This window comes from Myxine glutinosa, chromosome 3 (genome assembly GCF_964187855.1).
Source record: "Myxine glutinosa chromosome 3, kmMyxGlut1.1, whole genome shotgun sequence".
Classification (NCBI taxonomy): Eukaryota; Metazoa; Chordata; class Myxini; order Myxiniformes; family Myxinidae; genus Myxine; species Myxine glutinosa.
The window spans coordinates 187180558-187247109 of NC_136263.1; the positions used below are offsets into that span (position 1 = coordinate 187180558).

At 47.3% G+C, this 66552-nt stretch overlaps 2 protein-coding genes across 4 annotated transcripts in view; one reads left to right on the forward strand and one right to left on the reverse strand.

Moving 5' to 3' along the window:
* Window positions 1-4094, forward strand: part of RPL5 (ribosomal protein L5) — a 14475-nt gene extending 10381 nt beyond the window's left edge. Inside the window, exons 4-8 of the mRNA XM_068102358.2 lie at window positions 2694-2828; window positions 3015-3217; window positions 3358-3535; window positions 3651-3739; window positions 3906-4094. Of these exons, the coding sequence (XP_067958459.1) occupies window positions 2694-2828; window positions 3015-3217; window positions 3358-3535; window positions 3651-3739; window positions 3906-4002 (702 nt within the window). The 3' untranslated portion in view covers window positions 4003-4094. The remainder of the gene's footprint in view (window positions 1-2693; window positions 2829-3014; window positions 3218-3357; window positions 3536-3650; window positions 3740-3905) is intronic.
* A 9417-nt stretch (window positions 4095-13511) lies between these two features.
* Window positions 13512-57939, reverse strand: DIPK1A (divergent protein kinase domain 1A). Of its 3 annotated transcripts, XM_068109685.2 has the most exons (5): window positions 57784-57939; window positions 45500-45622; window positions 20651-20758; window positions 19989-20162; window positions 13512-17808 (listed from the first exon to the last, which is right to left on the reverse strand). In XM_068109685.2, the coding sequence occupies exons 1-5, from the start codon at window positions 57823-57825 to the stop codon at window positions 17002-17004; spliced, it is 1254 nt and encodes a 417-aa protein (XP_067965786.1). In that variant the 5' UTR covers window positions 57826-57939; the 3' UTR covers window positions 13512-17001. The 3 variants fall into 3 exon arrangements, with proteins under 3 accessions (XP_067965786.1, XP_067965787.1, XP_078630992.1); XM_068109686.2 differs by lacking the exon at window positions 20651-20758 and having other exon boundaries at window positions 16544-17808; XM_078774866.1 differs by lacking the exon at window positions 45500-45622 and having other exon boundaries at window positions 16544-17808; window positions 57784-57899.
* Between the last annotated feature and the right edge of the window lie 8613 nt (window positions 57940-66552).

A 66552-nucleotide genomic window follows, 5' to 3' on the forward strand; every position in this document is an offset into this window, starting at 1 on the left:
TCCTCACTCTCTGCAGACCTGGACAAAATCACAGACTGGGCAAACAAGTGGAACATGTCTTTCAATCCTGACAAATCTCATACTCTTACGATGTCTCTCCGAAAAGACCGACTGGACAACCCTCCCATCCACTTTCTGAATAATCCTCTCCAAGAAGTTCTGTCACTCAAGCTTTTGGGTCTCACTATCTGCCATGATCTTTCCTGGGAAAACAACATTTCAAATCTGGCCTCCAAAGCCAGTCGCCGACTGGGCATCCACCATCGTGCGAAGTCCTTCCTTGGCACACCTGAGCTCCTCACCACATACAAGGCTTTCATCCGCAGCTCAATGGAATACTGCTCTCCCCTCTGGCCTGGTGCTCCTGCCTCACACCTAGCTCGTCTTCACGCTGTTGAAACCAAAGCATTCAGAATCATTGGAATCTCCCGCGATGAAGCTAACTCCAAGGGCCTCTCACTCACTCACCCCAGGCAGGTTGGTGGTCTTTCCGTCTTCTACCGACTCCTCTCTGGCCTTGCCCCCCCAGCTCTCTCTGGGCTCTGTTCCCGCAAATATTCCTACAGGTCGCACAAGATCTGCCTGCAACCCTCTTATGGTTAAACTGCCAAAATCAAGACTCTCTGCTCACCCTCACTCCTTCATTCCTCTTTTCTCCCGCCTCTGGAACAAACTCCCTCACTCTCTTCAATCCTACTCCACCCTCCAGGTCTTTAAAACAGCTGTTCACCACCATCTCTTATCTTCCCCCATCCAAAACCTAGGTCTTTACTACCCCCGCTAATTTCACCCCAATTCCACTTTTTTGAAATACCAACTTCTGTCCTGGAAGTCCTTGGTGTCCTTGTGTTTTATACTTCTCCCCCCTCCCACGCCTCCTCCCCCCAAGCCCTCTCCACACATCTCCCTGCTCTCAAATGTTGTGTTTGTGTGCTTCCCCTTCTCTCCCCATCTTGTCTTCGCTCCCTCTTTTAATATATTTTGTTTGTCTGGTTGATTTGTTTGTGAAGTAAATGTTAGCTCTTTCACGAGCCTCGATTCAGTATACAAAAAAAAAAAAAAAAAAATTGTGATCTCGTGATGGGATTTTCACCAAACTTTAAATGAGTATTGTTACATTTACGGGGGTCGGTAAGAGAATACCGTAGGAAAGGTAGGATTGGATAGAAATAGTATGAACCATGTGACGTGTAGGAGCATTTTGATTTAATAAGTAAGGAAAAAGTAGCTTATGGTTGTGTTTAAATGTGCATCATACGAGGGGTGATGCCGTGTTAATTTGTGGTAGGCATTAAAGATAATTACCCCTGTTCGTAATACCCTCTGTGGCCATCCCTAACATTTGTAACATCAGCAGGCCAAGCTATTCACACTCCAATGCACACATAAGGCAAAGGCCTGCCCAGGAGAGGCGAGGCTACAATGGTTTGATGGGCGGGGGACTGGACCGCCAGGCCACGCCCCCAACCCGAGTTATGCAGCCCGATGACATGGGCGGAGCGAACAAGAAGCTTGGTGATTCTGGCTTTGGCAGTGTGACCGTGAGGATGCTCATTGTCTCAGGTGTGCTGGTGTGCTGCAGGACGTGTTCGTGCTCCCTTTCCGAAAGAGGAGGATTGTTTTTACCTCTCACGCCAAAGATTGTGAAGCGGTGGACGGAGGAGAAGAGAATGAGGCCATGTTCCCTGATCGCCTCATTCACGGGCGCTGGCGACACCTTCGACGCGCGGCTTTTTGCCGCCATTTTCTGAGTTCCGTAGCTTCGGGCTTCAACTGTTGACTTACCACGGGATCCATTTGGGGCAGTTGAGTGCCGGAGCGTGATTTTTATTTTCTTACCTCACCCTGTGTGTGTTTTCATGTCTGTATGGAGGATCCTCGCCTTAGCATTTTTACCTCATCATTTATTTTTTTTATTCCCATCCCGCACCTTAATTGTTGTAAATAATTATTGTTACATTTTTGTTGTATTGTTCTTGGTGGGTTTCGGAATAAACCTGTGTGTTTGCAAGAATAAACACTTCGTGGTTCTTCAGTCCCGAAAGCATCAATAACCGCAAAAATTGGAGATCGCCTTTGGAGTTAAAGCTGGTTTGGTTCATCCGTCCAAGGCTTGGTGGTAACCAGCCGCGGACAAGACTATACTATACTAATTGCGTATACACTGTCCAAACAAAGGGAGGGTTTGTTCCACGGGTCCCTGCTAGTGCTTTCTGAAAGCGGTATGGGTGTGTGCACATTTGATTAGTGTCCGAATTAGCTTTTTGATGAATTTTGAATGTAAAATATTCACCAAATTTTACTTTTATTAGTACAGTATTTGGCAAATTATAATTTAAACCCTGGTTTCCCACAAGTTGAACTCTCCTTTCAGTTGCTTCGGTCATGTGTCGATCTTTTCCTTGCCTTTGGATTGCATGAGTAAATAGATGCCTCCTTTCAGACCTTGGTTTGAGGGAATTATCTGAATTTAGGAGAGTGAGATTGTTGCAAGGATAAAAAAGAATCAAAAATCGCACCCGTGTCCAAGAAACGAGCAAAACCAAAAACCCTTTAGAATTAAACACTGTGGGTTAGAAAGGTTCTTCTTTTTCATTTTTGACGGATGGATGGAAGGACATAACCAAATATTGCAGTGGCTTCACCGCTTAAAAATGTTTGACTGATTTGTTTGTTCTTCCTGTGTCCACCAGCTGGCGTACGCCAAGATTGAGGGTGACGTCATTGTGTGCGCTTCCTATTCGCACGAACTGCCAAAATATGGCATTCCAGTGGGGCTGACCAACTACGCAGCTGCCTATTGTAGCGGTCTGCTGGTTGCACGCAGGGTAAGGTGTGACTTAGTAATTCCAAATGGAAAAAGTGTGTGATGTGGATGCTAAATTTGTACCTACAGTGTAGGGAATATTTCTTCGTTTGTTTTTAATTGTTTGCTTCCGCAGTACTTCCCTCTCTCCCACTCACTTGACTTTTAATTGGTATTTGCCCTCCTCTCCCCCATTTTTGTACTCCAGGTGTTGCGGAAGTTTGGGATAGACCGTGTGTATGAGGGTCAGCCTGAGGTCACTGGGGATGAATTCAATGTGGAGAGTGTAGAACGTGGACCAGGTGCATTCACATGCTATCTGGACACTGGGCTGGCCAGAACGACCACAGGCAACAAAGTGTTTGGCGTTTTAAAGGGAGCGGTGGATGGAGGGCTGTCCATTCCACACAGGTGAGGGACCTAAGAATCCTGTATTGCTGCAAATTTAGTATAAACTTGATGCTGGCCCTCCAGCTTAAACCCTGTAGTGACTGTCTTTCTGTTGTCCTTTCTTTCTGTTGTCCTTTCTTTCTGTTGTCCTTTCTTTCCAGCACGCGCCGATTCCCTGGATACGATTCCGAAAGCAAGGAGTTTAATCCTGATATACATCGCCAGCACATATTTGGGACGAACATCAGTAATTACATGAAACAATTGCTCGAGGATGACGAAGATTTGTACAAAAAACAGTTTTCGCGCTACATCAAACATGCCATTACTCCTGACATGGTTTGTTTGTTTGTTTTTTGTTTCCTGGAGTTACTTTTGTGCAGTATTTGGATGACCAGTGATGTCAAAATCCAGGTTTCATGGGGGTAATGGTTTTGTTTTGCTTCCCCTTAAGCTGGAGTCCATGTATGAGAATGCACATGCCCGGATAAGGAAGAACCCAATTCGTAAGAAGAAGCCCAAGTGGACCGGCAAATGCAAGAGGTACGTTGTCGATGGTGATAGATTATGCCGCTGCTGCTGTCACGTCATCATCCGCATGGTTATAAGCAGGGAGAGTTGGGCTTGTGGAAGCGGAGTGGAGATTGACAATGCAAGGTTTGTACATCTCGTCCCTGTTTACAAACGCATTTTATCTTTGTTCGTGTAGATGGAACCGTGCCAAGTTGTCTCTAGCTCAGCGGAATGATCGTGTGGCCCAGAAGAAGGCCAGCTACCTGCGCGCCAAACAACAACAAGCTACATAATAACGTCAGGCTAAAAGCTGTTTTCAAAACGATCAACCTGACGAGTACTGTGTAAAAGCTGCCGTGAATTTGCAATAAAAGATCTGCACAGATTTGAAGCTATCTTTGCTCATTCAGATTTCCACAATCTCCTCCCCCCTTGTTTTTGAATCACCTTTTTATTTTGCCTTTGTTCTTTGGTCTTTCCTTGTGTATTAAGATGTTTAATATTATCTCTATTGAACTCCACCTATGTCCAAAGTGAAATATCCACTCCACCATAAAAAGCGAACACGTGATTGTTGCGATTTATTTATATAACGGAGGGCAGATGAGGTTCAAGCCGCTGACGGATAAATGCTGAATAATTGCATGTTCATGTCATGTGACCTCGGCACGTCATGCTGCATTTGGTGAATGTTTTCACATCGGGATCCAATGTAGAAGTAGCAATGTCAATACGGAGTATGACCACCTGCGGCAGCAATCACTGCATCGCAACGTCGTCACATTGACCATATGAGCACTCGAATCTGATCCAAGGGATGGCATACCATACCGGAATAGGCTCATGGAGGGTCTGTGGTTGTGCTTGGCAAGGTTCAATGTGGCGTTCATTGGTATTGGAGATTTTCAATTGGATTCGCATCTGGTGAGATGGCAGGCCAAAGTGTCATGACATGAACGCAGGTATTGTCAACATTTCCTCGTTCAAATGGCCCAATGAGCAGGAGCATTATTGGACATAAATATGATTCCTGGACCATGTGGTTGAAGGGGGTAGGCACCATGTGATGCTGCAATATCTCAATGTATCGATCTGCCATCAGATTGCCATGTATACGGATCAAGTTGATGTGAAAGGTTTCAGCAATACCAGCCAACACCATGACACTTCCATGTTTCTCCTTGAAAGGCATGATGGCTATGGACGTGTCAACAGAAGATGCAATGAGCGATTTGCCACAGTCTATGTAAAGAAGCCGTACATTTTGGATGTGGCTCGTTACCATGAAGAAAGGTATTTTCCCTCCTGTGGCCTGTTTTTTGCTGAAGCAGAGTGAAAGTTGGCCAGAACTTCCTCAACCTTTTCTTGGGGGAGAAGGATGCAAAGTCCAGTGGACAATGGGCACAAGGTGGTAAGATGGAGGCAGAGTGCGATTGGTTGCTTACATGAAATTTGGAGGCCAAATGTGACACACATGTTTCTAATCTCTAAGATTTGAGTGATTTCATTCAGGATGTAGTTTTTTTCTTTCCTTTTTCCTTTCCTTTTTCTACATTTGTGGAACAGTGAAAGGACAGAGGGCAAAAGGACAACGTACTAACAATAGGCCCACAGATGGATGGCAACAAGCAAGGAAATGAATGAACAGGAAAATTCATCAAGCGGGCTGAGATGGAGGACGACATGGTATTGTGGTGTAGCACGAGCTTGCACTGGAGGGATGAGTGGGATTGAACTGCCTCCAGAATGGCAGTTCCTCAAAAGAAACAGAGATGGGCAATAAGCCTGGATTCTGGGAGAACCCGGATGAGGTTACGAGAAGAACGTGTTTCCCAGAGTTGTTTGGGAGTGCTGTGACAACAGAGGTAACGATAGAATCTTTGGATTCTTTATTTTATAGATTTATATATGTGGGAAAATGACATTCCCAGACCAGGAATCGAAACCGGGTCCTCTGGAAATCTGTACCAGTGCTCTGCCATCTGGGCGACCCTGACTGAGCATGCAATTTTCCCACACGTATGATTGGCACTCTCTTTCCACCAATGCTTCCGGGGAACTCGCTGCCCACCATTGGAGCACCAACGGCCTGAACACGAGGTCTTCCTCCAATGGGGGGTTCAAATCCATGTCCTCTATTATAAACACCACTGGGGGCATAGTGAAGCAATTAGATTAATGAGCATGATTAAATAATTAAACTAATATATGTGGGAAAAGGTATATCAATTTAATCCTGTTCATTAATCGAATTTAGTGGTGTTGGCTGGTGTTGGCTTAGCGGTTAGGGTGCCGGCTTGGGATCCTGGGTTCAAATCCCAGTCGATCGCTGAATTAACGCCAGGGGGGTTGACTCAGCCTGTCATCCTTCCGAGGTCGGCAAATTGAGTACCAGTTCGCTGGTAATTCCCTGTTTGTCGCAAAAGGCGACTAACAGGGTTGGCGGCAGGAAGGGCATCCGGCCATAAAACATTGCTTCAAAAAGGGGACCACGGTGCCCAAAAAAGACCAACCCCTACTCTGCGGGGAAAATGGCCTCTAAAGGTGGTTCTTTTTCTTCTTCATTAATCTAATTTAGTCAAGAGAATTTGGATTCTATAGAATCTTGGAGATGTGAACCAGGGGTGAATAGTATGCCATCGAGTTTCACACATACCTTGTAGGTTGAGTAGTTTTGATTTTTCAAGGAATTATTTGAAACAACAGTGGATTTCTTGTGTGTGGCTTGCTTTGCGATTAGTGTCAGCCCAGATGAGGTCGTGGCTGATGGTTAGGCCGAGGAATTTGAGCGATTGAACCTTTTCCAATGGCTGATTGGAAAATAAGTGGGTTTTCTGACTGCTGAGATTTTCCAGGATTGAAGGATGTGTTCCATTCACCAGACCAGAATCGAATCCATTCCAGATCAGCAGACAGTGGCATAGGTTACTGGGCTGGAGTACTGCATGACAATGTAGAAGAGTACAAAAAGAAATAGGGGTTTTTGGTATTGGATGTTGTTTATGTAACACTGTACTAACCATAGTTGTAGTAGAACAAGACTGGGTTGAACATAATGCCTTGCGGACACTCTAGTCTCCACTGGGAGTTTAGAGGATTATATTGATAAAGCAAGTGGAGAAAGTTCAATCCACCAATGAAGGTGGCCTTGTTTGGCAGCGCAGGATGCCAGACTGTGAAATGCCTGAGACAAGTGTGTGGCACATCACCATCTCACATCATTTCCCCATTGTTACTTGCGATTCTTCTGGCATTACCTTATCTAACCCAATGTTCTCATCCACAGGTTTTTTTCCTCACCTCTTCTTAACCCCACTCTCAGCACTTTGCCTTTTTACCCTCATCTGAGGAGAGGGTATTGCATTTGAGTTTTTGTTTGTCTGTCTGTTTGTTACTTGCCGGAAAAGATTCCGGCAAGTATGTTAATCGGTTGGTTTGTCTGTCTGTTTGCAGCACTACATCTACACCGCTGCACGTAGAATCACCAAACTTTGCACACGTATTTGTCTTGCCCTGGCATAGACTGTGCCCAATTGATGACGTCATCGGTCACGTGGTTTGCCCGCCATCTTGGAAAAACCGAAATAATTTGCACCTCTATATCCGCAAGTGCTAAATAGAAAAAATTGAGACATGGCTCATTGTAAAGAACTCTCCATGGGGAATAAAATATGTTACTGATGACGTCATCAGTCACATGGTTCGGCCGCCATCTTGGAAAAACCGAAAAACTTAGCACCTCTATATCTCCAAAAGTGCTGAATAGAAAAAATTGAGACATGGCTCATTGAAAAGAACACCATGGGGAACAAAATGTTAATGATGTCATCGGTCACGTGGTTCGGCCGCCATCTTGGAAAAACTTTGCACCTCCATATCTCAAAGTACTGAATAGAAAAAATGAGACATGGCTCATTGTAAAGAACTCTCCATGGGGAATAAAATATGCTAATGATGACGTCATTGGTCACGTGGCTCGTCCGCCATATTTGTCCTAAATGGCCGACAAAAAAGTAAAGTCCGGCAAGTCCTCGGTCTCTGACCGATTTTTCATCTGTCTGTCTGTTTGCAGTACTACGTCTACACCGTTGCATGTAGAATCGCCAAACTTTGCGCACGTATTTGTCTTGCCCTGGAATAGACTGTGCCCAATTGATGATGTCATCGGTCACGTGGTTCGGCCGCCATCTTGGAAAAATTTAGCACCTCCATATCTCCAAAAGTGCTGTATAGAAAAAATTGAGACATGGCTCATTGTAAAGAACTCTCCATGGGGAATAAAATATGTTAATGATGACGTCATCGGTCACATGGTTCAGCCGCCATATTTGCCCCCCGTTCGTCCATTTTGCAGCTTCCCTCCAAATCGACCTCGTTGGGCGAACTCGCTGGGCTTCCGCTCAAACCGAACTCGCTGGGCTTCCGCTCAAACCAGCCCAAAAGCCACGAGGTAAGGCCCGAAAAGGGGGCGGAGCACAAGGGGGGAGGTGTGGCCACGTCAAGCAGCCATCAAGGCGGAGCCGGTAAGCCCTCACCAGCCAATCAGGGCTGAGGTGAGATCGCCTGACAGGGTGTGGCTGGACATTCCAGAGGGTTCGCTGGGTGTGGCAATATAACCCCTTGCGCGAGGCCCCCACCTGAATTATGACGGGAGAGGCGCTGGGTTACGAACTCGAGTTATGAGGAGGGCAGTGACAAGTTACGAGCCTTGAACAGAGTTGAGTTATGAGGGGAGAAGCGCTCGTTGAACAGAGTTTGAGTTGAGGCTTGGTTCGTGTGAGAGTTATGAGGAGAGAGAGGGCTTGGTCAGAGTTACGAGGAGGACCTGCGCTGAGAGAGATCCCGAAGTATCGAGTCGAGAGTTGAGTTACGGGAGAGGCGCTTGAGTAGTTACGAGAGGGAGAGACGTGCGGTGACAAGCCTTGATTGATTGATTGCGCTTTACAAAGGGCGGGCGCGCGGCACGCATTGCAGAGGACTGCAGCGTCAAGAATGACCTTGGGGAAGTGGCGCATCGTTCGTAACAATACCGGGAGCGCGTATAAAGGCGCCGGTACAAGTATTACGTACGATATATAATCGCCAGCTTACCGATCCCCCGAGATATAATAATTGTCCGCTCGCGCCACGCGGAGAGCTGCCGGCCGTCTTCCACCATCTGCACGGTACGAGTCGGGGACCGGACGAGCTTTGGACCCTCAACCCGACCATCTTCAAACCCCGTGTGAGTGACCCTGAGAGTGAACGGGCCCGTGTCCAGGATAAGTATAAGACTGTTATAAGGCTGCCCTGTGTACCTGCTTCTTCCTCTTCATTGTACATTCTTTCTTCTTTTCCTCTTCCAATTGTACAAATTGTAAATAAATTACCTGTTCTTCCTGGTTTCCTCTTGATCCGATCGTTTTAGTCTTTTCCTCAATTGGGTAAGCGTGGCACGATTAGGAACAGCTTAGAATCGGGTCTAGTACCTGTTAACGGCCCGAATCGCGGCTCGCTTCCCTCGGCGTGTCCACTAACGCCATGATTCGGGCGGGAGTTATTTCCTCGTTTCCGGTCAGCGTTAGTACTTAGGTAATAGGACTAATTCGACCAACAACCCTATTTAACGCTGCCCGGGAAGGACGTTATAGCCCCCGGGATCGCGTCGGTCAGATAAAGGACAAGGGGATTAATCCCCCCCCCCCCCCACCTTGATAAGGGGAAGGCCGACGTTTGAGATCCGCAACAATCCTCGGTATCCTCGGTATCCTCCTTGGTATCGGCCATTCCAAAAAGTAAATTCCGGCAAGTCCTCGGTCTGACCGATTTTTCATTTGTTTGTTTGTCCGCACAGAATAAATATGATTTTCTCTGCAACCGTTGGTCCGATTGACGGGAACGTTTCACCATCGGTGCAACTCCACCTGTATAATTTTTTAATGACAATTATGACGTCATAGGTCATGTGGTTCGGTCGCCATCTTGGAAAAACCGAAAAACTTTGCACCTCTATATCTCCGAAAGCGCTGAATAGAAAAAATTGAGACATGGCTCATTGTAAAGAACTCTCCATGGGGAATAAAATATGTTAATTATGATGTCGTAGGTGCCTCCATTATGACGTCATAATTTGCCAAGTACAAAACTTAATCCGATCAAGATAATTTCTTGAGCATCATCTAGGAATGAATTGGTTTCGGAAAAAAATTTACGTCATCGATCACGTGGTTCGGCCGCCCTATTTGTTTTAACACAAAAGCCTTAAAAACCACTGGAAATACATCTTGGCAAGGGTTTGCAATCTCTGATTGCTCTTTCTTGTTCCACTTGTATCCTTGCTCATCTATGAGGCCAGATTTTATACACAAAAAAGCATGAATGTATCAATCGCTCAACATTTTCCTTTCTTGCTCTTAGGTGACTAGCTTGCTAATCAGATATAACCTGAAGAACTCCAAAAATGAAAGCATCACCAATCAGAATGGCACTCGGTAAAGCACATACCTCCATCTGGCTGAACAACTTGTTTTTTATCCCACCGATACGCCGGAGATCTGGATCCAGACCTTAACCAAAATCGAATCGGCTTGTTCTCGTCACCTAATCAACTCATCCACCAAGTTTTGGCATAATCCGTCCACACCTTTTTGAAGTACCATGCTATATATCATTTTTGGCCCTGTCTCATCCCTCAATGATGAAGAAACACTTAGATCTGATGTTTTGACCGCCAAATGGTTTTCACTGGTGACTGTGCACCTTCGCAGGGGCAACTATGGGAGGTTATGTGACTGCGTTATGGGGATAGTGAGATCCAACGTCTTCATTTTCACCTTGTAGGTGACATTGGGTGTGGTCATGTATATGGATAGACATCTCCAACAAAAATACTTTAATTTTAATGGGCCATACTGTTAATAAGTCTTAAATATCAAAGCTTTAAAACACTTCCCCTTTTTGTGTTTGATTCAATGGAGGCATCATTTGATGACTTGTAAATGGCCAATCACCAATAGCTTCGTGACGTCTCACCTTTTGGTCGAAATTGTAACGGTCTTCAAAATTGCAGGTGGATTATTTCCTCAATTATTAGTCTCATCTTCTTCATAGTCAGGTGTGTTGCTTTAAGATTAAGTGACTTGGACGTGATGTGGACGATGTCAACTGGTGGTGCTCACCGCTGTCGTTCGGACAAATTTGGAATCTGGCCATCATGAGCCACACTCTGGCCAAAACTTGATTTGTGTTTAATCTTACCTTTAATATGCAAATACATTGCTCAAGATGACTGAAGGAGGAGAAAACAATCAGGCCTGATTTGGTGATGGCAACAATGATTTATTGGCACAAACTTGATTGGACTGTCTAGACGTTGCAGGTGTGACGGGCGAGTACTCGTGATTTTAACTACAAGTTAAAATCGCCTTTTTTTTTTTTTTAGCCATCTTATGTTTATGGTGTCCAGAACAGAATATTCACGTTTTAACGACATTCTCAGGGTAATAAGCCAACATTACCACACAGTACCCAACACCCAGATATCCTTCCACAATAGTAAGGATTTTTTTTTTCACCGGATTCCAACATATCAGATAATCCATTTCGATGAGCTTGTGCCATAAGAGGGTTTTTAGTAAAATGTCTGCCATGCCTTCACATTCAAGGACGACATGATTGGTCATCCCACCTGTTAACTAACCCGATGACTAATTGGGGGGAGAATTCCAGGCCCAATCAACCCAATGCTCTTTTTCTCTTAACGAAATCATTCCACATGGATTTAACCAGGTATACAGGACAGATCTCATCTCTAGCGTTTAAAATCCCCTCTCGATATTAACACTATCGTCTATTTTTATTTTTTAACATAACCATCTGCAACTCTTCCTAACTTACCTGAAGTATTACCTGCTTTCCACATTTACAGCAACACAGGCTAAACTACTGCAGGTTGTGCTGTGATTGACAATATACCTTGACACAAGCATTCTCGAGCTGGAACTATACTTGCCCTGAGAACGAGTTCATCTTGGTGCACAATAGCACTGTCGCCTTAACCCAAGGAGCTTTCAAGGCCGCATCTTAGCTTTGTGGGCACGGGCCGGCACATTTAAGGGCCTAGCCTCAACTGGACTGGCCAGAAACAAACAAAGGTGGAACCAAGGGTCACGTCTGCACTTATAAGCTCGAGGTAGATACGGAATCGATGTACATTTTACGATGCGTGAAATTTCCATCCCATTTTAAAAAAAAACACCCGATCCTACCTAAACATAACTCGTGTAACAATCGACGATGCCTACATTATCGGTGCTTGTAGTGTTTTTGTTGTCCCTTTTCTTTACTTTCTGGTCATTTTTATTAATCATTGATTGCTATCGTAATTTTCACTCAAATAACGAGAGTTCATACAACAAGTTATAGTCTTGAGAGAAAGTACATGGGAAGGGTTTTTTTGAACTCTTGCTTTGTGTTTCCAAGCACGATCTGTATTTCCTACGAGCCACAATTTTTCCTGAATCCCGGAATTCTCCCCAACGCTTAGAGTATGAGCGGCACATTTGATTGGTCGAGATGGCGTAATATTTTGTCCATGTACTGCCAAACGGAAGGCCTTTGAAAGTGCCCAGAAGGCGATTTGTATTCTACAGTGTTCAAGTATATAGTTCAATTGAAATAAAATAAAGATTTTAAAAGTTGTAAATTTATTTTAGAAAACCACCATTGATGCAGCGTCTTTTACACCACCTTATTTAACACGTCACATTATTTATTCGTGCCTGTTGTTTGTGTCCTTTAAGACGTCCCCAAAAACTAAATTTCCTGTTTGAAATGATTTTTTATTTTGTTTGACGGCCAGTAAAAAAATTACTTTCAATACTCCTCTCCACGCATGTGCGCTCGGGTCAAGACTCCGTACAATTTGCCAAATTCAGAGGCATGCTGAACTGCAGGTTCGTGTTCCGATTCATGCCCCGGGTTCATGTTCTACACTGTTCAAAATACAACATTCAATTGAAATCAAGTAGTTATTCGATAATAGAAAGAATCTGTAGATAGACAGACCAAACGATTAACCCCATTTTGCTCTTCAACAACAACAACAACAGGCATTTTAAGGCCATTTTCCCTGCTAGAGCGGGGGTTAACCTTGCGGTCCCCATGACAATCTTCTCCATTTTGCCATATTTTCTGCATCTCCCCTTGTTAACCCCCTTAACCCGCATTTCTTCTTCGACCATCTTCAGCCAAGTCTTTATCGGTCTTCCCCGTCCTCTACTTCCTTCTACATTCATTTCCATCACTTCTCAACCAGTCACTTTCATCCTTCCTCAACACATGACCAAACCATCTCAACCTGTTTCTCTTCACAGCATCCATCACAGGCTCTATTCCCATCATCTTTCGCAATTCATCACTTGTCTTCCTCTCTTCCAACGATACTCCGCACATCCACCGAACCATTCGCATTTCCACCCTTTCCAGCCTTCGTTGCTGCTCTACGTTCATGACCCATGCCTCGTTCCCATAAATCATAACACTTCTCACACATGCAGAATGCACCTTTCCCTTCAGCTTCAACGACACTCCCCACCTTGTCAGCACGCCAACATTTTGCTCTTCGAGCGTGGGATAATTACTCTGTTTTCCGTTATTGTTTAATAGCCATCTGATCGTTTTGATGACCAATCAGTTGTACCTTAACCTAAAACTTTGCACTTTGCACTAAATATGTAACATGATTCTTGACCTGTATTGATAATAAAAAAATAAAAACCAGGACTAATCTTATCTTGGTGCCACTGACATGTTGACACTCGTATTCTAGTGTGAGCTTTATTATATTTGACCAGCAGGCTTTGCGATGTTATTACTGACGGTTCCAGCATCATTCTAGCTCAACTTGATTGGAATGAGTGGGTTTTAGTGTGAACCTGCTCATGCAGAGGTGTTCATGTACAAGCTGAGAACTCTTCCCATGACTTGCAAGGAGATAATGGCATTACTACCACCCATACAGCCTGGTGTTGGCTTAGCGGTTAGGGTGCCAGCTTGGGATCCTAGGATCCCGAGTTTGAATCCCGGTCGATCGCTGAATTAACGCCAGGGGGGTTGGCTCAGCCTGTCATCCTTCCGAGGTCGGCAAATTGAGTACCAGCTTGCTGGTAATTGGGGCTTTGCATCAGCGGCACAAATGTGCTTCCAGAAAAATGATGCAACCAGCAGGCACAGGCTGTAATCGAAACAACAACTACCACCCACACCACAATACCATATATTTTGAAAATTATATAAAAGTTATAAATAATTAATTGACAGTTCCCTCAGGATTGTTTAAGTAACCTGACTTTAACTACGCAATTTAGGTTTACCATCAGTCTGCTAGTGATAATTGGATTTGTCCTATCTAACAGATATTCAATCGGATGAACATCGTGATCATGGCCCCCTGTTTGTCTGTTTTTGTTTGTCTGTGACCAGGATATCTCAAAAGGTTATGGACGGATTTAGAACGAAATTTGGTGAACAGGTTGGGTGTGTGACGAGGACGACAAATTGATTCGATCTTGAAGATACAGATCTGAAAAAAATTTGAAGTGATTTTTCACCATTGAGAGGGCCAAAAACGATATATAGCACGGTATCAAAAAGTTATGGACGGATTCAGACAAAACTTGGTGGACAGATTAGGTGTCTGCCAATGACATTGATTCGATTTTGGTGAAGATCTGGATCCGGATGTGAAATTGTTTAAAGTGATTCTTCACCGTTGAGAGATGGGGCTAAAATCGATATATAGCACGATATCTCAAAATGTAATGGATGGATTTGGACAGAACTTAGTGGACAAGATGTGTGTGTGACAAGGACGAATGGATTCAATGTTGGTGAAGATCCAAACCCGGATACAAGAATTTTTTTAAAAAAAATTTAGTGATATTTTGCTGTCGAGAGATCGGGCGAAAACTATATACAGCACGATATTTTTGTCCCCCGTCGCACCGCGGAGCGAAAGGGGGACTATGGTTTTCCCGTGTGTGTGTGTGTGCGTAAGCGAAGGACCGAATTCTAATTTGGTGTGTGGGTGCAACCCACCTCAAAATCCACGATGGCCGCCGCCATGTATGTCTGATGCCATGAATGTCTGAACCTTGTGAGCGGAATATCTTGAAAAATAAGCGAAGTACCAACTTCTAATCTGGTGCGTGGGTGTATCCAGGCATAAGGAAGAACGCTATTCAAAATTTGGTCGCCACGTCAAAATCCAAGATGGCCGCCGCCATGTATGTCTGAACCTTGTGAGCGGAATATCTTGGAAAAATAAGCGAAGTACCAACTTCTAATCTGGTGTGTGGGTGTATCCAGGCATAAGGAAGAACGCTATTGAAAATTGGATCGCCACGTCAAAATCCAAGATGGCCACCACCATATATATGTCTGAACCAGTTCAGTTGTCATACAGTTCAGTTCAGTTCAGTTGTCTTCAGTTGTCATACCCTTCCTCCCGTCCATGGTACACGGAATCTTGTGGAGAGGCTGTTGCCCAGAAACAACTTGCTTTAGTCTCCTGGAAAGCAAATCCAACGAAAGGAAATCTCATTTCCTTTCACAAAGCCGGAAACAAGTGTGTGTGTCCACCCTCAGGAGAGCCAGGAAACAATATCTCTCCGTTCTCAAGACCGAACTCTCTTATCTGTCTCCCTCTTCCAAATCCTGGTGGCGTCTGGTCAAATCTGTTTCTGGTGTTTGTTCCCCTTCCATCCCCTCCCTCACCTCAAACGGCTACACGGCTGACCCCGCATAAGAAAAAGCTGAATGCCTCAACTCTGTGTTTGCCTCTAAATCTTGTGTCCCAAACCCATCCCTCTCTGTACACACCGTACCCAGTCGTATCCAGCTGCTCCTGGACTCTGTGTCCTTTCCTCCTGACAAGGTGGAAAAGTTTATGTCAACCCTCGACTCTGATTCTGCAACTGGACCTGACGGCATCAGCCCACGGGTCCTAAAATCCTGTTCTTCCGCTCTTTCACTCCCTCTCTCTGTTCTCTTCACCCTCTCTTTTGCTCAAGGTCATCTGCCATCTGCTTGGAAATCGGCCAACATCACCGCTTTGCACAAAAAAGGTGCAAAAACAGATCCTTGCAACGACAGACCAATCAGCCTGCTCCCAATTATCAGCAAAGTCATGGAATCCATCATTGCTTCGGATATCAAATCTTTCCTCTTCTCCAATGGCTTGATCTCTGATCATCAATATGGTTTCAGACCTGGTCACTCTACTCTGTACATGCTGCTTCTGCTTTCTCAACAATGGATGGAGGTCCTCAATGCCAAACAGGAAATTAGAGCTGTCTCCCTTGACATATCACGTGCCTTCGATACGGTCTGGCACCCCGCTCTGCTCACCAAACTCTCCTCCTTTGGTATCCATGGAAATCTCCACGCATGGCTGGCGGACTTCCTCTCTAGTCGTAGTCAACGTGTGGCCCTGAATGGGTTTCTCTCATCTCCTCTTCCTGTTCAGGCTGGAGTTCCCCAAGGCAGTGTTCTGGGCCCTGTGCCTTTTCTGGTCTTCATCAATGATCTCTCTGACTCTCTTGAAAATCCTCTCTATCTTTTTGCTGATGACTCTACACTCTGTCGCTCCATTCCTCATCCCTCAGATCGGCAGTCTGCAGCCTCCTCACTCTCTGCAGACCTGGACAAAATCACAGACTGGGCAAACAAGTGGAACATGTCTTTCAATCCTGACAAATCTCACACTCTTACGATGTCTCTCCGAAAAGACCGACTGGACAACCCTCCCATCCACTTTCTGAATAATCCTCTCCAAGAAGTTCTGTCAAGAAGACAAAATGTTTTCCTGATGTATTTTTGGCAACAATGTTCGAGACACAAACGAGAGGGATTTTAAAACATTACCATTTCTCAGCCCGCTCCAACCGTTAATTTTGAGTCGCATTCCGGTTTCCTTTATCCAATGAGCAGTTTCCATTGTGCGTAATTGCCTCAAGAGTTGGCAAGAGCTTCAATTTTCATTTCCTGGTAGAATTAAAAATAGAATGCAAAATATAAAATGGAAACCAGGGGATAAATATGGATGAGGAAGAACAAGCAACACATGTTCAGCAACAATGGTACAACGAAAATAGTATGTGTTATATATTTAACAAGTGAAAGGTTTCCCTGCCCTCCCTCCATTATTTATATAACACCTCATTCAACCTCCAGAGTATACCTCATCTGATGTTTGTCTCCTCTGACTTCAAATGTTCTGTATCCGTTAGTCACCATCTATAGATACTGAGGTCCTAGGAATCCTTGGCATTGGAAATCTGTTTCCAAAGCAAAGCCTTTACCCCATTAAGAACCAAGGAATGGTGAAGCTCAAGCCTGGTTCGACCACCACGCAGCGCTGTGCAGACACCAAGCTGCCGCTTCAGCTCATCTCTAACTTCCATTGGGCAGTCATCAATCAAGTAGTCCTGGAGCAGGCGACATATTCTCGGAAGGTTAGGCTCCAGAGAGTCGGGGAGACAACGCTGAGCAAGACGGTCGCATGAGGCATGGCAAGCTGATCCAAACAAGCAGTCAGTGTGCGCCTCGCAGTGCCTCGCAGCAAGATCGGCACGTATGGATGCTTCCGGTGCTATTCCGTGAAGGCCAGTGACCTTGGCATCATGCCGGTCTGTGCGAGCCACAATATCAGGAGTAGCCTCGCACAAGAGAAAACTTCCTGAAGATCCATGGAAAACTTCTTCGGTAAACTCCAGCAAGCCAATTGCGATACGGGCCCGGTGGGGCCAAGCGGGGCCAAACCAGCCTTGGAAGACACGAGAAAGGCCAGCGGGTGCAAGAGCATCCAGCAGTCTGGGAACACCATACAGCCCACCGTCACGAATGTACTCCGTCACAAAGGTATCACCACAAAATCCCAAGAGCCGAGGAGTGTGCTCGGTTCCACGGAGGGCGACAAGCAACAGAAAGTCATCGCGATGAGCCAGGGCCCACAGAGACTTTGCCTCAGCCAATGACACTTGGCCGTCTCGGTCAGCATCCGCCAATGAGAGGTGCCGCTGGGCAAGATCCTGCAGGTTTGTCACCTCTCCAAGACGTGACTACAGAAAGGGATTAAGGTGTTGGGATTCGGGACACAGATCATGCATCGTTAATATAATGCTTGTTACTTTTGCTATTTTGGAGTTTGTTTTCTTTCCCTCCACAATCATTATTATACTGTGGAAGAGTAGGGTGACAGATGTGGAAGGGTATTAAAAGGGAGCTAAGAAAATCATACGAAAATGCGCCATTTTGTGTCTGTCTGTGATGAATTTTTGACGCCAAGACATTTCGTCGTTATTTGTCCAATCTGAACCAAACTTGACAGGATGACGGAGGGTTACATAATGAAGGTTGTAGCACATTCATTTGTCCCCCTCCCCAAAGGGGGTTTTCTCCCCCGAGCGGGTTTTCTCCGCCATTGCCGTCAATGGCGTTGCGTGTTGAGGTGTACCTCAATGTTAAATTTGCTTTATCGTGGCGTTTGTCCAAAGAAGAAGATTTATCGTGGCATTTTTCCAAAGACGCTTTTAATAACAAAATTAATGATAATCGCATATTGTTAATGTTATGACAAAACAATATTAATACTAATAATGTCCCACTTCCCCAAGGCGTTTTTCCAGCAGTGATAACGTGATATATAGCTTCTAGTTATAATGGCGTTTCCGTGGGAGCAACGGCTTCTACAGGAAGTAAAAATATCATGAACCACAAACATGTATGATTAGCTTTTTAAACAGTCGCTAATGCTCTTTATGACACTAAATTAAGAAATTATTTGGAGGAATCCCGACATCCGTGAAGTAAGGTTTACTTACAGAACTGAGCGAAGATCTACTGTACTCTATATAACCCACAAATGTTGGGTTAATAACATGGCCCTTTCTGCCGCTACCGTGGCATTTTTCGTAGCGAACTTTTGAAACTCGCTCCTGCTGGTTTGATACGAAACTGAAAGGGAGAAGCTCGGGTTGTGCTCCAGCTAGCGCTTGCCAAGCCAGCCGTTCCTTAACGGTTTTGAATGCAGTGCTTGCTCAAATGCTTAAACCACTTGGCGATCTCTCGACAAGAAACTTGGTAAATGAACACACACCCAATGTTCTTGAGATCCGTCCATAGATCGACTGTAATCTACATACCCCAAAGAGGAATGACCCTTTTTTTCCGCTCCCGTAGTGAGCAGGTGTACTAGTATCACAAATGAGTAAGGAAGACGACATGATGTGATGGTGGACTGCCACCATGAAGCACTTGTGAAAAAATGTGATTGGTTGAACAAAGGAAGATTATTCCACCAGCAAGATTATTCCACAATATATTTTGTGTATCAGGAACTAAGTACAGTAATACCTCGCTTAATGCTGCCCTATAGAATGATAATTCGTTATAGAGCTGCTTGTCTAGGAGAAAAAAAATAAAAAATTAAATTGAGAAAATCCATAACTCGCAGCACTTGCCGAGTAAACACTCACGCTGCTATTGCGTGTACTGTAGGCACACACCCTGAGACATTCAGTGCTGTTTGCTCCGCCTTTGTTTTGCAGTAGGATGAGCCACCTCCCACCACATCAGCCACTGCTGCCACGTAGGCGGTGTATTAGCAGAGTAGGAGCGACGGCAATTATTGTTTTTATGAATGTTTGGACATATTTTGCGTTTTTGTTAATATTAGTTGATGTTATTGAAATAAAACAATTCTTTCTCTCTTTCTTCACTTTTCTATCACTGCAGCTCTTTTATTTAAGGCCTGACCTCGACGAGGACTATATAGTCCGTGACTGGAGCCTTCAACATAAAATATATATATAAATATATTTATAAAAAAATATGTTTACCATCTGTATTATTATTAGCGCTATTAGCAATACACCAATGATGCCCTCATATAACCGCTCGTGTAAGAAATATCGCTGTCGGGAACTCGTCTCCATATAAACAATGAAAACATGTAATAGACCCTTGCAGAAGTTGAGGCACGAGTGGGTTTTCTTGCTTCGACTTCATTTATCAACCTCATCTAAAGTGAAGAGAAATGTTTTTGTTCTTTTTAATTGTTCGTGCTCGAGTTAGAGCTGAAAACGGAATGTTTGTGAGCGTGGGATAGTTGTTTGAATTGGTAGACAATGGTGCGGTCAGTCCTTCTGAAGAATGACACTGTTTGAACTGGTAACGTTATTCAACTGTCGGCTGGAAACGTCACAACCTGTTCACTGTGAGGTGCATCTGAACGTTGTACCTTGAGAAAGTCTATAAGCATCGTGCGGAACTCGTCGATGGAGGTGCCTTTGCTGGGATGTCTGTAAGGTGAAGTTTTGTGGTTCAAACTCAGCTCTCGTCCTTTATCACCCAGGGCCTGGGAAAGGCCGCATCGGATCACAACTGGAGCTTTACCCCATACGCCTGTGTACACCTGAGGTAATGGTGGGGAGAAATTGAGAGAGGAAGACAATTCTATAAAAAGGAAGCCACAAATATGGAAGCGCCAATGAATCATCCACATATTACATATGCAAACCAACTTTTTACACCCTCGAATACAGCGAATGCATTTGTATACATGGCAGTCTATCCTACCTTAAAATAAGTCAATGGACATTTAGGTAGTGTATAAACAAAGTTGTGCTCTCGTTAGATAAATCAAGGTATGTAAGATATTCTTCCATCGTATAAAATCACGGTACGCTAAATTCCAAATTCTTTATCTTACCTACAGGGGGCGTGCATCAGTGGCACAGCCTGCTCTGTCTCACATAATGGCATCTTCCAAACCAATTTGTCATATTACTAACGTTGCACGCAGCCATGTGCTACATAATAAAGAAGAAGAGCGAGCTTTAATTTAACCGTTTAAAGAAGAATTGGTTTGGAAAAAAAAAAAGATTCTCTTGACAGGCTTGCCTGGCGAGAGGGTCGAGTGGAGAGGCAGTGATGGAACTGCAAGCTGTGGTCATCACAAAGAGATCGACATGCAGATCCTGCAATCACGCCCTTGTGATACTGGTCACACTTTGGGTGAGGGTAAGGATATTTTATACACATCATATAATTTCCACAACATGGGTTGTAGCTGATCACAATAATGAAATGCACATATAAACTATAGAGTTCGTATGAAATAAACTCTGGAATTTTAGCACCATTTGTACAGTGTCTTATTCACCACCTTATTTAACATGTCAAAGTACTGTTAAACGGAAAGGTTTTGAAAGTGGCAAAAAGGCGATTTGTATTCCACTGTGTTCAAGAATATCATAAAAAAATACATATTGTTACAGACACGACTTTGATGTTAAAGTGGGCCGAGCGGAATGGCCGTCGTGTCCGCACAAATTACCCGACTATACTCGACGTTGACGAAGTCGCGCGATGCTGGCTCAATAAGAAAAAGAAGACACCCGGCTGGATTACAATAACACAATACGACACCAGGGGTTCAGTTCTCAAGACCTCCGGAGGAGGTTATATTAAGGCGGAAGGTTAGATTACAACTACAAGAGGGACAGCATAGAAAGACAAGCACTTAGACACAATCTTATATTATTCCCAACAGACGACAGATAAACGGGACAAAGCTGACTCACACGGGGATTGATGGAAAGGACAGGCGGGTAGCGATGGCTCCAGGTGCACCTGGGCTCAAAGGTCAGAATCGACTCGGTCCGGTCCAGAGATGCGGGGAGGTCGCAGCGCTCGGATGGCGTCTTGTCTGCTCAAGCTGGGGGCGCATCTCTCGTCACATCCGGCGCGTGGTCGCGTATATCCGGCGGGGAGTGACACGCCCTCGGCTCGTTAGCTCCGCCTCGTGGAATCGGCACGTTGCTTCTCATTGGGTGCGTGCGGGGGGTTTACCAGGCTCCGCCCTTGACGAGGAGCTGACAAGGAGCCCCTTCGTGGTAACCCCGTGGAGCGCATGGTCTGGAGCTAATCGAGCCGGTGTGAGGACGCATCCTCCCCCGCTCCGCCGCCATCTCCTCTGTTGTTGTTGTAATTGTTGGGGAAGAAGATGGAAGGAGGTATGGGAAAGGTCCTAAACTCACTACTGATGCCATATAATCACATTCTGGTGCAACGAAGAGTCATAATTAATGGAGACGAGGCCTTAACTGACATAGAATAAGAATAACTAGGAAGATGTCCGAAAGTTGTCTACGTGTGGTGCGGTGGACCTGGGCACGACATTTAATGGGGGAATAAGGGGAAGGTCGGCTCTACTGATTGTTATTTACATGCAATGGGACTAGGGAATGGGGGATTGGGGAAAGTTGGGGAGTATTGGAGAAAATAGGGGAATATTTACAAGCGGATATGGAGGCCAAATTCCATATTCGCAACATTGCACCCTTCTCTACCCTCGGGGCGTCCCGACCCGATAAATTTTTACCTACTTTAGTGTGGCACGCAATGTAGTTCCCTCTACTATTAACTCTACCCTGAGTGCGACAGTTTTACAGATATTCACAAATGAGTAAATATGTCCCCCTGCGACGTTGCACCCTTCTCCTCACAGAAACACACCCACAGGATAACCGAATCCGGAAAGAATTCGCAAACTAAACATACAGCCGGTAGGGAGCATTATTTACAAGACTACGCTGCTATTTACACTACGATCCAGGACCTGTTTTTGGAGGAACACATGCAGATGTTATGCATAGAGAGAGCGCGCTTGCCAGCATCGATACACCAACCCACGAGTGCTCTGTGGCCGACGGCCTTTAATAACGTGCAGAGCACCCTTCCCGAGCATCAAAAGCACCACCCCACCACCAATCGGTGCAGTCACCATTGTTCATTGGAATAAAAATAAATTCGACAACCCCTAACCCTGCAGGTGTCTCTTGCTCTTCTTGTGGTGCACTTGGTGTTAACTAAAAGTGGTTCACCTGTATGGCATAAGTGCCACGTTGACCCATAGGTCCATCCCCGGGTGGTGCTTGGCCGCAAACGAACTGCGGTCCATTGTGGGTGGCCACAAACATTGCGGTCCATATGGTGTATCGATCCCGGCAGCAAACAGCGAAAGTGCAGGCCCACAACTGCGCAGCCAGCACCTCTCTCTCCTCTCTCTCTACCCCAAAGCCAGATCCTCGGAGGTGGGAGACAAAAGAAGCAGACAAGTGAGTAAGTTGGTAAGGGCGCAAAAGTGCACGCAATATAAGGTAATGCACACTGGGGGCACATGGGAACCAGGTGAGACAGGTACGTTCCTATCGTACGCCCCCCCCCCCACCAGGTAACCTACATGGCCCCTCCCTTACCCCTTACTGTATCCACAAAACACAACACTACCCATAAACATCTACTTTACAAATCAACAAACATCCCTACTGTCTTCCCCGTTCCTCCCATATACCAAATTCGTCTTCTCTCCCTCCTAACCAATCAAATTTGCCATTTTCAACTCTCATCAAAATTTGCCATCTCCAACTCAACATCATAATTTGCCATTACCAATTCATCATCAGTCCCTCCTAGGGAGGGAGAGATGGAATCACCCCAATGTCTCATCCACGTCGTGATGCGTCTCACAAATCCAACAGCAATTCTCATTTCTGCAACACAAACAAAGAAAACACAGGTGTGGAGTCATCATCATCACCACAGGTAAGTGGCTGCGTATGGTGCGACAGGTTCTTCAATCCTAACTATTTCCTAAATGACTTTAACAACTTTACACTACCCGGGGTCTTCCTCCGGCCAAACCATTGGCCCTCTTACACTATGGGTTCTAAAAACCAATTCCCATTGGCCAAACTGTGGTGCTCTTCAATTTGGGGTCTCACTCCCCCGATTCATCTCCCGGTGCCCTCGTACAATTTCTGGGCTGTGGCGTGTACCTCTCCCAGTGGGTCTACCCACCTGCACACCTCCACCACTGCAGTTGCCTCCGAGCTTACCTGCTCCTTACCCTAACCTAACTACCTGGGGAAGGCCCTCTGGCACTCTCCCCACTCGGTGCCCTCTCTGGCACTGGGCTACCCGGGTCCATCCTCCGGATCCTCGGGCCCCATCCACAACTCTACCGGCTCCCAGAGCCCACCTGCGGCCTCACCTGGCCGACATCCTCACAGTGGTGGAGTGCCCAACCAACTACACACACTAACAGGCTACACGCCCCGCCATTTCCACAACACTAATGCACCCATTCACAACACCCTTCTGCAACCGCACCACAGATGCCAATATCCAACCACAATTTACCTATACCCTCTACCTAACACTTACACTACCCGCCCCGGGTACTCGTGAAAGGGGTCCACTCTTCCCCCATCCACACCTTCGCACCATGCACACCACTCCGTACCACTTACTCCAACTCTCTCCACACACCTGTACCTGCACACCTGTGCTCTCACACCTGGTGCCACCTGCACCCTTCTCTCCCCAAGCGCATTCGCGCTGATCCACACACTCACTACTCATACACTGCTCCACACACCTGTCCAGTTGCACACCTGTGCAATCACACCTGTTCAATTCTCACACACACAGCATCATCTCAGCTAACTACTCCCTTCTGAAACTTGCGCTTCCCAGTCGTCCCTTTAAACTATTGCGCTCCCTCGTCATTATCATCCATACTAATCTACCTGCGTCCCCACTACAGGTATCAGTCACTAACTAATCTTATCGTCACCTAAGGTCATCTTCTCTAGATCCCTACACACAATATCCTAACCCACCCGGGCTAGTTTTCACTGCCATACACCCCATAAGCTATTGCTCCTTTGCCCCCCCCTTGGGCAGGGTGGCAGGGATGCCATCCCACCCCATCGGGGGTCTCTCACTACCAATTTTGCACATCAAATTTCAACAAATCAAAAATTTGCCAATCACTGCCCATTCATCTGCCAATCACCACTGCCAATCCTTTGCCAATCATCAAATTTTGTTTTTCTCTAATTTTGGGTCCAAAACACTAACCTCATCACCCAGTCGACTCACTAATACCTCTCGGTGCGCCAATCCCTGTCCAAAGCCCGGCTTCGTAAAGCCAAGCAATGGATGCTGGTTGTTTTGTGCCAGCGGCTGGATGCGTCCGGCATTCGGGGCAGGGACGGGGGCTTACCCGGGCCGAGATCCCACGCACCACCTCGGCGTGGAGCCATCCAATGTCCCGATCTCGACCTGCCGGCACGTCTCAACAAAACGTGGTCGCCATAACGACCCTTCCTATCGGGCTGCCAGCTCCGCCTAGTGGAGCCTGGACGCGGCCGTTCAAAGCGAGGCCCGGCACGCACCGAGGGCCTGCTTCGGCTAAAAGTCGCTCTAACCTCTAACCCGTGTAACGTCGATGCTTCACCTGGACGCTTACACCCCGCAGCCCGTTCCTTGCTCACACATCCAGCTGTGCCCATGCTCCTCGTACCTTTCCTTACACACCCAGGTACCCTCATTCCACTCACAGCCTTGGTCACACACCTGACCACCGAACACTTTGGCACACATTCGTCGCTCGCACACCTCACCAATACACCGCTTCGCGCCCCCTCCTCGGTCACCTCCTCTGTGACAATCACAGGTGTGCCCTCATTCGCACACCCAACCACGTGCCTCACCACCAACTCCAGCGTGCATTCCCACTCACGCTCTACCATTCCAGGTGTACATCGTTCCATCCCAGGTGTACATCCTCGCTCACCTGTCACAACCAACTCACGCTCCTTGTCACTCTCAATACTCTCACCTCCATTCTTGACAGCGCACTCACCCTTACTCTTGACAGCGCACTCTTTCCTCATGCACCTGTCCGTCACACACCTTTCTCGCGCACACTCTCCAGTTACACCCTCGGTAACACTCACCACAGGTGGACACTCTTCCTTACTTCTGACAGCGCACTCTTCCCTCATGCACCTGTCCGTCACACACCTTTCTCGCGCACACTCTCCCGTCACATCCTCTGTAACACTCACCACACCGCGCTTCCATGTTCCCCCTCGCACACGCGCTACGACCGACTCACTCTCGCCAGCACCCTCACTCCTTGGCACGCACTTTTTCCTCACACACCCCAGAGTCGGACTTTCTCGCACACCTCCTCTTTCGCACACCAGACCTGTCGCACACTTCACCAACGGCCTTTCACGAACACCCGGATCCAAACCAATCCCCAAGCTTCTTAAATCCCCTGGCGCATCATACGCACGACCATATTGGTCACCACTTACACCGGGTCCTCTTCCTCTTCGCTTCTCCTCCATCACCTGCGAATCCCTCATCCGGTTAATGAGCACATCATCACGATCCAAACACAGACTTTGGACCAATTCTTTCATCTCCTCTTTTATCTCTTTGTTATCCCCTCTCCGTCGCTTCTTAATTTCGCTCACCCCTTCTTCCACTTCTTCTAATTTGTGCCTCACCTCTTTTATTCCCCGGTATGTCTCCTCAAGCTCGTCCTCCAAGGCTACCTTGACCGTTTCCATGTGCGTCCTCACCTGCCGGTCCTTCGTCTCCATTACCTCTATCACCTCGTCCAACCTCGTTGTCAGTCCCTCACGTACCATCTGACATTCCCTCTTCGTCGCTACCAAGTCATCTTTGAGTTCTTTCTGTGTCGCCTTTAAACCTCCTAATACCGCAGTGTTCCTTTGAACCTGCTCCACTAACTCCGTCTGTCCCACCGTCAGCTGCTCCACCTCTTGCGTCAGGTCCTCTATGCCCCCTTGTAACTTTACAGTCGCCTTTCTCACCTCCTTTTCCATGTGCTCCTCACAGTGCCTCACCTCCTCGCGCACTCCTCCGACCTCCTCACTCACTCCTCTTCTGATCTCCTCTCCCATCACTTGCATCTCCTGCCCAGATGCCACCCTCATCTGCTCCATTTCCTCCCTGTGAGCATCCAGTTTGGTTTCTACCCCCATTCTGACCCCCTCTATCTGCTGCTCCATTTGTTTAACTTCCCTTTCCGCTTGGTCCCTCATGTCCCTCAATTTGCCTTCCATACTGTTTTCTAACCCCTCTAACCCATTTTTCACTCCCTCTATTTGATTCTCTTGAGCGGCCATTCTGTTTTCTACCCCCGTTAACCCATGTTTCACTCCCTCTATCTGATTCTCTTGAGCGGCCATTCTGTTTTCTACCCCCGTTAACCCATTCTTTACTTCTTTTATCCCGTTGTCTAACTCCTCAAATTTCTTTTCTAATCCCTCACCGGTACCCCTCATTTGGCCCTCTAATCGCCCACTATCAACCCTCATTTGCTCACTCTGAGCATCCATCCGGTTCCCCATTACCCCCAATTGCTCACTCTGAGCATCCATCCGGCCCTCCAATCGCTCACTATTCTGGGCCATAAGGGCCTTCATTTGTATAAAAAAAGTTCCAATCTTCCCAGCGGCGCTACTTCGGTCGCGGGCACGGTGACCAGCGAGGCGCCTTTTTGCGCGCCCGAAGCATCGTGCGCGAGAGCGCCATTTTGTGCACCTGCTACCCCAGCTGTTTCGCTCTCCTCATGTCCCTCATGTCCCTCAGTTTGGTCCTGGACCGACCCTGCCTCACTCTCCCCTACCGGACCCCAGCCGTGTTGATCCGCCATAGCGCGACTTGCAAAATTCGAGTTTCGTAAAACAAATACAAATTTCGCCGTTATAATTTCGCGCGGGAAACGCGCTCCGAATCGATTCTACTTGTTACCAATTTGGGCCTAATAAATTTAGTCCCGGGTTCGAATTCCACTCCTCGACACCAATCGTTACTGTACTAACACAATTGGTGTCCAAAATTTGGGCTAAATAAATTTAGTCCCAGGTTCGAATCCCAACTCCTGACAACCAATTGTTACAGACACGACTTTGATGTTAAAGTGGGCCGAGCGGAATGGCCGTCGTGTCCGCACAAATTACCCGACTATACTCGACGTTGACGAAGTCGCGCGATGCTGGCTCAATAAGAAAAAGAAGACACCCGGCTGGATTACAATAACACAATACGACACCAGGGGTTCAGTTCTCAAGACCTCCGGAGGAGGTTATATTAAGGCGGAAGGTTAGATTACAACTACAAGAGGGACAGCATAGAAAGACAAGCACTTAGACACAATCTTATATTATTCCCAACAGACGACAGATAAACGGGACAAAGCTGACTCACACGGGGATTGATGGAAAGGACAGGCGGGTAGCGATGGCTCCAGGTGCACCTGGGCTCAAAGGTCAGAATCGACTCGGTCCGGTCCAGAGATGCGGGGAGGTCGCAGCGCTCGGATGGCGTCTTGTCTGCTCAAGCTGGGGGCGCATCTCTCGTCACATCCGGCGCGTGGCCGCGTATATCCGGCGGGGAGTGACACGCCCTCGGCTCGTTAGCTCCGCCTCGTGGAATCGGCACGTTGCTTCTCATTGGGTGCGTGCGGGGGGTTTACCAGGCTCCGCCCTTGACGAGGAGCTGACAAGGAGCCCCTTCGTGGTAACCCCGTGGAGCGCATGGTCTGGAGCTAATCGAGCCGGTGTGAGGACGCATCCTCCCCCGCTCCGCCGCCATCTCCTCTGTTGTTGTTGTAATTGTTGGGGAAGAAGATGGAAGGAGGTATGGGAAAGGTCCTAAACTCACTACTGATGCCATATAATCACATTCTGGTGCAACGAAGAGTCATAATTAATGGAGACGAGGCCTTAACTGACATAGAATAAGAATAACTAGGAAGATGTCCGAAAGTTGTCTACGTGTGGTGCGGTGGACCTGGGCACGACATTTAATGGGGGAATAAGGGGAAGGTCGGCTCTACTGATTGTTATTTACATGCAATGGGACTAGGGAATGGGGGATTGGGGAAAGTTGGGGAGTATTGGAGAAAATAGGGGAATATTTACAAGCGGATATGGAGGCCAAATTCCATATTCGCAACAATATATATATAATATGAATGAATGATCATTTTAAGGCCATTTTTCCCCGCTAGAGTGGGGGTTGGCCTTGCAGGCCCCATGACCTCATGGGGCCCTGTTTGAAGCAATGTTTTTATGGCCGGATGCCCTTCCTGGCACCAACCCTTGGTTGCCTCTTACGATGCACAGGGATACGGTGTACCTATTCTAAATCAGGGTACACACCGGGATCATTCATCCCAGCAAGCTGGTACTCAATTTGCCGACCTTGGAAGGATGACGGGCTGAGTCAACCACCCTGGTGTTAATTCAGTGATTGACCAGGATTCGAACTCAGGATCCGAGGATCCCAAGCTGGCACCCTAACCGCTAAGCCAACACCAGGCTTTATGTATGTATATATATATTGATACGGTTTTGAGATTTGTATATATGACATCAACAACAACAACAACATGCATTTTAAGGCCATTTTCCCTGCCAGAGCGGGGGTTAGCCTTGCGGTCCCCATGACAATCTTCTCCATTTTGCCCTATTTTCTGCATCTCCCCTTGTTAACCCCCTTGCCCGCATTTCTTCTTCCACCATCTTCAACCAAGTCTTTCTCGGTCTTCCCCGTCCTCTACTTCCTTCTACATTAATTTCCATCACTCTTCTCAACCAGTCACTTTCATCCTTCCTCAACACATGACCAAACCATCTCAACCTGTTCCTCTTCACAGCATCAATCACAGGCAATATTCCCATCATCTTTCGCAATTCATCATTTGTCTTCCTCTCTCTCAACGATACTCCGCACATCCATCGAACCATTCGCATTTCCACCCTTCGTTGCTGCTCTACGTTCATTACCCATGTCTCGCTCCCATAAATCATAACACTTCTCACACATGCAGCATACACCTTTCCCTTCAGCTTCAGCGACACTCTCCTCATCAGCACGCCACTCAGTTCCCGAAACTTCTTCCATGCACATCTCACTCGAGCAACCGTTGCCGAGTCTGATCCACCTCCATTCAGCATGTCTCCGAGGTAGCAAAATGTTTTCACACCTTCCAGCTTCACGCCGTCTCCAAGATCCAACTCAACATTTCCTCCATCTGCAGCTCCCTCTGTGCACACCTTACATTTGAATGTAGCTGCCACACTGGTAAATGACCCTCTCAGACCACTACATTTTTGATGAACCCACTCAGCGCACAATCCGCACATTGTACATTGAATGGAGTTCACTCCGACACCCTTCCTGCACACAGCACACGGCCACTTCCCAGTTCTTTCCACCTCACCACATGCTTTACCACTTGCCATCACCTTCGTCTTTCCGATATTCACCTTCAGACCTTTTGTCTCCATACATTCCTTCCACTTGTTCATCTTTTCCTTCAGTCCATCCATACTTTCCGCAATCAACACCAGATCATCTGCATACAACAACTCCCACGGTAAACCCTCCTTTACGTTCTGAGCCAGCACCTCCATCACAGCTACAAATAGTAGTGGACTTAGTACCGACCCCTGATGCACTCCCACCTTCACCTCAAACTCACCACTGTTCCCGTCCTTCGTCCTTACAGCTGTGCGCGCTCTTTTGTACATTGCCATCACTACTCTGATCAACCATTCCTCCACTCCTAACTTCCTCAATGCCCATGTCAATACTTTGCGTGGAACCCTATCGAATGCTTTCTCCAGATCAACAAACCCCAAAAAACAACTTCTTCCTCTTCTCCATGTACTTCTCCTGCAACTGCCTCACAATGAAAAGCGCGTCTGTTGTTCCTCTTCCTGGCATAAATCCAAACTGCATTTCGTCGATCTTCACTTTCTTCCTCATCCTCCTCTCCAACACCCTTTCCAATACCTTCATTTCATGCTCCAATAACTTTATCGCTCGGTACGAGCCACACTCCAGAGGGTCACCTTTCCCCTTGTATAGAGGGACGAGGGTACTCAGTTCCCAATCCACTGGAATGCGGCCTTCTTTCACCACCAGATTACAGATCTCTGTCATTCTCTTCACACCCCAACTTCCTGCTGCCTTCAACATATCTCCCACAACTCCCGTCGGCCCTCCCGCTTTTCCACTCTTCATTGCTTTTATCGCTTCCTCAACTTCCTTCTCAGTTATCCTCTCTGCCGGTCCTAAAACTGGGTTACTCTCTATGTTGCCATCCCATACATTCTCTGTATTCAACAGCATTTCCATATATCTTTTCCATCTTCCTTTAATTCCATCTGGGTCGACAACGATTTGTCCCACTTCATCCTTCAAGCAACTCACCCCCATCACATCACACCTCTCTTTCGCTATGTGCTTTGCAATCCTGAATACTGCTTTCTGACCCTCTTCCGAATCCAAGTGTTCTCCGAACATTTTCCTACATGCCTCCTGCGCCTTTGCTACCTCTTTCTTTGCAGCCTTCCCGGCTGCCTTATAACTTTCATGCTCTGCTGTTTCTGCTCCCGTACCCTTCGCCTTCTGCCATTCCTTGAACTTCTTCCTCTTCTCGTCAATCCTCTTTCCAACTTCATCATCCCACCACCATGTTTCCGAGTGCCTCGGTGGTCCTTTTGTCCATCCACATACCTCACCAACGGCTCCCAACAGACTAGCTTTCATTGACATCCAACTACTTTCAAGCTCAACCACATCATCCTCTTCCCTACTCAGCCTCTCTTTTAATGCCTCCCTTACTGTCACCTCTTTCAACCTCCACACCTTCATTCTTGGTTGGTACTTCACCCGCTGCACTCTCCTCGCACCTTTCACCCTTATGTCGCAGACAACCAAGTGGTGCTGTGAAACAGCCTCCTCCCCCGGGATCACCTTTGTGTCCCGGAGGTGCCCCCTATCTCGCCTACGCACCATCAGGTAGTCAACGGTTGTCGTCGACCCACCTGATATGTATGTAACAAGCTTATTATCCTCTTTCTGGAACTGAGTATTACAAATCAGCTCCATCAGCAAACTCCAAAATCCTTTCACCTTCTCCATTTCTCACACCATATCCGTAACCCCCATGAACTCCCTCAAAACCATCCATACTCCTTCCCACATGTCCATTCAGGTCTCCTCCCACCACAACAACTTCCTCATCTTTCACGTTTTCCATCAGCTTCTCTATCGCACACCAGAACTTGTCCTTCTCTTCATCGCTCCGACCAACCTGCGGAGCATATCCCGAGATGACGTTCACCAAGAGCTTTCCAATCATCATTTTCACCATCATCAACCTATCACTCACTCTAGTCACACTCACCACACTGTCTACAAACTCCTCAGAAAACAGGACACCAACACCATTCACGCCCTCCGGGCACCCTTGCCACACAAACTTGTATTTCTGTCCCTGCCTACCCTTCACCATTCTCACACCACTTCCCTTCCATCTCGTCTCTTGCACACAACATATGTCCACTCTTCTTCTGACCAATACTTCCACCACTTCTCCTGATCTCCCTGTCATTGTCCCTACATTCCATGTCCCAAACCTCAGAAACCGATCTCCACTTCGGGCTGCACCCTGCCCATATGTAGTTGTAATTGTCATGGTTCTCTTTTTGAGGCAATGCCCTTCATGGCCGGATGCCCTTCCTGACGCCAACCCTCTTAGTCGTCTCTTACGACACGCAGGGATACGGTGTACCTATTCTGACCAGGGTACACACTGGGAAACGTTTAAAACATGGAAATTCGGGGGGGGGGGGGGCGGTGTCAGCATCACGGCTGTGGTTTAAACATATTCCAACAATATCCAAACAGAACCATGAAAACCATGAAAAACAATCTGGGAAAAGTTTCCAAGCGAGAACGTGGATTTGAGAAAGAAAGAGCAGAGGCGGAAGAAAAACGAGATACAGGGGGCGGGGCACAAGTCGAGACGAGGAGGAGAGCGTAAAAGCAACGTGTCCGGGAGGAGAGAAAGAATCAATATAGAATTCTTTGTCTAGGGAGGTGAGGTGAGGGGGAGAAAATAAAATAAAAGAAACAAGCAATACAGCGAAGGAAAGAACCCAAATCGACAAAACACCGACGGGGGGAGGGAAGCCCCAAGTTACCAGGCCGCGCACGAGGTACGACCCAGAAAACGATTAACTACACACAAGTTTGTACGAATTACAAACCAATACCAACCAGAAACACACAATAACACGTACACAGCAAAATAACCAGTGGAAATTTGACAAAGACAAGAATGGGAAAACACTTAAACTTCGATGCCGTGGAGAGCTCGAAGTACGCTTCACTCGCCCGAGGAACCGGAACTTCCGGAATATATATATATGACATCATTAACGGTTAAAGGTTTGCCCCCCATAGTTAGTCCACGAGCAACACGTCGGCCCACTTAGAGTATTAGTTATGTCATAGTATGTGTAAGAGTAGGTCATAGTATGTGTAAGAGTAGGTCATAGTATGTGTAAGAGTAGGTCATAGTATGTGTAAGAGTAGGCCATTTTCCCTAGTAACATCTGTGTCGTGTAAAGACATGAGCTTAGGTTCATTTCATTTTGCAGCCACCCTTCATTTTCATCTATGGGCATAATTGATCCCGCGCACCATTTGGCATCCCTCAATTCTGTTACGCTTTGGCTGCTGGCAGCATTCGCTGCCCTTTGTTCGCTCGAACTAGTCAAGTAACACTAGGTAGGCCTGAAAAGAGGGAGGAGCGTGGGGTCGGGGTGTGGCGGAGTCTAGGAGCACATCAGAGGCGATGACGGTAAGGGCCACCAGCCAACCAGGGCTCGAAGGGCATGGCGTGATAGGGCGTGGTAAGACGCGTCTAGCAAGTTCCAGAGAGTTCACTGGGCAGGGCTATATAAGTCTTCGCACAAAGCCCTTGGGAGGACTGATGCAACAGGACTGGTTTGGAGAGGACTCGTTACCAGGACTCGAGTGCACAAGGAGTTATGAGAAGGGAGAGGACGCGCGTGAACAAGACTGTATCCAGAGGACTGGAAGGAGTTGCATTGTATTGAACTATTACGTACGCAGCCACGCGAGTGATTAACCGCCAGAGCCCAGCCCTACCATTCGCCCCGTAATTATCCCGTGCGCGCCAACGACACGCGGAGAGCTCCTGCCGTCTACTATTCATCTCCTTCGCGGTGCGAGCTGGGGACCCGAGGGAGAGCTGCCCGGACGCCATCCCTGGACGTGCTGACCTGTTCGTCTGCAAACCCCGTGTGAGTGTGTCTGAGTGTGAACGGGCCCGTTTGTCCAGGGAATAAGTTAAGACTGTGATTAAGGCTGCACTGTCTTCTTCTTCTGATCATTGTACATCGTTTAAATAAATCTTGTTATTCCTTTCTTCCAATTCGACCGCTTCTGTGATTTCCATCATTGGGTAAGCGTGGCATGAATAAGAACCGCTTGGATCGGGGTCTAGTCATTGATAACGGCTCGGGTCACGGATTCGCTACTGCTCGGCGTATCCACCAACACCCGTGATTCGTGCGGGGCTTATTTCCTCGTTTCTGGGCAGCGCGAGTAATTAGGTATTAGTGATTAGTCCTACGACCCTATTTCGCGCTGTCCGGGAAGGACGTCATAGGTCCCGGGTCCCGTCGGTCAGTCAAAGACAAGGGGACTAATCCCCCCTTTGTAAAGGGAAAAGGCCGGCGCTGAGATCCGCAACAATATATACATATTACATATATATATATATATTGCATATATATATATATATATATATACACATATTACATATATATAAAACACGCTCATATACATATACAAGGTGGGCCAAGAGTCACTGAAGGTTTTCTTCTTTTTTTTTTATAACTTTTATTTTTAATTAATATTTTCATTTTCTTTTCTTTTTTACAGATAAAGAAGACTAGGGAGATACATTATGAAGAAATTTACCAATGAACAGAGCGTGAAATTGTTGAATTTTATTACTCCAGTGGGAAATCAATAACACTGGTCAACAGCCAAATTGGTTCTGACTTATTTTCAACTGTTTCTAACTAATTTGGTGCCCACGAATCCGAATCTGACCTTAAAATTTCGCTATCACGTAACCTTGATGTAGTACATCATAAGTGTGGGAAAAATATTTAGAGCATGCGAATTTCTTGATTAAGTCTCAATAAGTCTTTATTGTCAAAAAAATAATATGAACTTAAAGTTTTTATTTACATCACATAAAAAAATGTAAATCTCCAAAACTAATATGAACTTTATAAGATATCACAAAAAATAATATGAACTTTAAGTTTTTATTTACATCACATAAAAAGTGCTTCTGAACTTTACTTTTGCGTTTGTAGGACAATCACTTTCACGCTGTAAAGTCCAACAGTAGTCGCCCATCATGTTTGGATTGAATCGGCCTTGATATCGAGTCTCCATGATGGCAATTTCCTGGTGAAACCTTTCTCCATGGTCATCACTGACATCGCCAAGATTTTGTGGAAAGAAGTCCAGATGAGAATGGAAGAAATGTATCTTGAGTGACGTTCGAGCACCAAGCACCTGGTAACTCTTCAACATGTTGTCCACAAGCTCTTCATAATGTGGTGCTCGAAAATTTCCAAGGTAATTTTTAGCAAGAGCCACAAAGCTATCCCAAGCAACGCTTTCCAGCTCAGATAGTCTCGTTACAAAGTCCTCATTAGTGAGTACAAGACGAATTTGAGGACCATTGAAAACACCCGCCTTTACTTTGGCATCATATACAATGCCTTGGAACTTCATTAGCAAGTAGTGTAAGCCAGCACCATCTTGATCCATGGCCTTCACAAAGTTCTTCATCAAACCAAGTTTCAAATGAAGTGGTGGTAAGAATACCTTCTCAGGGTCAACAAGAGGTTTGTAAATTTCAAATGAAATGTTAGTCCTATGGTATACTGGTTCTCAAAAACTGGATGTGCGAGTGAAAATTGGATATCATTAATCGAAATCTACAGGTTCATGTTGGTTGGCATCACCTCAAAATATACTAGCACCATAAAACTTTTAAAATTTTGTTGACCAGTGTAATTCAAACTCAAAGAAAATTTCGCAATCATTTTAATGTTCGAGAATAACCATCAGAAAACACGATTCGGAACTTGATTGCTCGTTTTGAGTCAAAGGGGTCTGTTCATGACTCAGCCTGCAGTGGAAGACCAAAAACAAGTCGTACTCCAGAAAACATTGACCATGAGGGAGAGTGTTAACGAAAACCCAGAAACATCAACTCGTAACCGTGCAACTTAGCTCGGAATGGCAAGATCATCATTGAGAAGGATAATGAAGAAAGATTTGTTGCTGTTTCCTTACAATATTCAAATGGTGCACGAAATGTCACCACTATATATAGATATATTGTTATGTCGGTGGGGTAGAGTGATATATAGTCAGGTAGATCTGCATAGGTAGGTGCTCCGATGATCGTGGGTAGAAAGAACCACTTCGATGTACATAAGTCAGGGACCTGTGTAGACCGTGTGTTCAGATTAAGCTTTTTTTTTCTTCTTTTTTTCTTTTTTTCTTTTTTTTGTATACTGAATCGAGGCTCGTGAAAGAGCTGACATTTACTTCACAAACAAATCAACCAGACAAACAAAATATATAAAAAGAGGGAGCGGAAGACAAGAGAAGGGGAAGCACACAAACACTTGAGAGCACACAACATTTAAGAGCAGGGAGATGTGTGGGAGGGAGAGGGCTTGGGGGGAGGAGGCGTGGGAAGGGGGGGTGGGAGAAGTATAAAACACAAGGACACCAAGGACTTCCAGGACAGAAGTTGGTATTTCAAAAAAGTGGAATTGGGGTGAAATTAGCGGGGATAGAAAAGATCAAGGTTTTGGATGGGGGAAGATAAGAGATGGTGGTGAACAGCTGTTTTAAAGACCTGGAGGGTGGAGTGGGATTGAAGAGAGTGAGGGAGTTTGTTTCAGAGGCGGGAGAAAAGAGGAATGAAGGAGTGAAGGTGAGCAGAGAGTCTTGATTTTGGCAGTTTAACCATAAGAGGGTTGCAGGCAGATCTTGTGCGACCTGTAGGAATATTTGCAGGACAGAGCCCAGAGAGAGCTGGGGGGGCAAGGCCAGAGAGGAGTCGGTAGAAGACGGAAAGACCACCAACCTGCCTGCGGTGAGTGAGTGAGAGGCCCTTGGAGTTAGCTTCATCGCGGGAGATTCCAATGATTCTGAATGCTTTGGTTTCAACAGCGTGAAGACGAGCTAGATGTGAGGCAGGAGCACCAGCCCAGAGGGGAGAGCAGTATTCCATTGAGCTGCGGATGAAAGCCTTGTATGTGGTGAGGAGCTCAGGTGTGCCAAGGAAGGACTTCGCACGACGGAGGATGCCCAGTCGGCGACTGGCTTTGGAGGCCAGATTTGAAATGTGGTTTTCCCAGGAAAGATCATGGCAGATAGTGAGACCCAAAAGCTTGAGTGACAAAACTTCTTGGAGAGGATTATTCAGAAAGTGGATGGGAGGGTTGTCCAGTCGGTCTTTTCGGAGAGACATCGTAAGAGTGTGAGATTTGTCAGGATTGAAAGACATGTTCCACTTGTTTGCCCAGTCTGTGATTTTGTCCAGGTCTGCAGAGAGTGAGGAGGCTGCAGACTGCCGATCTGAGGGATGAAGAATGGAGCGACAGAGAGTAGAGTCATCAGCAAAGAGATAGAGAGGATTTTCAAGCGAGTCAGAGAGATCATTGATGAAGACCAAAAAAAGCACAGGGCCCAGAACACTGCCTTGGGGAACTCCAGCCTGAATAGGAAGAGGAGATGAGAGAAACCCATTCACGGCCACACGTTGACTACGACTAGAGAGGAAGTCCGCCAGCCATGCGTGGAGATTTCCATGGATACCAAAAGAGGAGAGTTTGGTGAGCAGAGCGGGGTGCCAGACCGTATCGAAGGCATGTGATATGTCAAGGGAGACGGCTCTAATTTCCTGTTTGGCATTGAGGACCTCCATCCATTGTTGAGAAAGCAGAAGCAGCATGTCCAGAGTAGAGTGACCAGGTCTGAAACCAAATTGATGATCAGAGATCAAGCCATTGGAGAAGAGGAAAGATTTCGTAGTATATTTGTATATTTGTCCCGATTATGAGGAATGGGGCGTGTTAACTAGTGAAGGGATTATGTTAATTCCCCTGTGCATGAGACCTTGTGATTTATCCGTTGTCCCTTATGGCACTGCACAGACACTAGTCAGGCCCATTAGTACACTAATTAACAAATAATAATAAAACCCAACCGGTAGCCAGGCATCAAGCACCAAGGCTAACAATCCTGCCTGGCAGGCACACAGGCTAAAGTCACGCCCAGAGGGGCAACGATTGGACGAGGGAAGCAACGTGCTGATTGGCCACCAACCGATGGCATATGGGAGAAGTGAGCGGCCATTGGTGGAGTGCTGTTGGCCTGCACTGAGTGGAGGAGGAGCACCTTGACGTCAGAGCTGGGATTATAAAAACAAATGCGAGACCGACATTTTTGCTCTTGCTCCATGGTCGTTCTTGCGCTCTGGTCTTTTTCTGCTGTTCTCCTGATCATCTTGTGCCTGCTCGCGTTCTGGGTGGCGGTGGACGGCTGTGTGCTGACGATTCTCTTCCCTTGTGTTCACGTTCGGGACCTCACGAGAAATTGTGCATGGACGAGGGCGGCTTGCCGCTGGAACACCGCGAGGCCGGGGTGAGCGAGATGCCCGGTGAGGCCTGGCAGCACTTTAACGAGGCAGACTGAGGCCTACTTCCCACCAAGGCAGGGACCGCGTCCGGATTCCCACGCAGGAACGGGGGCCTGAGACGGGTCTTGACGAGGTGCCAGGACAGACGATTGAGTTAAGTGCACGAAATAATCATACACAGTTATTTTATATATAGTTAGCTTTTCCTGTGTCTGTGTTTCAGGTCTATTGTGGGGACGTCCCAATTTAGGACATTATTTATTATCGCGCGTTTTATTTTGTATTACTGGCATTCCGTTTAATAAAGGCGGCATTTTTGTACAATTTTAATCCCGCTTCGGTTTGAGTTTACTTTCCGCAGGTTTGAAGACTGCCCGGGAGGGTCCATGAGGTAAGTGATTTTCAGCATCCTCATCCTCCTCCTCTCCCCCCCTCCCCCCTCCCCGCATGCACGAACTCCGCCATATTTGATGAACGCCCGGAGTTAAAGCTTGCTCAGCTAATCTGTTTCCTGGTAAAGATTTTAATCGCCAGGAACGTGACAATATATATACATATATATATCTATATATAGATACATATATATAATATATATCTATATGTAGCAGTTACCGGAAGCATGACACAATTACCGTGCACCGGCCGATGACGCAACCGGCGAGCGGTCACGTGTCCGGACTCGCCCGGGCGTGTCCAGACTTGCCCTTCTCGGGCGAACACTTGCCTTGCATACCACGCCGCGTCGGGAGGTGTGACTTACCTATTTTGCATACCACGCCCCGCCTGAGAGGCGTGGCTTTTGTGTGTTCAGTTTGCGATATTAATTGCCGCCTGTTCGAGGGGCGGATTCAGTGTGCTTTTGAGTTCTTTGGTTTTGAGCTAAATAAATAGCTCGGTGAAACTTCGTTCCTGTGTCGTCCATTTTGTCTGGTTTTATCGTGCGAGCACAGCTCCCACAATTGGTGACCCCTTTCTAAGAACACGGCGATGGAGTCAGCTGCAGCTTTGAAGCTCCCGGGCTTCTGGGAGTCGCACGCGGCCGTTTGGTTTGCCCAAGTGGATTCTCAATTCGCCCTGCGAAAGATTACGAAGGACACGACGCGCTACCACCATGTGGTCTCTGCGCTCACCGCCTCCTCCGCTGCCCGGATCCTGAGCTTCCTCCAGTACCCGCCGAACGCCGACAAATACGGCGCGCTCAAAGGCCTACTCCTCGGTGCGTTTGGACTCACGGAGACCGAACGCGCACGACAACTACTACACCTCCCGGAGCTGGGCGAGGCCCGTCCATCCGAAAGCTTGGACCACATGCTTGCTCTTCTCAGTGACCACAGCCCGGACTTCCTCTTCCGCGAGCTGTTCCTCCAGCGGCTACCCGGGCAGGTACGGTTAGCTTTGGCTAATTCGCCCATCACGGAACCTCGCGCCCTGGCCAAGGAGGCCGATAAACTTTTCTCGGCCAGGCGACATGTCGGAGCGGCCGCCTGGGACCCTGGGCCGACCGAGGCAACGCCCACGCCACGACCGGCGCCTCCACCGGCCGAGTCCGCACCACTGACGGCAGCGGCCGCCGCGACGCCCCGTCGACCGAACCCGACGCGACCGCCGGAGCCTCCACCAGAGCGGACCATGTGCTATTACCACGCCAGGTTCGGGCAGAAGGCCAGAACGTGCCGCCCACCGTGCACTTTCGGCAGGTCGGGAAACGACCAGGCCGGCGCTCGCTGCCTGCCATGAGCGTCGGCCTTTCAGGCAGCCTTCTGTTTGTCACGGACACAGAGTCCGGGCGGAGTTTTTTGTATGACACCGGCACTCAGCTGAGCGTGATACCCGCCTCGGTGCAGGACAAACAGGCCGCGCTATGCGGCCCCGCCTTGGTCGCCGCAAACGGTTCCTCCATCCACACCTTCGGTTCACGCAGCGTCGCATTCTGCTTCGGGGGCAGGCGCTTCAGGTGGGACTTCATCACGGCGAACGTGCCCATGGCCTTGCTGGGTGCAGATTTTCTTTGTGCGCATGGGCTTTTGGTCGACGTCAAACGGCGTCGGCTCATCAATGCGGAGACCTTCAGCTCGCTCGCTTGCTCATTGAGCGGCTCCGCTCCGACCAAGCTAGCCTGCGCGCTCCCGGCCGTGGACGATTTCACCCGCCTACTCGCCGAGTTTCCCGCCCTCACGCAGCCGACGTTTTCGGCCGTCGCCGTCAAGCACGGCATCGAACACCACATCCCGACCACAGGTCCACCGGTCTACGCCAGGGCTCGCCGCCTCGACCCCGCCAAACTCGCCGTGGCGAAGGCGGAATTCAACGCGCTGGAGCGATTGAGCATTGTGCGACGCTCGAATAGCGCGTGGGCCTCGCCCCTGCACATCGTGCCCAAACCGGGTGGCGGATGGCGACCATACGGCGATTACCGCCGCCTCAACGACGCCACCACCCCCGACCGGTACCCGATACCACACATACAGGACTTTTCCGCCCGTTTGGCGGGGCGGGTGATCTTCTCCAAGGTCGACCTTATTCGGGGCTACCAGCAGGTACCTGTCCGGCCGGCCGACGTTCCAAAGACAGCTGTAATTACACCTTTTGGCCTCTTTGAGTTCCTCCGAATGCCGTTCGGCCTTAAGAACGCGGCCCAGGCCTTCCAGTGGCTGATGGACAGTGTGCTGCGCGATCTCACCTTTCTGTCCGTCTATCTGGATGACATTCTCATCGCCAGCACTTCCCGGGCGAAGCACCTCGTCCACCTGCGCACGCTTTTCGAGTGCCTCGGCCAGCACGGCCTCATCATCAACCCGGCGAAATGCCAGTTTGGCGTAACGGCCATCGACTTCCTGGGGCACCGCATCACGAAGCGCGGGGCTGTCCCGCTGCCTACCAAGGTGGAAGCAGTCACAAGTTTCCCGTGCCCCCGCTCCATCAAGGCCGTACAAGAATTTTTGGGGATGGTAAATTTCTACCACCGGTTCGTGCCTCGCGCCGCCCAACTCATGCGCCCCCTGTACGACGCCCTCCGGGGCAAGCCGGCCAAGCACGACGTCGCCTGGACCACAGAGATGGACGCGGCGTTCATGGGCGCTAAGCTGGCCCTCGCCAACGCGACCATGCTGGCACACCCGGTGCTCGACGCACCCATCGCCCTCACCACGGACGCTTCCGACTACGCGGTGGGCGCCGTGCATGAACAGTGGGTGAACGGGGCTTGGCAACCGCTGGCCTTCTTCAGCCGGCAGCTTCGCCCGAACGAGCGCAAGTATAGCGCTTTCGACCGCGAGCTCCTCGGCCTTTACCTGGCTGTTCGCCATTTCCGCCATCTTTTGGAGGGCCGCCCGTTCACGGCGTTTGTGGACCACAAACCCCTGGTCTTCGCTATGGCCAAGGTTATGGAGCCGTGGTCGGCCCGCCAGCAGCGCCACCTCTCCGCCGTGTCCGAATTTACGACGGACATCCGGCACATCGCGGGCAAGGACAATGCTGTAGCCGATTGCCTCTCCCGGTCCGGCGCGAACGCCGTCCACCTGGGTGTGGACTTCGCCCGCATGGCGGCTGACCAGACCGCCGACCCCGCGGTGCAAGACCGCCGACCCCGCGGTGCAAGCCCTCCAGACAGCGGACACAGGCCTGCAGTTGGCCGACGTCCCCTTCGAGGACACAGGTACAGTTCTCCTGTGCGACGTTTCCCTGGGCCAACCTCGCCCCATCGTGCCCACCGGATGGCAGCGGCACATTTTTGATGCCCTCCACGGCCTTTCTCACCCGGGACGGAAAGCATCACAGAAGCTCGTGGCAGCAAAGTTCGTCTGGCACGGGCTCCGTAAGGACGTCCGCGACTGGGCCAATGCCTGTGTCGCCTGCCAGTGCGTGAAGGTCCACCAGCACACCCAGGCCCCGTTGGCACCATTCGACGTGCCCGCGCGGCGCTTCGACCACGTCAATGTGGACCTGGTGGGACCCCTTCCCTCCTCGCAGGGCTTCACCCACCTCCTCACGATGGTGGACAGGACCACCAGGTGGCCGGAGGCCGTCCCGCTGGCATCAACAACATCCGCCGACGTGGCGCAGGCCTTCATTGGCACTTGGATTGCCCGTTTCGGCGAGCCCTCGGACATCTCCTCCGACAGAGGCCCGCAATTCACCTCCAAGCTTTGGGGCGCGGTCGCCCAGGCCTTGGGGGTCAAGCTTCACCGCACCACGGCCTACCACCCCCACGCCAACGGCTTGTGCGAGCGGTTCAACTGCTCGATGAAGGCCGCTCTCAGAGCCAGCCTCCAGGACGACGGTTGGGCCGACAGGCTCCCGTGGGTCCTATTGGGCCTCCGAACAGCCCCTAAAGAGGACCTCCAGGCTTCCACCGCCGAGCTGGTCTATGGCCAGCCACTGCGCATGCCGGGCGAATTCATCCCTGACGCCACCGGCCCCTGGTCTGCAGCTCGCCAACGCTCGGACCTCCAGGAGGCCGCCAGGAGATTTGCCCCCGTGCCCACGTCCCACCATGGCTGCCCCCAACCCCACGTCCCCCCAGCACTTCGCACTGCGGAGTACGTTTTTATCCGGCACGACGCAGACCGGGGACCGCTCCGGCCGCCGTACGATGGACCTTTCCGGGTCCTGCAGAGGGACGACAAGTCATTCATCGTCGACATCGGCGGCAAGCCGGACCGCATCTCCGTGGACCGCCTCAAGCCGGCCCATTTGGACCTCGACCAACCTCCACGGTTGGCCCTTCCTCCATGACGGGGCCGTCCCCCGTCGACCAAGCCCCCCGCCCGACCATCCACCGCCACGCCGCCTACCACCCCCACACGAATCACCAGGGGTCGTTTCGGCCAGGTCATCAGGACCGCCCTCAAACTGACTCCCGGTGCAGGTTAATTCTGGGGGGGCCCATGTAGCGGTTACCGGAAGCATGACAATTACCGTGCACCGGCCGATGACGCAACCGGCGAGCGGTCACGTGTCCGGACTCGCCCAGGCGTGTCCAGACTTGCCCTTCTCGGGCGAACACTTGCCTTGCATACCACGCCCCGTCGGGAGGCGTGACGTACCTATTTTGCATACCACGCCCCGCCTGAGAGGCGTGGCTTTTGTGTGTTCAGTTTGCGATATTAATTGCCGCCCGTTCGAGGGGCGGATTGAGTGTGCTTTTGAGTTCTTTGGTTTTGAGCTAAATAAATAGCTCGGTGAAACTTCGTTCCTGTGTCGTCCATTTTGTCTGGCTTTATCGTGCGAGCACAGCTCCCACATATATATATATATATATATATATATATATATATATATATATATATATATATATATATATATATATATATACATACACATACATACATACACACACACGCACACACACACACACACACACACACACACACACACACACAAACAAGGTCTTGGCTTATAGAAGAGCTAGGACACAGAACAGATCAGGTCACAACATAACAAAGGGAACAGCAGTAGACAAGGGAAATGCCAATAGCAGGGCAGAGGGAGAAGGTAGACGGAGATGGACAAACAAGGGATGCAGCTAACGATGAGTAGCAAAGAACGCAAGCGGAGGACAAGATGGATACATAAACAAAATTTTGAAAGGAGGGGTGGAGTGGGGGTGGGGGTGGGGGGTTAACGGGTGTAGAAAAGATCATGGTTTTGGATTGGGGATAAACTGAGATTGTGGTGAACACTATAAAGCTGTCGGGAAGACCAGGAGGGAAAAAATTGGATCTAAGAGCGTGGAGGGTGATTCCACAAGTGGGAAAAAGAGGAATAAATTAGTGTAGGTGAGCAGTGGTTCTGGATGTCGGCAGTTTCACACGGAGGGGGTTGCTGGTGGACTGAGCTCGTCCTGCAGATAATTGGGGGGGAGGGGCAGAGCACGGAGAAGGCAGAGGATGCAAGACCAGAAATGAGGCGGATGAAGATAGAGACCTGTCGGCGATGGCGAAGCGATTGGCCCATCAACTCGGCTTCATAGCGAGAGATTTAAATTATCTTGAAAGCCTTGGTTTCCACGGCGTCAAGCTGAGCGAGATGTGAGGCAGGGGAGGCAGCCCAGAGAGTAGAGCAGTACTCCATCAAGCTGTATCTGTACTTGTTGTACACCGCTCCTTTCCTATGCCATCTCCAGGCGCTGCATAACGTCATTGCTGGGCACCGAAGGGGGCTCGGCAGTGACGCACGCTGAAAGGGAGTACTCAGTTTTCACTCTGGTTGTTTTCTTGTTTGTTTGTTTTCTTGTTTGTTTGTTTGTCCGGGCGATATCTCTTTATTTATTTATTGATTAATCAATTATTTTTATTTTTTTTCAATTAATGACTTATTTAATTACTTTTCAAAAAGTTGCAGCTTCGGATGAAGCACTGGTGGTTTAGGTATACAGTACTATTAGTCAATTGATTAGGAAAATATTTTACTATCATTTATTTATTGATTTTAATTATGCAATGAATCAATCAGTTATTTCACGCCTCTCCCTCCCAATACAGTCTCTATGAGCTGCACGGCGGTATCGCCGGGTACCTAAGGCACCCCGGCAATGCCACGCTGAAGGATATTTATTTATTTGGCATGGGGGCGGTGTACCTTGAATGTATCTGTACTTGTTTTCATTATTCTTTCCCTTCCCCAGCACCTTACACTTGTTTCGGTTAAACTGCATCTGCCAATCTTTTGCCCAATCTATGCAAGAATCAATATGAACACCATCCCCTCTGCTATCTACCTTACCTCCAAGCCTTATGCCATCAGCAAATTTGGAAAGCCGACTCTTCACCCCACCATCCAAATCGTTGATGTAAATTATGAATAATAATGGTCCTAGTACTGATCACTGAGGTACCGCACTACTTACATCCTCCCCGCAAGACATCGTCCCACTCACAACCACTCTTTGCTATCAATCACTAATTGCCAGTTACCAATCCAGTTAGTTACCTGACCAGCCACTCCACAAGCCCTCACATTGGCTAATAACCTTCTATGTGTTACCTTATCAAATGCTTTCTTGAAGTCTAGATATACTACATCCACTGCCATTCCCTCATCCACCCAATCTGAAAATGCTTAATAGAACTCACCAATCTGATGAAATATCCTCTCATTAACTCCAGATTTTAGAGTGCAAAAGAATGCTACTAATTGATGACAACAAGCAAATTTACACAGATCTCGAAACAAAAACATAAAGTGATAAAAGTAAGAACAGGAAGTGAAAAAGAAACGTGAATTAGTGTTGGAGAAAGTGAGTGAGAAGGGGGGGGGGGGGGGGGGGGGGGGGAGAACAGACTCACGGTAAATAATGCACAAGTTGTTGCTCTGCAGAGATCTGAGTGTGAGGAGTAGTGAATGTAGAATATCCAGCTTGCCAGCAGCACAACCAGCCAGAGCAGAAAAAGATGAGTGGCTCGTATACCCTAAAATTGTACACACGTTTACTCATCCTGATCCCCCTGCAAAAGTTGAATAAAGCGCATCGTAGAAACATCTTTGCCAAGTACTCGATACAACCACACACTAAAGCAGTGGCAGCAAAAAAGGGGGCATTCAAAAATATTAAACCTGGTTCTGTCACTCGTGATACCCCAAATAACGAAGAATCTTTCAGAAAAGCTCTTCCGTTGTCGCAAATGCAGCACCAAGCTTTGGTGGTGGTGGTTCGTGGTGCAGCCTGCGGCTGGTTGGCTGCATCATTTTCTGGGGGCACGGCTGTGTCGATGATGCAACCCCCACATTACCAGTCTGCTGGTACTCATTTTGCCGACCTCGGAAGGATGACAGGCTGAGTCAACCCCCCTGGTGTTAATTCAACGGTTCGACAGTGGCTCAAACTCAGGACCCTAAGATCTCAAACCAGCCACCTCAACCGTTAAGCCAACACCAGGCTACCAAGTTTTGAAGATATCTCATGAAGAAGGACTCTGTGGGACTTGTGCTGCGACCGAGTGCTTATTAAGCAACAAACGCATACAGAACTGGCCCAAAGCTTCAGCATATCCGCAACGATGTCTCCTGCAATCATGTAATGGCATTATACATCATATTAGTGTATATAATTTGAGAACTATCTGTTTGTGTGTGGGTATGTTTGTTTGTGTCATTTGTTTGACTTCTATACACTCCTGAACCGCTGGACGGAATGACTTGAAAACTTGTGGTTGTACTCAGGGCGTGCCCCGGAAAGTATTAGGTAGTAAAAAAATTCATATTCTGGGGGTGCAGAGTGGGGCAAGGGTAACTCCAATTCTCTATGTAAATGTGTCGTATAGCGCCACCTGGTGGGGGTTGGTCTCCTGAACCGCTGGACGGAATGAATTGAAAACTTGTAGTTGTACTCGGGGTGTGCCCCGGAAAGTATTAGGTAGTAAAAAAAATCATAGTCTGGGGGTGCAGAGTGGGGCAAGGGTAACTCCAATTCTCTATGTAAATGTGTGTTGTATAGCGCCACCTGGTGGGGGTTGGTCTGCTGAACCGCTGGACGGAATGACTTGAAAACTTGTAGTTGTACTCGGGGTGTGCCCCGGAAAGTATTAGGTCATAAAAAAGTTAATAGTCTGGCAGTGCAGAGTGGGGCAAGGGTGACTCCAATTCTCTATGTGAATGTGTGTCGTATAGCGCCACCTGGTGGGGGTTGGTCTGCTGAACTGCTGGACGGAATTAATTGAAAGCTGCTAGTTGTACTCAAGGTGTGCACGAGAAGCTTTTAGGTAGAAAGAAAAAAATTCATATTCCCAGATGCCACGCCATACAATAACGTTTTAATATTAATTAATAATATTAACATTATATGAGAACACAACAAAGCATAGGTGCTGAGCATGACGAACATCGTGAAGGCGACTGACGGAATTTTTTTTATCCTGGAAGTGGTGTGAGTTGCTATTACAAGTCATAATGAAATACGCCACAGACATCACAGAAGTGGTAGAATTAACCCATATACAAGGACGGGCTCTTGAGGCTATAGTGATATCAAATTTCTCAACAAAAACAATATTGGAACCATTGCCTCATTTAGTTGCACCACTCAACCCAGGTTGAATACCTGGCTGTCTCCGATACTACGTTCCATGTTCATTTAGCCAACCAGCATCGGCAGCCAAGTCCAGCGAGGCCCGACTCGTGCTGGACTCATTTCAACAATGAGCTGCAGTGGGATGATTGGTAACACATCACAACACTGAAAATGCATTGAGGAGTAAGCGGCGCGGGAGAAGTTCAGCCGTTGGTTAATAGGGGCAAAAGAGCAGTTCAAGTCAAGTGTGGGCCCAGGGAGATTGGTAACTGATGAAAGTGAGATGGCAAGCTTATTAAAAGTTTTGTTCCTGCTTCAATATTTCCAAAATAATAGTCAGGGGAAGGAAGTACAAGTAAGGTAAAGTAAGGTGTCCATGCATCCAAAGTCGAAAGTGATCCATAGGCTAATATTTCATTGGCCTCTGTAATGAAATTGTGTCTAAGTTGAACCCAGGTGCTATGCTGCCTTCGACCACTGAGAGGCTTCCATAAGAACTCGGATGGACATCGCTCCCACACATTCCTGTGACATTTATTCTGTGTGGTAGTGCATACTCGAATGGTGCGTATTGCTAGATGTTCCAGGCTTGCTTGCACTAAATTGCTAATCCATCGTTACTTCTATGATTATGGTATGCTGATACAATGCTTGTGATTTCTTACAGGTGTTGCTAGAGATCGAAACTGAATTAAACCTACTATTGGGACAATGTTGTAGATCTGGTTTTTACAACAATTAATTCAGTTTCCTCTCTTCGTCCTGAACGAGAACAACATGGCTCATAAGCTGATCCAAGTTCCAGTTTTCTGCGCGGACCCCCAAGCACCGGACGCGTCCGCTCAACTGCTACACTGGCTGAAGCTCCTGACTAATCATCTGAATGCGCAGGAGGAAATCACCGCTGACACGAAGCTTGCGGTGTTGCAATCCAAGGTGAATCATACTGTGTACATGTCCATTACACAGTGCGCTACGTACGATACTGCTGTGGCCGAGCTGAAACGTATCTACATCAAAACACGAAGCGCGGTCTACACCCGACATTTGCTTGCGTCTCGACGACAAGAGCCCACGGAGACTATAGACCAATTCGCTCAAGACCTCCGACGATTATTGAAGGACTGTACCACTGAGGTACGCACCCATGCACAAGTCTGTGATGACCTTGCTCGCGATGCTTTTGTCTCAGGCATTAGGTCGTAGGTCGTCAGACAAAGACTACTCGACCCTAGAAACAGCCCTTCGGTTATCTCACGTGTACACCGAAGCGCAGGTACAAGCCGACTCGTATGAACGCCCATACGTCACTGCAGGGATATCCCGACAGACACGACCGGAGAGAGCTACCGCCGAGCTAGAGGATGCTGCATCCTCACCGGAATTGGAGGCACCTGATGCGCTCGAGGACCCCGACCCGAGTTTGACAGCGGCCGCTGCTGCTGGACCCAAGCCAGGAAATAACGCTAAGTGCTATTTCTGCGGGAATCGGAACCATCTCAGGTCAGTTTGTCCGGCTAAGGAGGCGAAGTGTCATTTGTGTTCGAAGACGGGTCACTTTGCAAAGGTTTGTCGTTCGTCACGAGGCCGGCGAGCGAGCTCGACGCTGAATGTGCTTATCTCCACGCCTGCGGAACGAACGGCGCCTCGCGCGCCTTGCCCGGCCTTGATTGGAATCGCCCCTCTCCGTGGGCCCTGAGCTGAGAGCTCGACCTTGATGAGACTTGCCGCGCCGGCTAAACAATTCACATAATCACAGCGGTACGCGGCACGATCGTCTTTGACAGGTATTCTTTCGACGCCCAGCCCTCCTCCGGGTTTGGCTCCCCGAACTGCGTATGCTGGCTTCAAATCTCCGCGCGTGGCACGAGCGCCCTCTGGTGGTGGCACGGCCGACCTACGATCTACTTTGCCCACACGAAAACTGGGATCTTCGCGCGTGGCACGAGCGCCCTCTGGTGGCGGCACGACTGGCCTACAAGCGACTTCAACTGCACGAAAGACATTAGCTGGCGTCGGATCAACACGCGAGGCTCGAGTGCCTCCTCTCGACGACTCGACATCCGCAGGGCCACCTGGCCTGTCCCACGCTATTATCCCACTCATGATTGAAGGAATTTTTGCAAATGCTTTAATTGACATGGGATCCACTGATAGTTATGTCAATTTTCGACTTGTTCAGAAGCATGGCTGGCCGATTCTCGGGACAAAACGCAGAATCTTCATGGCTTCTCAAGGGCTATGGCTCAGCACAAAGGGGGAATGTCGACTGAAGCTTGTAATTAAGGGTCGAATGTTTCCGGATGTGCATTTAATGGTCTTGCCAGCATTATGTGCAGAAGTTTTGCTAGAACACGATTTTCTCCGGCGACATGGGCGTTTGCAAATGGAATTTGGAGGTACTGATACTCTTGCTGTGTGTGCTCTTGCAGGGATGGAAATTGAACCACTGTCGCTGTTTCCCAATATGACTACTGACTGTACTCCGGTGGCGGTTAATCGTGACGCTACTCACGGGTTGACACGCAATTCATTGCTGAAGAGACTGCGCAGCTGTTAAAGGAAGGTATTATAGAACCTAGTCGGTCGCCTTGGCGGGCCCAGGTTTTGGTGGTTCGAACAGAATCGCACCGCAAACGCATGGTAATCGACTATTCGCAGACGATTAATTGGTTTACCCAATTGGACGCCGACCCGCTCCCGGGAATGGATTCTCTGGTACGGCAGGTGGCACTATATTCGGTATACAGCACTCTCGATCTACGTAGTGCGTATCATCAGATTCCAATCTCCGAGGCAGATCGCATCTACACTGCGTTTGAATCCGGACAGAGGTTGTACCAGTTCACCCGGCTGCCTTTCGGGGTCACAAATGTGGTAACGTGCTTCCAAAGGGCTATGGACGACCTCATCGCTAAGAAGAATTTAACCGATGTCTTTGTTTATCTGGATAATCTCACGGTTTGTGGGTATGACAAAGAACATCATGATGCTAATCTGAAGCGCTTCCTCGAGGTTGCGCACAAGTATCGCCTGACTATGAACGAGGCTAAATGTCGCTATTCTGCTCAAACGATAGATCTCCTGGGGTACACCGTGACCCATGGCGCTATTGCTCCGGATAAGGAGCGTCTGCGACCCTTGCTCGACATGGCCCCGCCCTGCGATCGAGCTTCTTTGAAGCGTGCTCTCGGGCTGTTTGCTCATTACTCTAAGTGGGTTCAAAATTTTTCCGAGAAGCTCCGCTCACTTGTCAATTGCGATGCGTTCCCCATGAGTCGCGCTGATAAGGCTGCTTCCCATGGCCTGAAGTCCGACATAGCTGGCGCCGCTGTGTTGACGATAGACGAAAACAAGTCCTTTGTTTTGGAAAGCGATGCTTCAGATCACGCGATAGCTGCTACACTCTCTCAAGGGGGGCGGCCTGTGGCTTTCTTTTCAAGGACTCTCTCCTCCGCGGAGCGAAGACACTCGTCTGTTGAAAAGGAGGCGTACGCCATCATTGAGTCTAACAGGTGCTGGCGGCCATATTTGCTTGGCCAATGTTTTGAGATCATTACTGACCAACAAAGTGTTGCCTTTATGTGCGACACGCAACATGCTCTACGCATTAAGAATGAGAAAATCACTCGCTGGCGGATTGAACTCACCGATTTCTGTTACAAAATCAAATATCACCCGGGGAGGGATAACCTCGTTGCAGATGCTTTGTCACGGTCTGCGGTGTGTGCGGGTCTCACCCCCTTTGAGGATCTGCGCATCCTTCATGACACCTTGTGCCATCCCGGCATGACGCGTTTCGCTCATTATGTGTGCAGTCGTAACTTGCCCTATTCCGTTGAGGATATTCGTCGGCTCTGTCGCACCTGTTCCGTATGCGCTGAACTTAAACCTCGTTTCTACAATCCTCCGATGGGTATACTGGTCTGGGCCACTCGGCCGTGGGAGAGATTGGCAATGGACTTCAAAGGACCCCTGCCGGCTTCACCGGCTTCGAGTAGTTCTCGTTATTTACTCACGATCGTTGATGAATTCTCCAGATTCCCTTTCGCTTTCCCGTGCAGCGATATGTCTGCGGCAGTGCGGCTACGGTTATCCGGTGTCTGCAGAACTTGTTTTCTATGTTTGGGAATCCGGCCTTTGTGCACACTGATCGAGGTGCGGTGTTCTTATCCCAAGATGTGAGACACTTCTTGCTCCAACATAATATCGCTTCTAGCTATACTACTCCGTACAGGCCTCAGGCGAATGGACAGGTGAAACGATTTAATGGCATCATATGGAGAGCCGTTACTCTGAGCCTGAAGTCCCGCGGACCCTGGCTGGACCGATGGGCTTGGTCGCGACCTGGGGCGTTAAGTTTGATCAGGACTTTACTGTGCACCACTACTAATCAAACTCCCCATGACCGAATGTTTCGCTACCCGCGTCGATCGGGCAGTACCCGTCCTCTGCCGGGCTGGCTTGCTGAGCCAGGACCGGCCTTCCTCAAACGCGCCGTTCGTACAAGTAAATACGACCCTCTCGTGGACAAAGTGCATGTTCTCCAAACCAATCCCGAGCACGTTCGTGTACTGTTGCCCAATGGACGGGAGTCTACAGTCTCAGTGCGCCATCTTGCGCCATGTGGGGATACTGACGAGCCGGCTTACGGTATAGTCGATCCGACTGGAAAATGTACCGGCTACTCCATCGCCACAAGCACCCGATCCGTATGGCTTTGTGGGGCCACCGCCGTCACCCGATTTAGGCGGACATTCCGATGCGGGGGATTCCGGCCTCGGGGATGTGGTACCCGGTGTCTATCAGACACGCGCCGGGAGAGAAATTCGCCGCCCCGACCGCTATGGTTGGACTGACTGACAAAGACTGACAACTGCTGCTCATTGATATTACTCTGCTGCTAACTGATGATATGTGCTGCTAGCTTGATTCCTGCCAAGCGGAAGTGTAGTTTTAACGGCGGGGAGAATGTAATGAAATTGTGTCTAAGTTGAACCCAGGTGCTATGCTGCCTTCGACCACTGAGAGGCTTCCATAAGAACTCGGATGGACATCGCTCCGACACATTCCTGTGACATTTATTCTGTGTGGTAGTGCATACTTGAATGGTGCGTATTGCTAGATGTTCCAGGCTTGCTTGCACTAAATTGCTAATCATTCCTGTTCAGGCTGGAGTTCCCCAAGGTAGTGTTCTGGGCCCTGTGCTTTTTCTGGTCTTCATCAATGATCTCTCTGACTCTCTTGAAAATCCTCTCTATCTCTTTGCTGATGACTCTACTCTCTGTCGCTCCATTCCTCATCCCTCAGATCGGCAGTCTGCAGCCTCCTCACTCTCTGCAGACCTGGACAAAATCACAGACTGGGCAAACAAATGGAACATGTCTTTCAATCCTGATAAATCTCACACTCTTACGATGTCTCTCCGAAAAGACCGACTGGAAAACCCTCCCATCCACTTTCTGAATAATCCTCTCCAAGAAGTTCTGTCACTCAAGCTTTTGGGTCTCACTATTTGCCATGATCTTTCCTGGGAAAACCATATTTCAAATCTGGCCTCCAAAGCCAGTCGCCGACTGGGCATCCTCCGTCGTGCGAAGTCCTTCCTTGGCACACCTGAGCTCCTCACCACATACAAGGCTTTCATCCGCAGCTCTATGGAATACTGCTCTCCCCTCTGGTCTGGTGCTCCTGCCTCACACCTAGCCCGTCTTCACGCTGTTGAAACCAAAGCGTTCAGAATCATTGGAATCTCCCACGATGAAGCTAACTCCAAGGGCCTTTCACTCACTCACCCACACACCAGATTCAGCTCACAGTGTTCAGACATATATATGGTGGCGGCCATCTTGGATTTTGACGTGGCGACCCAATTTTCAATAGCATTCTTCCTTGTGCCGAGATACACCCACGCACCAGATTAGAAGTTGGTACTTTGCTTATTTTTCAAGATATTCCACTCACAAGGTTCAGACATACATGGTGGCGGCCATCTTGGATTTTGATGTGGCGACCGAATTTTCAATAGCGTTCTTCCTTATGCCTAGATACACCCACACACCAGATTAGAAGTTGGTCCTTCGCTTATTTTTCAAGATATTCTGCTCACAAGGTTCAGACATACATGGCATCAGACATACATGGCGGTGGCCATCTTGGATTTTGACGTGGGTTGCACACACACACCAAATTCGAATGCGGTCCTTTGCGCACGCACGCATGCCCGCACGCACGGACGGACGGACACATGGACGGAGGGGAAAACCATAGTCCCCCTTTCGCTCCGCGGTGCGACGGGGGACAATAAACGAACTACTAACTTCTACTCTGGTGTGTGGGTGTATCTACGCATAAGGAAGAACGCTATTGAAAATTGGGTCGCCACGTCAAAATCCAAGATGGCCACCGCCATGTATGTCTGAACCTTGTGAGCGGAATATCTTGAAAAATAAGCGAAGTACCAACGTCTAATCTGGTGTGTGGGTGTATCTGGGCATAAGGAAGAACGCTATTGAAAATTGGGTCGCCATGCCTAAATCCAAGATGGCCGCCACCATGTATGTCTGAACCTTGTGAGCGACGTACTAACTTCTAATCTGGTGTGTGGGTGTATCTAGGCATAAGGAAGAACGCTATTGAAAATTGGGTCGCCATGTCAAATTCCAAGATGGCCGCCGCCATGTATGTCTGAACCTTGTGAGCGGAATATCTTTAAAAATAAGTGAAGTACCAACTTCTAATCTGGTGTGTGGGTGTATCTACTCATAAGGAAGAACGTTATTGCAAATTGGGTCGCCACGTCAAAATCCAAGATGGCCACCTTGTGTCTTCCACTTTGTCAACTCACATCACTTCACCGACGGGGGACCTAGGCGTAAAGCTTGTTATCTTGGAAAAATTTTGAAAACAAATATTCCACTTTGACATTTTGGGTTATTATGTGTAGATCAGTGACAAAAAATCATAGTTGAATCCATTTTAAATTCAGGCTATAACACAACAAAATGTCAAGTCAAGCGGTGTAAATACTTTCTTAAGGCACTGTAACTACCTCCGCCACCGAAGGTAGATGGAGCAGTTGTGGACAGATTCGGACATTTTAACCTATTTTATGTGGCCTTGGGTGGCATTAATCTTGACTGCAGAAATGTTGTGATGAGTTAAAAGTAAATGAACATCAACTTGTTGACTTTTGTGTTTAGCAATCACTCGTGAACATTCATCACATGATTGCGAAAAACTTTATTTGAAGGCGCATTGTCCATGTGCAGCATGTTTTCTAACCTGTCTCGAATCACCCTTGTAAGAGTGGCCTTAAGAGACACTCCCATCTCACTGGTTGGGTCAGGCAAAGCTGTCACTAATGCAAAATTGCCCTTATTGTCACACTCCATTTTCTTCTTGTGTCTGATGTTTGTCTGCTCCCTTATATCTTGTATATGTTGAGGACAGAATATTGTAGGGCTACCAAACTGAGCAAACAAAATGGGGGCCTCATCGGTGAGGGGTAGGAAATAGGAGGTAGGGGTGGGGGATGTTCGTAACAGTTTGAGTGATTGTGACCAAACATAACTTCCATAAAGGCAACACCATTACCAGTATAGTGGGTGATTCCTCAAGATCATCACCATCCCAAATGCAGTCCCCAAGATGATTCACCAACACAATCTTCTTCCCCTATCCTCCCTTTATAAGGAATGAGGTCCAATGGTACCAAGCTTCTGCCCTGCCTTGATCACGATACTCCTCCACTTCACCCTATCCTCAGCCAACTCTCTCCACTCTCCAACCATCCTCACCTTATTGATATCACTCCTCACACAACCTTCCCATCGCAACCATGGTCTATCTCTGTTCCTCATACCTTGCTCCCTCAACCTATCCACTCTCTTTTCCCCTTTCTCTTCCTCCAACTGCACCAGGTGTGCAGCCCACTTCAGCCAGCTTTTTACCAATCTTCCCATCAAGCTCATCTGCACACGAATCAAACCAAAGCATTCAGAATCAAAGCCGAATGCCTCAACTCTGTGTTTGCCTCAAAATCTTGTGTCCCAAATCCATCTCTCTCTGTACCCACCTTACCCAGTCGAACCCAGCTGCTCTTGGACTCTGTCCTTCTCTCTGACGGTGGAGAAGTTTCTGTCAAACATCGACTGATTCTGCAACTGGACCAGACGGTCTCAGCCCACGGGTCCTAAAATCCTGCTCTGCCACTCTATCTCACCCTCTCTCTGTTCTCTTCACCCTCTCTATTCCTCAAGGTCATCTGCCATCTGCTTGGAAATCAGCCAAAATTACCGCTTTACACAAAAAAGGTGCAAAAACAGATCCTTGCAACAACAAACAAATCAGCCTTCTCCCAATTATCAGCAAAGTCATGGAATCCATCATTGCTTCGGATATGAAATCTTTCCTCTTCTCCAATGGCTTGATCTCTGATCATCAATTTGGTTTCAGACCTGGTCACTCTACTCTGGACATGCTGCTTCTGCTTTCTCAACAATGGATGGAGGTCCTCAATGCCAAACAGGAAATTAAAGCTGTCTCCATTGACATATCTCGGTGGATGTGTGGAGTATCGTTGAGAGAGAGGAAGACAAATGATGAATTGCGAAAGATGATGGGAATAGAGCCTGTGATTGATGCTGTGAAGAGAAACAGGTTGAGATAGATAGTTTGGTCATGTGTTGAGGAAGGATGAAAGTGACTGGTTGAGAAGAGTGATGGAAATGAATGGAGAAGGAAGTAGAGGATGGGGAAGACCGAGAAAGACTTGGCTAAAGATGGTCGAAGAAGAAATGCGGGCAAGGGGGTTAACAAGGGGAGATGCAGAAAATAGGGCAAAATGGAGAAGATTGTCATGGGGACCGCAAGGCTAACACCCGCTCTAGCAAGGAAAATGGCCTTAAAAAGCCTGTTGTTGTTTTGTTTGTCCCTTGACATATCTCGTGCCTTCGATATGGTTTGGCACCCCGCCCTGCTCACCAAGCTCTCCTCCTCTGGTATCCATGGAAATCTCCATGCATAGCTTGCGGACTTCCTCTCTGGTCACAGTCAACGTGTGGCCTTGAATGGAATTCTCTCATCTCCCCTTCCTGTTCAGGCTGGAGTTCCCCAAGGCAGTGTTCTGAGGCTGGTGTTTTTTTTCTGGTCTTCATTAATGATCTCCCTGACTCTCTGGAAAATCATCTCTATGTCTTTGCTGATGACTCCACTCTCTGCCGCTCCACATCTTAACCCTTAGATCGGCAGGCAGTCGTCTCTTGAATCCCTGCAGACCTGGACAAAATCACAAACTGGTCAAACAAGTGGAACATGTCTTTCAATCCTGACAAATCTCACACTCTCACTTTGTCTCTCCGAAAAGACCGTCTGGACAACCCTCCCACCTACTTTCTGAACAATCCTCTTGAAGAAGTTCTGTCGCTCAAGCGTTTGGGTCTCACTATCTGCCATGATCTTTCCTGGGAAAACCACATTTCCAAGCTGGCCTCCCAAGCCAGTCCCCGACTGGGCATCCTCTGTCGTGCTAAGTCCTTCCTTGGCACACCTGAGCTCCTCACCACATACAAGGCTTTCATCCGCAGCTCAATGGAGTACTGCTCTCCCCTCTGGGCTGGTGCTCCTGCCTCACACCTTGCTCGTCTTCACGCTGTTGAAACCAAAGTTTTCAGAATCATTGGAATCTCCTGCGATGAAGCTAACTCCGAGGGCCTTTCACTCACTCACCGCAGGCAGGTTGGTGGTCTTTCTGTCTTCTACTGACTTACCCTTTGGAATGGATTACCCTTTAGAATTATTCATTAAAATTACCCATTAGAATTACCCTTTGGAATTACCCTTTGGAACCTATTACAATTACCGTTTAGAACCCTTTAGAATTACCCTTTAGAACCCATCACAACGACCGTTTAGAACCCTTTAGAATTACCCTTTAGAACCCATTACAATTACCGTTTAGAACCCGTTAGAATTATCCTTTAGAACCCATTACAATTACCATTTAGAACCCATTACAATTCCCGTTTAAAACCCTTTAGAACCCATTGGAATTACCCTGGAAAACCCACTAAAATTACCATTTAGAATTAATTAAATACGGTGGTTTATAGAGGTTCTTCATTTATGGCAGACGGACGGACATCACCGACTTCACTGCTTGAAAATCCTTAATCCATGGACGACTCGATCTTTCACCTTCACGGTCATTCGGAGGAATAAAACGAAGGGAATAATGAAAATTCTTCGCCATCAGTGCTAACGTTTGCTTTATAAAACTTATTTTCGCGAAGCGAGCAGCACTTTAACCGTTTCCCTAAACGTAGCCCATCGACTTTTAATGGACGCACTCTGTGTCGCTCTCAACGAGAAGACCGCCTCGTACCTGCGTCCATTCATCTACCGTCCACAAGGACAAATCGACCAATAAACAACAACTGATTCACCACCTGAGCCTCTTTGAATCATGAACATCAACGCGACCATTCTACCTCACGTATCGCCTCATACATTCATCCAAGCCTTCCCTCATGCGCCCTCTTCCCCAACTCGTCCTTATCCCACCTGCGATCCTCCGCACCTCGCCCGTAGCAGGACGCGGCGCATGGCGCGGGCCTGACAGTCGAGCAGGCACTCGGCTTGCCGGCCCCGCACAGTCAACGCCGTCAGAGGAGGAGTCGGGCTGACTGTGGGAGGAAGAGGAGGAAGAGAAACTGCCCTCGGCAGAAGGGAGGAGGGGCTACGATTGGGGATGGAGGAAGGAAAGGGTTTGGGTAGCGGTTCTTGGTTTGGAAGGACATTGGGAATCGGATGAAACTGTGAAAGAGACAAAAGAGGATGTGATTTAATGGCAACAAGCTGGGAGAGAAAGGAGGTGAACCCAGTCGAGGGATGTTCGGGTGAAGCGAGAGCCCGAGAGAGGAGGGAGGGAGGCCTACGATGAAGAATGAAGTCAGAGAACAAATTCACTTGAAGAGAAGGTTCCACAAAGGGATATTAAATAAGATTATTGGAACAAAAACGGTCAAAGGTTCGTTTTTTAAACAGTACCAGGCAGGGTAAACCCAAATAGCAGAGCAGGAGAAATACAACATTGAGGAGAATACCTCTTTAATTATATTATTCTAATATTCTATTAATATTATCTAGTATTTTACATTATATTATCTGTACTATAAATGTCGATCTCTCTGTCTGTGTGTTGCATATACACTCTTTGGAGAACTCTTTGGATTTGGACACTCATTGTGTTACCTTCTTTGGATTGAACGGATTTGGAACAATTTTGTCACAGAGGAAATGAAGTAAGGAAAGCAAGATTCCCAATTCAAAAAATAGGAAAAATAGCAGAACATAGGGGAAAATACATACAAATGCATATATATTGCTATTTTTCTCCATATAAAAATATATCTTTTAAATAGCCAGTTTTGGAACAAAAAAGGAGAAAAATAGGGAAACTAGAAGGGCACACGGTAGAGCGCATACCTCCGTCAGGCTGATTACTTTACGTTTTGTATCCACTAATAGTCCGGATTTGGATTCGGGCCTGAACGAAAATCTAATTGGCTTGTTCTTGTTCCCTAACCAACTCATCTGCCAAGTTTTATCTTAATCTGTCCACAACTTTTTGAGATATCCTGCAGAGAAACATACAAACAGACTAGAAATAACTCACAGAGCGACACCGGCGAAACAAACAAACAAGACTTGGTGCAGAGCACGATACTTGTGAAATCCCTTAAACAAATTTGACCTTAAAAAATAATTGGCCTTTGAATTCAGTGACATAATATGCAAATACTGTTCAAATTTCAAGTCAATCGGATAAAAATTGAGGATTTTACAAATTACACCTTTTGCCAATGTTGACTTTTTGGCCTATGATGACCTCAAAAATAATTTGTGGTTGAATTTAGTGACCTGATATGTAAATCCTCTTCAAATTTCAAGTCAATCGGATGAAAAATGTCAATTTTTAGAAATTCGGCCTATGTTGACCTTTTCGCCTATTATGATCTCAAATAAAATTTGTGGTTGACTTTGGTGACCTGATATGTAAATCCTCTTCAGGTTTCAAGTCAATCGGACAAAAAATGACAATTTTTAGAAATTCGGCCTATGTTAACCTTTACGCCTATGTTGACCTCAAATAAAATTTGTGGTTGAATTTAGTGACATGATATGTAAATCCTCTTCAAGTTTCAAGTCAATCGGATGAAAAATGACAATTTTTCGAAATCGGCCTATGTTGACCTCAAATAAATTTTGTGGTTGGATTTAGTGACCTCATATGTAAATCCTCTTCAATTTTCAAGTCAATCGGATGAAAATTGACAATTTTAGAAATGTTGTGCTGACGTTTACCTCAAAAAATAGTTGGTGGTTGAATTTAGTGACCTGATATGTAAATCCTCTTCAAATTTCAAGTCAATCGGATGAAAAATGACAATTTTTAGAAATTCGGCCTATGTTGACCTTTTCGCCTATGTTGACCTCAAATATAATTTGTGCTTGAATTTAGTGACCTGATATGTAAATGCTCTTCAAGTTTCAAGTCAATCGGATGAAAATTGACAATTTTAGAAATTCGGCCTATGTTGACCTTTTTGCCTATATTGACCTCAAATAAAATTTGTGGTTGAATTTAGTGACCTGATATGTAAATCCTCTTCAAATTTCAAGTCAATCGGATGAAAAATGACAATTTTTAGAAATTCGGCCTGTTGACCTTTTCGCCTATGTTGACCTCAAATATAATTTGTGGTTGAATTTAGTGACCTGACATGTAAATCCTCTTCAAGTTTCAAGTCAATTGGATGAAAAATGACAATTTTTAGAAATTCGGCCTATGTTGACCTTTTCGCCGATGTTGACCTCAAATATAATTTGTGGTTGAATTTAGTGACCTGACATGTAAATCCTCTTCAAGTTTCAAGTCAATCGGATGAAAAATGACAATTTTTAGAAATTCGGCCAATGTTGACCTTTTCACCTATGTTGACCTCAAATATAATTTGTGGTTGAATTTAGTGACCTGATATGTAAATGCTCTTCAAATTTCAAGTCAATCGGATGAAAAATGACAATTTTTACAAATTCGGCCTATGTTGACCTTTTCGCCTATGTTGACCTCAAATATAATTTGTGGTTGAATTTAGTGACCTGCTATGTAAATCCTCTTCAAATTTCAAGTCAATCGGATGAAAAATGACAATTTTTAGAAATTCGGCCTATGTTGACCTTTTCACCTATGTTGACCTCAAATATAATTTGTGGTTGAATTTAGTGACCTGATATGTAAATGCTCTTCAAGTTTCAAGTCAATCGGATGAAAATTGACAATTTTAGAAATTCGGCCTATGTTGACCTTTTCGCCTATATTGACCTCAAATAAAATTTGTGGTTGAATTTAGTGACCTGACATGTAAATCCTCTTCAAGTTTCAAGTCAATCGGATGAAAATTGACAATTTTTAGAAATTCGGCCTATGTTGACCTTTTCGCCTATGTTGACCTCAAATATAATTTGTGCTTGAATTTAGTGACCTGATATGTAAATGCTCTTCAAGTTTCAAGTCAATCGGATGAAAATTGACAATTTTAGAAATTCGGCCTATGTTGACCTTTTTGCCTATATTGACCTCAAATATAATTTGTGGTTGAATTTAGTGACCTGCTATGTAAATCCTCTTCAAATTTCAAGTCAATCGGATGAAAAATGACAATTTTTAGAAATTCGGCCTATGTTGACCTTTTCACCTATGTTGACCTCAAATATAATTTGTGGTTGAATTTAGTGACCTGATATGTAAATGCTCTTCAAGTTTCAAGTCAATCGGATGAAAATTGACAATTTTAGAAATTCGGCCTATGTTGACCTTTTCGCCTATATTGACCTCAAATAAAATTTGTGGTTGAATTTAGTGACCTGACATGTAAATCCTCTTCAAGTTTCAAGTCAATCGGATGAAAATTGACAATTTTTAGAAATTCGGCCTATGTTGACCTTTTCGCCTATGTTGACCTCAAATATAATTTGTGCTTGAATTTAGTGACCTGATATGTAAATGCTCTTCAAGTTTCAAGTCAATCGGATGAAAATTGACAATTTTAGAAATTCGGCCTATGTTGACCTTTTTGCCTATATTGACCTCAAATATAATTTGTGGTTGAATTTAGTGACCTGACATGTAAATCCTCTTCAAATTTCAAGTCAATCGGATGAAAAATGACAATTTTTAGAAATTCGGCCTATGTTGACCTTTTCGCCTATGTTGACCTCAAATATAATTTGTGGTTGAATTTAGTGACCTGACATGTAAATCCTCTTCAAGTTTCAAGTCAATTGGATGAAAAATGACTTTTTAGAAATTCGGCCTATGTTGACCTTTTCGCCGATGTTGACCTCAAATATAATTTGTGGTTGAATTTAGTGACCTGACATGTAAATCCTCTTCAAGTTTCAAGTCAATCGGATGAAAAATGACAATTTTTAGAAATTCGGCCAATGTTGACCTTTTCACCTATGTTGACCTCAAATATAATTTGTGGTTGAATTTAGTGACCTGCTATGTAAATCCTCTTCAAATTTCAAGTCAATCGGATGAAAAATGACAATTTTTAGAAATTCGGCCTATGTTGACCTTTTCACCTATGTTGACCTCAAATATAATTTGTAGTTGAATTTAGTGACCTGATATGTAAATGCTCTTCAAGTTTCAAGTCAATCGGATGAAAATTGACAATTTTAGAAATTCGGCCTATGTTGACCTTTTCGCCTATATTGACCTCAAATAAAATTTGTGGTTGAATTTAGTGACCTGATATGTAAATCCTCTTCAAGTTTCAAGTCAATCGGATGAAAATTGACAATTTGAGAAATTTTGGCTGATGTTGACCCCAAAAATAGTTCGTGGTTGAATTTGGTGACCAGATGTGCAAATCCTCTTCAAATAATATCATAGTCAATCGGATGAAAACTGAGGATTTTATAAATTGCATCGAAATTGTTGAACGTTGGCCTACGTTGACCTTTTGGCCGATGTTTTCTTGCCACTGTTGTTGTCAACAATCGACCATTGCAAATGCAGGTCGACACTGCTTTAGCTGTCTCACTCATCAGCCGTGCTGTTTTCATAAACCTGTGGAGTAATGCTGAGCGACCCGACCTGAAACTACTACCTATGGGATATCCACCTGTACAGTTGAAAAGATTGTTCCCTGCGGAACCTGTGACGTCATGGTGGGCTACGATAATCACGAGTTCAACCTACCCCTGATCGTCATTCCTGGAAAGGGGTCTTCCTTACTAGGCAGGGGCAGGTTGAGTGTAATTCGGCTGAAGTGGGAAAGCATTCATCAACTCCGGGCAGCCAACGTCTCTCCTATGGCTGCAAAAATACCCAACAATGTGCTGGTTACGTATCCGGAGGTCTTCAAGCTTGGAACTTTGAAAGGACAGACGGCTAACTCAGTGTTGACCAGGATGCCAAACCCATATTTTGCAGAGCTTGCCCAGTCCCTTGTGCCCTGCATGAGTGGATTGACAAGGAACTAGATCATATTGAAGGTCTGGGGATCATCAAGCCAATTCAGTATGCCGAATGGGGGACACCCACCATTCTGGTCATAAAATCGGACCAGTCCATCCGCATGTGTGGAGATAATAAAATGACCGTGATAAAGTGTTCTTGATTGGATAAATATCCAATCCCAAGAATGGAAGACCTCTATGTCATAGAACTTGATTCAGGTTTTGTAGATGTTCTTGATAGCCTCAAGCACATCTATAAAACCTGAATCGAGTTCTGAAGAAGATTTCGAAATCCGGCCTACACCTGCGTCAAGACAAGTGCAAGTTTATGGTGCCACCTGTCACTTACCTGGGGCATATGATTGATGCCGAGGATCTACACCCAACAGATGAGAAAGTAAGTCTGAGCTATGAAGGATTCTCCTGCTACATGTGACGTAACCGAATTGAAGTCATACCTCGATTTGGTACAGTTCTATGGTCGTTATATCCCGAATGTGACCAGCGTTTTGGGCTCTCTTTATCGTCTCTTGAAGAAAGGAGTCACCTGGAGCTAGGGATCTACTGAACAACCAGCATTCAAGACCTCCAAGGACCGTTCCTTTTGATCCAGAGAAGGATCTCGTGCTGACATGCGACGCCTCTCGGTATGAAGTGGGTCGTGTGTTATCTCACATGGTGCCTGGCGGTGCAGAAAGACCTGTTGCATTTGCTTCCAGAACGCAGAGAAGAACTATTCCCAACTTGACAAGGAAGGATTGGGAATCGTTTTCGGCATCAGCAAATTTCGTCAGTACCTTCTTGGACGTCATTTTACGATTCACACTGATCACAAACCGCTGATCAGTTTGTTTGGTCCTACTTAGGTGACGTCTCACACTCTACCACCGAGGATCATCCATTGGTCCCTGCTTCTCGCTGCTTATGACTACACCATATGTTATAAGCCGGGTTCCTCTAGCGCAAATGCAGATGCCATGACTCGGTTACGCCTTCCTGAATCAGTTGTCAATTTGCCTATGCCAGGATCCATTATTGCACTGATCGATCATCTGGAAGATTGTCCTGTCGACGCCGGCCAGATCCGCATGCATACTCGACGAGAGCCCATTCTATCCAGAGTTGCCCAGGCTGTGCAGCAGGGATGGCATTTCCTACCTGAAGGTGCCCCAGCTTTTGCGGATTTTAAGGCATGTAACGATGAACTCGGCGTGGAAAATGGTTGCCTACTCTGGGGCTGCTGTGTCGTGATCCCAGAAAATCTGCGCTCCAGGGTCATGGATGTAATCCATGATTGTCACTCCGGGATGTTGAAGATGAAGTAACTTGCTAGAAGCTTGGTGGCCAAATCTTGATGCTGACATCGGACATCATGTTTCATTCCTATGTCCCCAATAGATGTATACCTTTGTGTTGAGTGCATTGGGGGATGTGAATGAGACAGAATCACGAATCAAGGATCAAATCGGGACTTAAATTTAAATCAAGAGTATGAATGAATGAATAGCTGACGCTTGCAAACAAAACACGGAGAATGAAAATGTTTGCATGGCATCAGAGATTGGATGGACAGTGTCACATGATGACGACCAGTTAGATATGGCTTCTGATGCTTCTTCTTCTTTTATGGCCACTATTATCCCATGCTCTTGTGCGGTCAGCCATGGGAAGCTTGGCCCAAGTCTTCACGAACGGGTTGGCCAGGCCTGACGTTCGACTAGTTAGGGCAGAAATTTGGAATTTGTTCAGGGTACCGGCAATAGCTCTCATACTCTTCGCAAAGGACACCATGAGATCTTTAACATCCAGCAATGAATGCTGGCAGATGGGACGCTCGTTTAATGTCCATCAGAGGGATGGCACGAACTTTGATGAAATACCCTGCCTGTGAAATGGATGACCTGACCATTAATAAGTAGGCCAGGAATCAAGCCCAGGCTAGACGACTTAGATGGGAGTATGCGTACCTCTCGGCCATCCTGTCAGCCCCATATGGCTAATGATGCCATGGATGGATATCCAGCGTTCAAGTACTGACAATGATTATAGGATGGTGGGATTCCTAGCATTCGACATGAACACAGTCGAAAAGTCAGCAGTGGAAACAGATAATTTGAGTTTTTCACAGCACGCATGGCCACACTCTTACTGCCGAGTTCGCCTCCAGATTTCGTATCCTGTATTCTCCGTTTGAGAATGTTTTGTTGCTTCCACGGAAAGATGTGTAGCCTCAACGTGTGGAACTTTCGGAGCAGTTTATCCTTCATATTGTTACGGATCTCGGGGGTCAGCGCTGCCCTTATCAAGGGGGGGGGGGGTTAATCCCCTTGTCTTTTTAGCTGGCCGTCCCGAGTCCTGGGGGTTATAACGTCCTTCCCGGCATGGCGTTAGATAGGGTTTGTTAGGCCTAGGGGTTCACTACTACCTAAGTACCAACGCCGGCCGGAAACGAGGGAATAACTCCCGCTCGAACCACGGATATGTTGGAAAATGCCGAGCGGTTAGCAATCCGCGATCCGAGCTGTTAACAATGAGACTAAACCCGATTCTGAGCGGTTCCTAATCGTGCCACAGGTACTCAATTGAGAAAAGACGAAAGCGAAGGGATTAAGACGAAACCAGAAAGAACAGGTGAATTTATTACAAACAAAAAGAGGAAAGGAAAGAATGTACAAGAAAGGAAGAAGAAGAAGCAGGACACAGGGCAGTCTTAAAGCAGTCTTATTCTATACCCCAGACAAACATACACACTCACACGGGGATTGTAGCTGGTAGGTGGTCAGGTAGAGGGTCCGGTGATGGGGTCCAGGCTCCAGGTGAGGCTCCAGTCCAGGCTCCGGTTCAGCGGGCGAAAACCCAGCAGGCAGCTCCGCGTATCTTGGAAACGCGACCGGACCTTACATATAGCGGGGTGGGGGGGGGGGGGGGGGGAGGCTGGTGTGCGCTCCTGGACAGGTCCGTTAATAAGCGCGTCTCCAACCAAACTCATGCGCATTTCCCAATCAGACTCGTATAATCGTGTCTCCAACCAAACTCGTATAAGCGCGTCTCCAACCCGAGTCCTTTTTACCGCCCACCTTCCACTCGAGTGCTGCCGTATCTCTCTCTCAAAGGGCTTTGCGTTCGCGCTTATATAACGCGCCACGCGATCACTACGCGGGCGTCAAGGCCACGCCTGTCGGTGATGTTACATCAGCCCTGGTTGGCTGGTGAGGGCTTACCGGCCACGCCTTTGACGGCTGGTTGACAGGCCACACCTTCTGCTTGGCGTTCCGCCCCCTTTTTCCTCGGGCCTGACCGCATGGTTTATGGCGGCGCTTGAGCGAATGCTATGAGGCACCGACTGTAGGGGCGCGTAATGGCGTCGCTTGGAGAGGGAGGTCGCAAAATGAACGGAATTGGGTCCTACTCTTATTTGATCGACGCAACGCAGATTCAACTATCGGAAACACGGCCTTATCTAAAACACATAATAATGAAATAACTGAAGTCCTATGGTGGTCTACGTGTTGCTTGTGGACTAACTGGGGGTGCTACCTTTAACCTTTTAATAATGGGATATTTACAAGAGTTTATATACTGACCATTCTCATACTGACTGACGAGTCAGTATTCTTATATACTGACTAGGCTGACCATTCTCAGAGAGCCTCCTCAGCGTCGATGAGTCTGGCATTTCACTCAGGCCAACTGGCACGGTCTTCAAGCAGCCATCAATCATCTGGACTGGTCTCCCATCTCTACCGCCTCTGACATCAACTCATCCTGGGAATTCTTCCAAAGTAAATTGCTCTCTCT

Bases quoted from the DNA above. Each gene is read 5' to 3' on its own strand.
- DIPK1A (XM_068109685.2), bottom strand. From the start codon at position 57,825: ATGCGCCGCGTCCTGCTACGGGCGAGGTGCGGAGGATCGCAG. The intron at 20,163-20,650 runs GCAAGCCTGTCA...CCATTACCTCAG, and splicing joins CCACTCGACCCTCTCGCCAG to GTGTACACAGGCGTATGGGG. The intron at 17,809-19,988 runs GTACAACGTTCA...CCCTTTCTGTAG, and splicing joins TGCTTATAGACTTTCTCAAG to TCACGTCTTGGAGAGGTGAC.